The sequence below is a fragment of the Talpa occidentalis genome, unplaced genomic scaffold (assembly GCF_014898055.3).
Source record: "Talpa occidentalis isolate TD23 unplaced genomic scaffold, MPIMG_talOcc4v2.1 talOcc4.10, whole genome shotgun sequence".
Lineage (NCBI taxonomy): Eukaryota > Metazoa > Chordata > Mammalia > Eulipotyphla > Talpidae > Talpa > Talpa occidentalis.
Window position 1 is genome coordinate 77614771 of NW_023600993.1, and position 72089 is coordinate 77686859.

The window sequence follows — 72089 nt, forward strand, 5'->3', positions numbered from 1 at the left end:
GGTGATACAGGAAAGGTCTGTTGTGCCATGCGGATAGCTCCCTGGCTGGCTAGGGATTGAACTCATGCTGCAAGGCTGTAGATAGCCTCACAGTGCTGCGCTTAACCCCTTGCACCACCAGGGAGGCCCCAAGTTTCCTACCTTTTATATCACAATTTTGACATTCAGAAACCAAGGCAGGGAGGAGCAAAGTTGAGACACTATCCTCACTTCTCCAAATTCATTGTTCATCCCTCTGTTAATATTAGGCTAACTAATTATTGAGAAGCAAATCTTATTTGGGAGAGAATTATAAAATGCCACCCTTCCCAGGAAGCCTGTAATCTGCACTGATAGTAAGAAAGCATGACTGACAAAAGAAAAACTGAGTCAACGATTTTCCTGTGATCTGACTTGTTTCTTTTTCTACCTAATTCACTCAGGTCACTCAGTGTAGCATGGCGATACGGGCTTATCTTCAGTCATGCATTCCTTCCATCACCATGCCTCAAATTGAGGGCAGAGTAGACAATATCAAATGATCAGATTTCTTATAGTTTATCATCAGGATTCTGGGACGAGAATGTTGGGTTTAAATAAATTTGTTCTTGTTTCAGAGATGATAGGTGCATCAAATATACTTTCACTTGCTTGAGTTCTAAATTTTCTTTGAAAACAATGTCTTATCATCAGACAAATCTGTGTACAGAGAAAGCTGCATTAAACAGTCAGTATGTGTGAGTTGGACATGTAACGTCAAGTTCAGCGCCTGAGGAACTGTAACTATAATTATGGTCAGATCACTGCACCAGTAGCAGTGCCTCATGTGCTGCTCTTATGATTTGACCCTGCCAGGGCTTTATTGTGCTCAGTAGTTTTGGCCAGAGTCAATTGAAGAACATGGAAAACATGATTTTGAATCAAGCTACATGCAATGTAAAAAATATTTTGAACCAACATCAGCCCAGATTAGGTAAATTAGATGAGTGGGCAAAGTAATTCTGCCTCCCCTCCCCACCCACCCCATCATCATTATAATTGAATTCACATCTTCAGTGAAGTAGCATGTGCTCCCCCGCTGTTCCAAGTCCAAATCCAGTGATCTTATTATCAGATGTGAACTCTTCCCTTGAAAACTTTTCCTGCCGGTGCCTGTCTACACAAGAACAGATTCGCATAAATGTTCATCAGTGAGTGTAATGGCTTATTGGACATTGTAGTACAAACCCCTGACTATTTCAACTGTTTAGATAGTTTGGACTCCACTTGTCATCATGACAAAAATCTCCATTGTTTCTTTACATTCTTCCAGGACCCTAATTTTCTGTCCTTTTGTGACCATACTCTGAGCATATAGAATTTGCCTTTTCTGGCTCTTTGTGACTTTGAATTCCTAAAAAATCATGTTATAGATTTCCTTTTGTGTAATCTGTACAGAGAAAGTAGTATTTCTTGATTCTTGAAATGCCGTGAAATAATGGTGAAATAAGCTATATTTTTAAAATGTGGATGCCATATTAGAATCTAGAAATAAACTAAAGGAATGGAACAAATATTTAAGTTATTAAGTGGGTACTGACTTCAGAGAAGCAAGCTGGACAGCTGGCACAGCATGGCACACCTCAGAGCAAAGGGTCAGAAAATGCAATTATTTGATTAAAGAAGCGGTAGGGTAAACATGTGCCAAAAATGAACTTCAGAAGCTCTGCTTGAACATGAGTTTGAGGAAACAAAAAATACTTTTGATGGTATTTCTGTTACCGTAGCTGACATGGGCTGGCTGGCTCCCTGCTGGCAGATGGTGCCAAGGTGTTCTGAAGAGAGGGATATACCAGGCAGCTGTGAACCATTCGTGACACTCTATTGTTGCTGAAAAGAAGACAGCTAATATGAGAGCATGAACTGAGAGTTCCTCTTAGATTAGAAGACTAAGCCTCCCTTAGTAAAACTAGATGGTTAAGCTGCTGATTTTGCAGAGATTTAGTTATCTGTTGCTGCATAACAAATTACCCCTATCTTAGCAACTTAAAATCATGTTTATTATCGAAGTTTCTATGGAGCAGAAATCCCAGACAGATTAGCCAAGTGCCTTTCACCCAGAGTCTCTCTGAGGCTGCAAGGCAGGTGTTCTCTGGGGCTGCCATCAACTCCAACCTCGATTTGGTGAGGACTTGCTTTCAAGATCATTCACAAGGCTATTGGCGGGCCAGAGGTCCTTGGTAACTATTGTTGAAGTTAGCAACTCCTTGACATGTTGGCTTCAACATAGGGACACGCACAAAAGGACAGCTTTCTTTGCCTAGAACAAGGACTCTAAGACAGAAAGGGAGGTGGCGGGGCAGGGGGAAGTGGGGAAGGGCAGTGAGGGAAGGAGAATGAATTGGATATGAGGGGGCATAACCCACAGTCTTTGTAACCTAATCTTAGAATTCATCATGTTCTATTGACTTCATTAGAACTGAGTTAAGAAATCCACCCCACATTGTGTGTGTGTGGGGGGGTTACAGAAAGATATGGGTACCTGGGGACAAGATTCATAGGTGATTCTCTTAGAGGCTGCACCATGGACAATGACCACATTTTCCATTTAAATGGATACCTGTGCATTCCCCAGCTCCCTCTTTGTTCTCAAGTTGTTGTCTTGGTGCTCAGAGTTTCTGCTGGTTAAGCTAGTTGTAGAGTCAGGCAGGGAGACTCTCACAAGGACAAAAGTCTTGGTATGAGGATATCTGCTGAAAACATCAGGCAGATGTTATGGCCAGATTAGCATAACCAGCTAGACCACCTTAAGTGTAAACAGGACTAGAGATAGGATGTTTTAATCAGCAGCAACAATTGAGCCCCCCATGCAACAGCCCCTATTCACTGCCCCCTATCTTGTGCCAGACTATTTTGCATCCCCAATCCACACCATGCACATTCCTCCACACATTCCTCCCCGGACCTGCCCCCCTTCCCTGAATCTGACCCCCAAATAAATGTGAGACTTCTCATGGGGGAAGGCACTGCATTTCCATAGATGTGAGCCCCTCTAGGTCTCTCTCTCTCTCTCTCTCCCTCCCGCTTGGACTTTGATTTTTTTTCCCCCATCCTGCACCTCCATTCTATGAAGGTCATTGACATCACATGAAATACTTGTTTTAAAAAGAAATTGTGGTTGACCATATGAATCACATTTTTTTTATTTAAATATTTTATTTTATATAATTCTTACATCTTTTTTCATCTTTGCACAATGTATATATTTTCATTTTGGTTATATTCCCCATACAATTGCACCCCCCCTTATTTTGACTCTAGTCCTTCCTTTCTACCCTCCTTCCTCCTTCCCACCCCGTAGTCTCTGGTTTATAGTTTCTTGTTGATTTTAATTTTTACTTTGTATTGATTAGTCTTTTCCCTGGTCTTTTATTTAGGTTTTCTAAATTCCTGCTATGAGTGAGACCATCCAGTATTTTTCTTTTTCTTTCTGACTTATTTCGCTGAGCATGATCCCTTCTAGTGCCATCCATGTTGCTGCAAATGGCATGTGTTCATCTTTTTTTGATTGCTGAGTAATATTCCATGGTGTATATGTACCACATCTTCTTGATTCAGTCATCTATTTTTGGGCATTTGGGTTGCTTCCAAAGCTTAGCTATTGTAAATAGTGGTGCTATAAATGTAGGGGTGCAGGTGCCCTTTGGAATTACTGTTTCTGTGTCATTTGAGTAAATACCTAGGAGTGGAATTGCTGGATCATATGGAAGCTCTATGTTTAGTAGTTCAAGAAATCTCCACACAGCTCTCCATAGTGGTTGGACCAGTTTGCACTCCCACCAACAGAGCAGGAGAGTTCCTTTTTCTCCACAACCTCGCCAACATTTGTTGTTGCTAGATTTTTTAATATGTGCCATTCTCACTGGTGTGAGATGGTATCTCATGGTAGTTTTGATTTGCAGTTCCCTGATTACAAGTGATGTTGAACATTTTTTCATATGCCTGTTGGCTATTTGCATTTCCTCTTCAGAGAAGTTTCTTTTTAGCTCTTCTGCCCATTTTTGGACTGGATTATTTTCTTTGTTTTTGTTGAGTCTCATCAGCTCTTTGTAGATTTGTGTGTGTGATCAGTCCTTTATCATTAGCGTTGTGTGCAAAAATGTTTTCCCAGTCAGTGGGGTTTCTCTTTGTTTTGGTTATTGTCTCTTTTGCTGTGCAGAAGCTCTTTAATTTGATGTAGTCCCAGCTGTTTGTCTTTGCCTTCACTATCACTGCTTTGGGTGATGTGTCTGTAAAGATGTCTTTGATGTGCAAATCACGTAGTGTTTCGCCTGTATTTCCTTCTATGTATTTTATGGTTTCAGGTCTTATGTCTAGTTCTTTAATCCATTTTGAGTTGGTTTTTGTACATGGTGTGAGGTAGTGGTCAAGCTTCATTCTTTTGCATGTAGCGACCCAGTTTTCCCAGCACCATTTATTGAACAAACTTTCTTTGCTCCAGTGCATATTCTTTGCTCCTTTGTCAAATATTAGTTGACCATAAATCTGTGGGTTTATTTCTGAATTTTCTATTTGATTCCATTGGTCTGTGTGTCTGTTCTTGTTCCAACCATGCGGTTTTGATGATTATGGTTTGGTAGTATAGTTTGAAGTCTGGGAGTGTGATGCCTCCATTCCCTTCTTTTTTTTTTTCAGAAGAGCTTTGGGTATTTGGGGTTTTGGGTGATTCCATATGAATTTCATCAATAATTGTTCTATTTCTTTGAAGAATGTCATTGAAATTTTTATTGGAATAGCATTGAATCTGTATATTGCTTTTGGTAGGATGGACATTTTGATGATGTTAATTCTTCCAATCCATGAGCAGGGGATGTCTTTCCATTTCTTTGTGTCTTCTTCTATTTCTTTTAACAGTGTTTTATAGTTTTCTTTGTATAGGTCCTTTACCTCTTTTGTTAGATTTATTCCCAAGTATTTGATTTTTTTTGTTTCGATAATAAAATGATTTTTTAAAATTTCTTCTTCTTCAGATTTATTGTTTTTGTATAGGAAGGCTACTGATTTTTGCGTGTTGATTTTGTATCCTGAAACTTTACTAAACTGATTGATTAGCTGAATTAGTTTTTCTGTGGAGTTTTTTGGGTTCTCTATGTATATTATCATATCATCTGCAAATAGTGATAGTTTAACTTCTTTTCCTATTTGGATTCCTTGTATGTCTTTCTCTTGCCTTATTGCTTTGGCTAGGACTTCCAGTATTATATTGAAAAGCAGTGGTGAGAGTAAACACCCTTGTCTTGTTCCAGATCTTAATGAGAATGCTTTCAGCTTTTCACCATTGAGAATGATATTGGCTGTTGGCTTGTCATATATGGCCTTTATGATGTTGAGGTATGTTCCTTGTATCCCAAGAATTTCAAGGGCTTTTATCATGAATGGGTGTTGTACTTTGTCAAAAGTTTTCTCAGCATCTATTGATATTATCATATGGTTTTTATATTTCTTTTTGTTGATATGTTGAATGACGTTGACTGATTTTCAAATGTTGAACCATCCTTGTGTCCCTGGAATGAATCCTACTTGGTCGTGGTGAATTATCTTATGGATACATTGTTGGCTTCTGATTGCTAAAATTTTATTGAGAAATTTTGCATCAGTGTTCATTAGAGAGATTGGCCTGTAGTTTTCTTTTTTTGTGTTGTCCTTGTTCGGTTTTGGTGTTAGCGTAATGTTGGCTTCATAGAACGTGTTTGGTATTATCCCTTCCTTCTCAATTTTTTGGAAGAGGTTGTGAAGGATAGGCACTAATTCATCTCTGAATGTTTGGTAGAGTTTGTAAATCCATCAGGTCCTGGGCTTTTGTTTTTGGGGAGGTTTTTGATTACCATTTCAATTTAGCTGCTTGTAATTGGTCGGTTTAGGTGTTCTATTTCTTCTTTATCTAGCTTTGGGTGATTGTAGAGTTGTAGGAATTTGTCCATCTCCTCTAGATTGTTGAACTTGTTTCCATATAACTGTCCATAGTAGTCTCTGATTATTCTTTTGATTACTGCCGTGTCCGTTGTGATTTCTCCTCTTTCATTTGTGATCCTGTTTATTTGTGCTTTCTCCTGTTTTTCCTTTGTGAGCCTGGCTAGGGGTTTGTCTATTTTATTTATTTTTTTGAAGAACCAGCATTTTATTTCATTGATCTTTTGGATTTTTTTTTGTTTCGATTTCATTTATTTCTGCTTTGGTTTTTATTATTTCTTTTCTTCTGCTGGTTTTAGGGTTTTTTGGTTTTTTTTTTCTAATTCTTTGAGCTTTGAGATTACGTTGTTTCTTTGAGGTCTTTCTTATTTCTTGATGTGAGCCTCTATTGCTGTATATTTTCCTCTTATTACTGCTTTTGCTGCATCCCATACATTTAGGAAATTGATGTCCTCGTCATTCAACTCAAAGAATTTTTTAATTTCTTTTTGATCTCCTCATTAGTCCAGTGGTCTTCCAGTAGTGTGGGTTTCAATCTCCATGAGGTAGGAGAGTTCCTTGCCCTCTTTTTATGTTTTATTTCTAGTTTGATGCCTTCATGGTCAGAGAAGATGGTTGGTATGATTTCGATCTTGGTGTGTCTGTTGATGTTTGTCTTGTGATGGATCACATTCTTTATTCAATATGTTATCTTGATTAGTGATAATGGCAGGGTTAGTGTGGAGGCAATGGGTAAATATTTTATTAGGAAACTATATGAACTGAATCCTGAGCTGTAACCCACACTTGCAGGAGACCAGGTACACACTTCTCACTTAGCTTATCTGTATATTGGGCTTGATGAGAAATTTCCTTTGTAAGTTTTGATTAAATAAAAAGAGTAAGGATTCCGGGGAGCTTCCTCCAGAAGGGACTTACATTATACGTATACTACATATTCTTCACATTATAATGAATAATCACTTTATAATTTTGGTTATATATATTTATTTTGGAAAAATGGCAAGAGCTAAGGCATACCATTTTTCTACACTTGATCCTAGCCAAAAGGCCAAGAAGCCATACTGTTTTTCTAACATGGTAGCTACCCAATATTTTACCAGATAATTTACAGTAAAAAGGACTCTGATGTAGAATTTGGGTTAAAGAGCATCATAGAATATTGGAGTTAACAATAATCTTTGTGATTAGTTGTCTCAACTCCTTCAGTTTAAGGATAGGGAGACAGACAAGAGATGAAAATGAGCTAGAATTTTTAATTCACTGCTTTAACTGCTCTCTCTGCCTGTGTTTAGAAATTAGAAATATAGAGAAATAAAGAAATGATCCTACTTTCTTTGTAATGATATGAAAATAAATCAATAGAAGTTGGGAAATATTTTTTCTAATCACTCGTAATGGGATTATATTTATATTTCTAGGAATTATCCCAAAACACAAGAGGTATTTACTAAATAGGTATTGATCTTAATGTCTTTCAGATACTGGTGAATTGCATTTTCAGTTACTGTCATGCAAGTTTGGACATCCATTACAGGAACTAGATTGACTTCTGCAGTCACTATAGTGTGGTCTTGGTGGGATGGTAGTTTTTGAGTGACTGGGAATGAGAAGTTAGAAGAAAAATTCAAGAGAAACATGGAAAATTGAGCTAGAAAGAGAAGCCTGTGTTCTTCATGAATTTATCATACTATATAACTCAAGCTACATTGTGTGTGTGTGTGTGTGTGTGTGTGTGTATAACATTGGTTTAAAACACTATATATGATTTAGAGGTATAATATCATACCACACATACCAGTAAGGTACCCATAGTCCTCTACCATAATCCATTACGTCCCCCCCCCTTGTTTTAGCTCCTCCCCCCAACTCAATTCTACAGTCATATTTCTGAGATTTGCTATTTGTTTGGTTTTATATGGCAATTTGTTTGTTTTCTATATTCCACATATAATTGACACCATCTAATACTTGTCTTTCTCCATCTGACTTATTTAATATAGCATAATCCTCTCTAATTCCATCCATGTTGTCGCAAATGGCAAGAGTTTATCTTTTTTTTTATAGCTGAGTAGTATTCCATTGTGTATAGATGCCATATTTTCCTAATCCACTCATCTGTCTTTGGGCACTTAGGTTGTTTCCATAGCTTGGTTATTGTAAATAGTGCTGCAGTGAACATATGTACATATATGCTTTTGAATTAATGTTTTAATTTGTGTAGATACTAGGAGTAGAACTGCTGGATCATATGGTAGATCTATTTATCCTATTTTGAGAAACTTCCATACTGCTTTCCATAGGTGCTAGACCAAAACATGAAGATGATGTGTTCATCATCACATGTCAAGCTGTATTTTTCAAGCTTCTTTTACTGAAGTAAGTTTCATTTTCCTGTTCTCTTATAACACCTTGGGTCTGCTTTTGTTAATTTATGTATGACAAAATAATGAAATTTGATTTTTATATACCTTTCTCTTTGTTACTTTTTGAATGAAGGACTTAGCCTAATTCATCTTTATAATTCAAATATTTAAAATAATATTTAGACTATTATACAGATACATATGTGTAATGGAAGTACTGCTTCTATAAAAATTGGGCAGATGAGGAATAGAGGATAATAATTGTGTAATAACTAAGTCAACTTCACTTGTTCAAATAAATCAATTGCCATAACAATACATGAGGGAGGACTTTGAGTTCTATTTCAGAATTCCAATTTGGTAGTATAACATCAGGCTCTAATACGATGCTTTTTACAAATAGTAGTTAAATTTGAGCAAATTTATTTGGGGTATCTTTTTCAATTTGTAAAATTAGAGAATTGGATTATATCAGTGATTTTAAGTCAGCACAGATAGCATTCCATTTTGGAGGAAGAGTGTATATTAGAATTTCTGAGATGGAGAAGAAAAAACATATAGATAAGAATTTACAAAAATCGGGCCTCCCCTGGTGGCGCAGTGGTTGAGCGCTGGGCTGCAAAGCTGCCCGCAACCTCTGCAGAGCTGGTTCGATCCCCAGCCACCGGCGAGGGTCCCACATGGTGTGACACACCTCTCCTTCTGTGCCTGCTGCTCCCCTCAACAGTGTATTTTGTCGGTCTGCTTGTTCTGTTCCCCACTCTGGCTCTGGCGAATTCTCTCACCCTCCCGCCCTTCTTACTGTACCCAGTGCTTATATAAATAAATAAATAAATCTTTAAAAAAAAAAAGGAATTTTCAAAAATCCTGAAATCCAGTAATCAGAAAAAAACAGCCTTCTTGAAAGGAAGTGGATAGCCAAGCAGAGTTTCCAGGTAGATCAGTGAAATGTCATGTATATTTAAAGTGGGTTCAATGGGAAATACATGGTGAAATTTGGTTAGAAGTTCACATTTCCCTTAAGTACTAAATTCTGAGAGTCAGTGAATAAAGAGGGCCAAGATCATTCAAGGAAATAGTGTTAAGCAGAACAAGTACTGGAGAAGAAAGAAGCTGGCCCCTAGCAAAGAATGACCTGAAATGGTGTCAAGATTGGACATTGGCAAGTAGAAACAAAGTCTTCAAACAAAGAACACTGCATTTGGAGGCTTCTGTCTACCTCAGTTAAAAGAAAATCAAGATCCCAACTCCAACTCCCTTCTGCGGCAGGTCTACTCTCGTCCACCAGTACATTTCCAGAACTAAATGTCACTTGTTCAGTTCCAAAGTTTATAGCCCAAAGGAGTTTAGTCTGAGGGAAATGATCCAAGAATGTATTGGTCTCCAATGTAAAGCCAAACTGAATTTTAATTTACTTTAGTGCTGAAGGACAAATATAATCACTGTAGATATTAAATGTTATTAGTTATTAAATGTCAGTTAATTATATTAGCACACAGATCAAGCCAATTGAAAGGGATAGCCAATTAAAAATATTTTTTAAGTAACTTCCATTATTTTGGGATCTGTATGATCCTATTATAGGCCCACTAACATTTTATAAAAGTCTAAAGTAACTTTATTTATGTATTGATTTATTTGTAGATTAATCTATCCTTTATTAAAATCTAAATTCTGGGTAAATCTCTGGAACTTTGGTTTAGTAATAGGAGACCTGAACTTATTGCCATGCCATATAAATACATGGAGATATTCTTCTTTGACCAAAGAGTGAGTTTAAAGCAATTTTCTCTTATACATAAAGGAATAAATGTTTATAACAGAAAGAGAAGGAGCAGTGTGTGGAAGTGAAAACTGGCCTTGAAGTGTGCAGTTATGTATTCAAAGGTGATTCCTCTAAAATCCATGGCAAAGTCACCCACTATGGTGACTATACTTCTGAGAGTTTCTGAGTGTTAAATTTTACACTATAAATTTCTGAAGGTTTACAAAATTTTTAGAAATTAAAGCCAATAAATGTAATGTATAATTATCATAGGAAAGTTGGAAAATAAAAAGAGAAAAAAAAGAAAAATACCAATGTTACATCCATTCACAGAACCCATGTAAAAATTGGGGATACAATTTAGCCTTTTGCTCTGTGTATATGTGAGTGTGTGTGTGTATGTGTGCATGAGAGAGATTTTCTAAATGCAAAATTATGGAAAAGGATTTTTTTAAGTGTAATTCATGTAATTAAACATTCATCATGAGTAGTGCTCAACATCTGATTGTCTGACATTCCAACATTTGGAATCACCTTCTCACACGTACTTGATGTATGTCTTTATTAGAAAAAATTATTTAAATTTCTACTCATTATGGGTTGATAAGCTTTAATTGTGAATTCATAAATGAGTTAATTGCCATATGTTTATATATCCACAGCTACACGCATATTCAAGTAGTCTCTTCAGGCTGTCTCTAATTTGCCACAGTAATTAATAGCACTGCAGTTACTTCCTTTGCAGCTAAATTTCTGTGGATGTTCAATAGGGAATAGGAGAAATGGGGAGAAGGTGTATGGGGTTGTAGGTGTGCATATCTAATGTATATACTTTAACTTTGTTCACAACTGGACTTCTAAATTAAGAAATTGTATGTTGTTGGATTCAGGGAACAATTGGGTCAATTACTACAGAAACAGTAATGGGAATATTTTGATTTGTTTTATGAAGTAGAATGAAGAGGCTTTCCCTGAATATAGCTTTTAGGCTGGAATGAGCAGAACACATCCCTTTTGGAAAAAAAAAAAAAAAAAAAAAAAGGACATAGTGAAAAGAAGAGCAAGCCAAATATCTCCTTGTAGGAGGTGTCCTGTAACACTGAAAACATTACAACTAACTCTGAGTAAAGAAATTAGGAAAGAATATACAAGAGAATCAGGAGCTCCCCAGACAGGTTAGAGAGTCAGAGAAAACTCCAAATAGAGTGACTGCATCTCCAGTTAAACTAAGAAAAAAAGGCAAAATCATATCTCTGGCTTTATCTGCTGCCACTCATGGTCTGATTTAAATTACCTACTTATAATTACCTCCCTTCCCACTCCCATGCCATGCCTTTCTCATGTTGCCTGACCTTCAATTTGTTCGTTGTGAATCATCTTGCTACATAACTGTTAAGAATAAGCTCGAGGACCATTTTTCAAGAAGTTATGCCTGAGCTTCTGTTCTAAAGTAAGCTGCATTTTTTCTGGTCCCCAATAATACTCTGGGTATGATTTCGTTAATTTACTTATGATAAGGTAATGAAATTTTGTCTTTATATATCTTTTTCATTGAAATGAACTTTTTGAATGAGGAATTGATCCTAAGTCATCTTTATAGTTTTATTACCTAGGATAATATTTAAAATATTATCAAGATGTATGTGTTTAATGAAAGGACTGCTTCTATAAAAAAATTGGGTGTATGGGATATAAATAAGATAATAACAAGGAATAATAAATAAGTGATAGCTGAGTCAATTTCACTTGTTCAAATAAATCAACTGCTATAACAGTACATGAGGAAAGACTGCCAAAATAATTATATTGGATGGTTGTTTACATCCCATACATAATTGCACTTGGTCAATGTAGTTGGTATTACATTAATTGAATGTCAAGATAGTGTGTAACTGGAAGAACTACCCCAGACTTCTGGAGAGTAGAGTTTAGTGCTAAAATGAGGTTTCATGGATGGAAAGATCACTTTTTCAAAATGAGAAAATTTTGAAATCCATGAGAAAGAACTCAAGACATTTCATTCTTTCCCAACCTGTGCCATTTTTGACATTGAGTCTCTCAACTGCTTTCTTATTTGAGAAAGGGGGTGGTATCTACCACAATGAGGGAAATAGAGAGAAGAAAGTCGATGACTGGAAAGATAAGGTTACTGTACAGGTTACCAATGGTATTTCAAACAGAATGTGAAGGTCAGTTGTCAGAGTCTGGTTACAATTGCTATAAGAATTTCTGAACAGTACTTACTAGTTTAGTAACATAATAAAATGGGTATTTTTGATAGATTATACTCTCATTTCATGTAAATTAGTGTATACAAAGATGAGGAAGGTATCTGTGGCTATGGTGCTAAGTCATCTGCACTGGGTATGAAATGTACAAGGAAATTTTATTTGAAATTTTGAGCCATGAGATATTTCAGTTGAGAAAGTTGAAGTCCCAAGTTATTTAGGTGCCTTCCTTATATAGATTGTGTTTTAATTACTATTATTAAGATCTTGGCTATTGTGGATTTGTGAATATTTAAAATTATATAAACAGTAAGAACAGATAAATCAAAGAAATGGAAATCACCAGAAAAATCTAAATATATAGCAATTATTACTTCACTAGCAGACTTTACCAATAAAAGTAAAGCACTTAAATACATGAACATGACCTAAATACCATGTCATTATAAGTTGCTTCCTGTGTTCTCAGAACTAAAGATTATTCAAGATCCTGCTGAGAAATTAAAGCCACATGACATTCTGAAATAAAAGTGTGCAGATGCTTAGGGTGTATTCCACAAAGCATGCAACAATGCTCAAGTGAACCAATTTTTACTGAAATTATCTCCCTATTTACATCGGTGATATCCCTTATATCAATTTTTGCCTAAAGAGAAAAAAGAAAAAAGTCACCTTTGACTGTACTGTGCTGATATATTTGAATGCATCCAGGCAAAACCTAACTTGTTTAACAAATCTTGAGGAGGAGGCACTCACTACTTTGTTTTGTTGAGTATTTTGATAGTTATCATATCAAAACTTTACAGGCAGAGACAATGGAACATGTTGACATTCTCCTTTTCAGTCCAACACCTCCAGGGCATAGCCGTTTAAAGCTGTCCCCACCAAGTCACGCTGTCAAGTTTGCTCTGTGGCCTCGCAGGTTGAGTGTTTGCCTTTTGCTTTGAGATAGGGATGCTCTTCCCTTCTGAGTGTTCACTTTCCAAATTGTGGAGTCCTTGATCTGGCATGGATATGTGGATCCCAGAAAAGAATTTCTAGCTTTTTCTTGCAGAACTTTTGTGGCCATGGAGGCCTGGCGTCCCCCAGTTCCCCTCTTGGAGTCTTGTGCTTTCTCTGCTTTCTAGTCTACCATCGTCTTTTATAAAGTCTGAGAAGACTATGGTTGCATCTCTTTGCCCAGATTCAACAAAACACATTTGCATAATGTGACAAGACACATGATGACATATATTCCTTGATAACCTCAAAGAATTAATTCACTATTTTTCAGTGATCAGAAAATATTCAACTCAAAATTACAAGTAATCTATATGGATAGGGACACTATAGTTAAGAATTGGTGGTAAGAATATGTTAAGGCTAATGGGGAGATGAAGAGGAAGTAATATTTTCAGGTTTTTTTGACTTGAGAACAGCTAGACTATGCCAGAAGAAAGATACCCCCCTTGGTTTTGACAATGATTTTTTGGATTTGACAGCAAAAGCAAAGGCAACAAAAGCAAAAATAAACAAGTGGGACAATATCAACTCAAAAGCTTCAGTTCAGGAAAAGAAACCATTATCACAATGAAAAACTAGACTATGGAATGGGATAAATATTTACAAATCACATATTTGTTAAGTGGTTAATCTGATAAGGTATGCAAGAAACTTACACAATTCAGCAGCAAAAAAAAAAGAATTGGAAAATGGTCAGAGGAATGTATGAGACATTTTTCCTCAGAAGACATACAAATGACTAATAGGAAAATGAAACGGTGTAAAATATCATTAATCATCAAGGAAATGCAAATCAAAACCACAATGAATGACCACCTGTTAGGATGTCTATTAACTAAAATACTGGTGAGAATGTGGAGAAAGGAAACCCTTACACTGTTGTAGAGAATGTAAACTGATCCAACAGTATCAAACATATCATAGAGATTAATCAGAGAGTTAAAAACAGACTATTATATGATTTAGCAGTCCCACTCTGGATATACATATGTATGTGTGTACATGTTTGTGTGTGTGTGTGTATAAAACATATTTTATCATGCAATATATAATATATATGTTATATACATATGTGTGTATATATGTGTGTGTGTATATATATATATATATATATATATATAAAGCGATTATCTCAAAGATGATCTTCATTGCAGCATTATTCACTGTAGCCAAGGTAAGGAAACAACCATTAAATATGGTATACAATGGAAAATGATTTAGTCTTAAAATAGAAGGCATTTCTTGCAAATCAAAATTACAATGAGATACCATCTCACACCAGTGAGAATGGCACATATTAAAAAAACTAGCAATAACAAATGTTGGCTAGAATGTGGAGAGAAAGGAACTCTCCTGAACTGCTGGTGGGAGTGCAAACTGGTCCAACCACTATGGAGAGCTGTGTGGAGATTTCTCAACCTACTAAAGATAGAGCGTCCATATGATCCAGCAATTCCACTCCTAGGTATTTACCCAAAGGACACAGAAACATTAATTTCAAAGAGAACCTGCACCCCTATGTTTATAGCAGCACTATTTACAATAGCTGAGCTTTGGAAACAACCCAAATGCCCAAAAATAGATGACTGGATCAAGAAGATGTGGTACATATGCACAATGGAATATTACTCAGCATTCAAAAAAGATAAACAGCTGCAATTTGCAGCAACATGGATAGAGCTGGAAGGGATCATGCTTAGCGAAATAAGCCAGAAAGAAAAAGAAAAACACTGGATGGTCTCACTTGTAACAGGAATCTAGAAAACCTAAATAAGGGACCAGGAAAAAGAATAACTATAAGAAAGAAAAAAATCAAAATCAACAAACAACTATGAATCAGAGACACACTTTGGGGAGGGTCAGGGAAAGGAGTGATTGGGGTTAAAATCAGGGGGTTGCAATTGTATGGGGAATATAAAAATAAAAAAATATTAATTAAAAAAAATAGAAGGTATTTCTGTGGTCTTTGACAACATAGATGAAGCTCAAGGGCATATGCTAAGTGAAATCAGCCAGACAGAGAAAGACATATCCTGTATGATGTTACTTGTATGTGCAATCTAAAAAGAAAGAAATGATCTTATAAAGACAAAGAATAGAAATGTGGTTGCTATGGATATGCAGTTGGAGGAAATAGGAAAAGATTGGTAAAATGATACAAACTTATAATCATAAGATGCAGAAGATCTGAGATATGAGGATCTAATGTACAATTGTATAACATTGTGGATATAGTTGATAACACTGTTTTGTGTAATTAAAACTTACTGGGAGAGTAGACCTTAACCTTTTTTTTTTTTACCAAAATAGAGTATAAATATGTGATGTGACAGATGTGTTCTTTAATTCCATGGAAGAAATTCTTTCATAATGTATGGATATCAAATCATCACTTTACAGACTGTAAGTAACTTATCATTTTTTCTATTATACCTCAGGGGAAAACCAAGAGTTATTTTACATTGAGCTACTTTCAACAAGAAGGTTTTTCACACATGCTATTTTCTGGAAGTAAATCCAAAGAGGTTGCTGATGGGTTTGGCGAGCTGTATACCATGATTTCCTTTTGATAATGAACATTACTAAAAATATACTGTAAGTTGTGGATAATGGTACTGTCTGTGATAGATTATACAAATAGTCATAATTCTTCTCTTTCCTCTGTATTCACATGCATTGCAATATGATTTTAAGTTCTTCCCACCAGAAGACAGAATCAAATTCCTTATTCCTTAAATATAATTTGATCTTGTGACTTACTGTAACCAATACAAGGTGAAAGAAATGATGTGCAAGTTTCAAGCCTGGGTCTCAAAAGTCTTGCATGTTTCTACTTATTTGCTTTAAAACCTGGGCATCTGACATGTGAAAAGCTCAGGCCAGAACGATAAATGACCATTAGAAAAGACACATGGTCTACGGCCATACCACTCTGAACGCGCCCGATCTCGTCTGATCTCGGAAGCTAAGCAGGGTCGGGCCTGGTTAGTACTTGGATGGGAGAAAAGACATGTGCCGGGCCTCCCTGATGGCTCAAGGATTAAAGTGCAGATTGTGAAGCTGTCTGCAGCCTCTGAAGTACTAGTTTGATCCCCAAGCCAGCCAGGGAGCAATCTACATGGCACAGCAGGCCTTTCCTGACTCGCCCGCTGCTCCCCTCAGCAGTGTACTTCGGTCAGTCTGTCTGTTCTATTGTCCACTCTGTCTCTGGTGAATCCTCTCAACCCCACATCTCTGGCCTGTACCCTAGCTCTTGTGAAAAGAAAAGAAAAGACACACGCCTTCTCAGAGGAAGCCATCCTGGACCAGTCATCCACAGTCAATGTGGCAACTAGTGACAGACACATGAGTGAGGTCAGCTGAGACAGAAGTGTTTAGCTGAGCTTAGCTCCTGTTGCCAACCTATGTTATTGGGACATACATAATTACTTATTGTTTTAAGCTTCTGTAGTCGTCCTGTCAAGATAACCTGAATTTAATCATGAAGAAACATCATACAAGATGATGATTGAATGCACTAGCTATCTTAGAGTCTACAAAAATAAATGTCATGAAAGACAGAAATGGCTGAGGAACTGTTCCCTTTTTAAGGATACCAAAATATGCAAAAATTAAATATAATACCTGAATTACATCCTGAACTGGGAAAAGACATTATTTTAAGTTCTAATAAAGGGCATTATTTTAAAAACTAACCAGAATTGATTTGGTTTGAATATTAGATAATTGCTTCAATATTGCAATATTAAATTTCTTGAATTTGACCATTTTTCTGTGGTCATGTAAGAAATTTCCACATTCTAAGAAGTGAAAGAGTTATGATATCTGAAACTTTCAAGCATTTCAGAAATATTAATAATATTAACTGTAAATATATACAAAAATGTATAGATCAATGGATGGGAGGCAAACAGCAGGATGTCAGTGTTTGGGGAATAACCATGAAAGATTCATTGTAATATATTTGCAATTTTTTGATCTACTTGATTTTTTTTTTTTCAAAATAAGGAGTTAAAATATGATTAAACTCCTGGGAAAAATATGTACTGCTAATTTATTTATAACTTTATAATTTGTAGGAACGAAGAAAATGAGGGTAAGAGAGGAGCATGGCAGAAGAGAAAAATCATCATTCTACCAGTTTCTTTGAAAAATGTCCATGAATAGACCAAGTGTTCTCTCAGGGATTACTTAGTACTGAAGAAATTCAAATGGCCTGTAATACTGTTGGATCTTATTCTTTGTCCTCAGTGAATTAGCCAGTTCCTCAACTCTTAAGTGTCTCTGTTGCCATACAGACAAAGCACCACAATTCACCTTTCCTAAGCACTTTGTAGAAACTTAATGGGGTTAATTCTCAGTCCTTCTCAGGAATATAGATTATTTTTATGTGGGCCATTTTATAAGAAGAAAAAGAGAGGCAACAAAGATTATAGGAAATTTTGAGTCATGGTATAGGTCTGCATTTAAATGGAGAACTCCCCTCCTTGGAATTTTTAGTGAGCATTAATATAAAGATTTAGTTTCATATCTTATATTCTTAGTGATCATCAGAAACTAAAAGTTAATAATCATACTCATCATGGATAATTCTTTGCATTTGTGCTTTTGTTTCTTTCCTTATCCCCTGAGGAAGTTTCAGCCATTAAGCTCCATTTAACTATGGAGATTTACCAGCATTGTTGTGTGTGATTGAGTCATGGAACAATAATGTGGGATAAAGACATTTTTTTCTTTTGTTACCTGACAGAATATCTTGAGGTATAACTCAATGTTACTGAAATGTTCAAAAAAAATTCATCATTTTCAATGTTAAGACCAATACTCAAGTAACTATATTTGAAGCAGTAAGATGACAATCTGGAAAGGCTTATAAGCCCTTTTATCCCACTTTCTTTATTGTTTATTTTTTTAAAGATTTATTTATTTATACAAAAACTGGGGTACAGTCAGAGGCGCTGGAGGGTGAGAGAATTCACCAGAGACAGAGTGGGGAGTAGAACAGGCAAACAAACCGAAGACAATGCTGAGGGGAGCAGCGGGCTAGGCAGGAGGGTTCTGCTGCGCCATGTGTGTTTCTCCCTGGCTGGCCGGGAATAGAGCCCACGCGCAGAGGCTACGGATAGCTTCACAGCGCGCGCCGGCACTCAACCTGCTGTGCCACGGGGGAGGCCCCCTACTTTCTTTATTTAAAAAAATAATCAAATCCAAAAAAAATGATGTTTGTACTAGGCCATTGTTTGGAGATTTCCCTCTTTCAAAAATTCCCAAACTGAAGGTTTCTACTAAGTTCAATGTTGATTCCACCTTGGTTTACTCCTAAAGCATGAATAATTAAAAAATGTCTGAGGCAGACAGAGTGCCCCATGCTAAAGTTTAGAACACATCCTAAAATTGACTATCTTGGCAGTATTTGCAAAGATATCAACTAGATCCAAATGAGTTAGAGCTACAGTATTATTCTCACTTAAATAATACATAAAGATAGTGCCTTGTTTTGAAAAAGACCTGAATTTTGCTTGTGGGTAGGCACATCAGAAGAGTTGTAGCTTGAGAACTGTTGTGGAGGGGGAAGATAGTTCTTTGCCATCAGAAAGTTGTAACACTTAATGAGAATGGGTGTGGCTCTTAACACATAAGGTGAGCTGAGGTAGTCAGTACACACGTTACTTTATGCTCAGTTAATCCTTGGTTTCTAATAACTTTCACTAATTGACTCAAATCATTATCGCTCTCTGTATTTATGCCCTTTGTTATGCAAATTTGCAAAAAATTTGCAAGACCCTCTCACCGGACACTCGAATGGAGCAGCATGACCTGCCTCCCTCCTTAACAGCAATCTTGGCCATGCAGCTTATTTTATGATATTGATATAAACAGAAGTTTGAAAAACTATTTGTGTATAGTCAGAAAGTGACTTTCTTTTGCCTCAGCTTTTACAACAGAAAGACACACTTAGGTGAACCTGCTGGTTCCAGGAAGAGGATCAGGGACACATGGAACAGGCTGACATGGAAATATATGAACAAGCCAGTTAGAATGTAGATACATGAGCAGTCCTAGCTTATAGCAAATGAGCCACACAGACGCTTGAGAAATAAATGGATGCTGCTGACATTTTGTTTTTGTTAAGCAATAATTTTGTGGCAACAGCTAACTAATACAGTGTGGTAGGAGACTCTATACTCTTGCTAATTCTAAGTTCAGACTGTCAGTTATGGAAATGTTAACCATTTGATTTAAAGTTACAGCTGCTTAGTATATTAATATTTGATTTTAAAATGCAGTTTACTATAAAAGAGATACATATTACCTATCATACTTAACATAGTGTTTACCATTCTTATCACCTTTTCTGATCCTCTCAACTTAAAGCAACAGAGTAGAGTTCAAGCTCTTTCCTCCCTTCCCAGTGATTACTAATCCATTTTTTTTTTGTTTCTTCAATAATTTTATCCTGACTTTTCAAGATGTATCAATTCCCTCAATATTACAACCTAATTCCACCAGATTTAACAAAAATACTCGAAACAGCTTTACATCAATGCACTAGTACAAAGAGCCAAGTAATCACCCCACACAGAGAAAAGATGAGAGAAAGGAAACGTATTGGATGGTTTCACCTCTGGTTCTATCACAACTCCTATCTGACGCTGGAAAATTTATTCAACTTCATTGCAAATCTTTTTCTTGACTTTAAAATAGTGCATTCGCTAGGAATGAGAATGAAAAGTTGGCTTTTCCCAGGTTGCTGACTTATTTCACCTTAGGAAGAAGAGAAAAAATCCTGGTGTAGTTGTCCTGCTTTTGCCAACCTCATGGAGCTGAATTTTGAGACACATTCTGTGATTAACTGTCCTCTCTGAAAATTAACCTGATAGTTGTTTTTAAATATTACAAATACACAAGCAGACATTAAAAACCAGCATTTCCCCAAAATTGCACTAAAAGAAGATCAAAGCCAGGTGGGAATAATGCAAAGAAAATATTTTCCTTTTTTGATGAACTATCGATGAAAAGAAAGTCAAAGTGATCTCTCCCCATCAGTCTTCTCCGGCTTCCTCTGCTCTCAAATCATTTGTTTAAAAACTCTGCTGACCTACCACGAAGAGCTGTTTTAAGAATCAGGAACGACTGACTACCTGAGCTCCCTGGAGGAAAAACCAGAGGCCCAGATTTGCTCCTTTACATTTCCAGCTAGAGCAGATTGTGTGTGTTTTAAAGTGATGAGTTGCGATGGGTCTGCTGCTTTGATATGGTGCTCAGTGGCCCTGTGTCAAACAGTAGCCTTGAACACACTCCAGGGAGGAGAAGGAGTAGAAAGGTCAACGCATAGTAATGTCCAGGGTAATGTGTCAGCTCATAAGTCTTCAGAACCTCCTGCCATGAAAAACAGCTGCAGCTTGCAAATGTCTGAACCCTGGTCTCTTTCTGTTTCCATGTTTTGTCCTTGCATGAAAAACTGTAACTGGATCTATTCCTGCATGGCCTCAAAGGCAACCCATTTAACAAGTGGGCCCTGGCCTGCCAGGTACTTGAAAAGAAATGCAACATATCAGCACCCTGTAGTTTTTCATCTTACAGCAGTCCAAGCTGGCCTGTTTTCAGCCTCACTTGCTTTGCTTCTGGCACTGGGTAGGCTGCCCTATCCCCATTAGCATGTCATTAGTGCTATTAATGAAAATCCAGTTTTACACACTGAAAAATGATCTGAAGCAGTCTTGAGGAAATGCTATAAAGACTGCCCCTGCTGTTAGCAGGAGCCTTTGCACACCTGAAGTTTTGACACGGCTCTTAAAATGTTCTCTCCCCTTGGATGAAAGGAGGTGGAGCAAGTATAAATAGTATAACAAGTAGTACAAATAGTTTCATTCTGGGATCGTGAAAGCCCTTCAACTGCCTCTTCATAAAATCTGTGCACTCTGTGATGAAGTAAAGTGTTAAGGCTTTGTAGCTTGAGGAAACTGACCATTAACCCTTGGAACAGGAATTGATGGCAAGCCCAATAGTGTTAATCCTTTCTGACATTTTCCTCAAGCAAAAATAAAGAAGTACAAGTTATTCATTTTAAATAATCATCTGTTTTTTATAAAACTCAAGTGTAAACTCAAGTCTAAGGAATATATTTTATTACTATATCATAGGAAAAAGGGGGAGCTAGTAATTTTAATTCAAATGGGGAAAAAAAGAAATACCCTTTAGACATGGATCTAGTCATAAATCTTAACACAGAGACTTTCTTTAAGATCGGTGGTACTAGATATGATCCAGTGGAAACACAAATTAATCCAGTGCACAAAAAAAGTAAAGAAATAAAAAATATCGGTGGTAATATGGGATGAAGGGTAGAGTATTAAAAGAACATTTTTATGTTATTTAGTAGGAAGGCATTAAAATGGGTTCACTCCAGACTTGCAAAAAAAATCATTAGTGATATAGGATTAGAATAATATATCATGATGGGCCTCCCCGGTGGCGCAGCGGTTGAGCGCTGGGTTGCGAAGCTGCCCGCGGCCTCTGCGGCGCCGGTTCGATCCCCGGCTGCTCCCCGGCCACCGGAGGAGGGTCCCACATGGCGCGCAGACCTCTCCTGCCGCCCGCTGCTCCCCTCAGCAGTGTACTTCGGTCCTTCTGCCTGCTCTGCTCCCCGCTCTGGCTCTGGTGAATTCTCTCACCCTCCCGCACTTCTGACTGTACCCAGTGCATGTATAAACAAAACAAACAAACAAACAAACAAATAAATAAATAAATAAACATGCCTCTATTAAAAAAAAAAAAAGAATAATATATCATGGGATTGGATCAAGATGTGGTATATACACACAGTGAAATACTATTCAGCAATGCAAAAAAAGAGAAACTCATGCCATTTGCAGCAACATGGATGAAGCTGGAAGGGATTATGCTCAGTGAAATAAGTCAGAAGGAAAAAGAAAAATATCAGATGGTTTCACTTATTGGAGGACTACAAGGGGACCAAATAAAGGATCAGAAAGAAAAAAGAAAAAAAACGAGCAGGCAACTATAAATTGGAGACATTCATCATGGGAAGGGGAGGGAGAAGGATTAAAACAGGGACGGGAAGAGCACAAGAGACTATAGTAATGGTTCACGGATGACTTGGTGGTGGGAATTTTATGGGGACTACATGTGAGAGGAGAAATCAAACATTGTACAAAAATGAACAATGTTGTAAAATATATACATAAATAAATATATAAAAATAATAGATCATGATGATATTGAATTTATAAAATGTGGTATATTCACAAAAATGAGTAATATATGGCTACATAATTCCATGAATTAAGTACACATAACAATAGGGTAGAACAGCAAAAGCATAATGTTGAGGGGAAAAAGCCAGAAACAAAGTAAACATACGGTATTGTTCTATTAATTATATAAAGTAAAAATCAAAATCAACAAGCAATTATAAACCAGAGACACACTGGGGCAGGGGGGAGTGAGTAAGATCAAAACAAGGGGTGGAAATTGTATGGGAACTATAACCAAGATGAAAAAAAGAAAAAAGAAAAAGCATAAAGACAATGAAAAATAATCTTTGGTGTTAAAATCAAGAACATGGTTGTTCTTGTTTGGGTGTAGTGACTAAATGGTGGCATGGGGTATGTGTTGCTGCTAATTGTGAAAATTTGTCAAGTTGTATACTTAGCATTAGTTTTATTTTGTATGTATGTAATATTTCAAAAATATTTCATAAGAAAAGTTATGAGAAAAATCAAATTTCTATGCATCAGCAAAAGAAACCCAGAAAACATTTTAGTGTGTTTATTTATATAATAATATAAAAAAATCAAACAACTATAATAAGTCAAACAAGAGATGTGCAGAATTTTTACCAAGCAAACTACAGTACATAATTGAAGAAATAAATTGGATATACTACGTCCATACATTTAATTGGGAGAAATAACATTTAAAAATGTCAATTTTGGAGCCTGCCTGGTGGCACAAAGGGTTAAGTCTCAGCACTATCAAGCTATTGCCAGACACTGCAGCACGAGTTCAATCCCTGGCAGGGGAGCTAACTCACTTGGCACAGCAGACCTCTCCTACCTAGCCCACAGCTCCCCTCAGCAGTGTATGTCAGTCAAACATCCTGTTCTGATCCCCACTCTGTCTCTGGTGAATCCTCCTACCATCCCTCCCCACAAACTTTTGGCTTACATCCCAGTTCTTGTATGCATAAATAAATAAATCTTAAAAAACAAAAATAAAAATGTCCATTTTGGAGGGGGGAGTGAAAAAAAAATCCATTTTCCTCCAAAGATCTTTGTATTCAGTGAAATATCCAGGTTCTCTATGTGTGTGACTTGTTATACAGACTCCAAATATTTATGAAATGTGCCCACCAGTTATTTCATAATATTGCTATATATGAGATGATCCAGAAATTCAGGCAAGAAAGTAAGCACTGTTACAGCTCTTTCATATAAAGAGTTTGAGTCACCACCCCCATTCTGATAAGAAAGAGTTAGATGAACTGAAAATCAAATTTTTCTTGGACCCATCAGATAATGAAGATTTCAGGGAATACTATCACCTTGAAATTTAGAGAAACAACCATATCTGGAGAGTCATAGGTGATATATATTTATCTAGAGCAGAAACTTCTAGAGCTTAAACTGGTAGGAACATTTGAATAGTAATTATATATATATATTTGATATGACATATCATTATTTTATATCCTTGCTAGTGTTTTGACAGTATGGGATTTGCCCCCTCAGGTGTATTCACTGTAGATCTCCCAACACTAAAGCACCCATAGTCCTCCATGATAGTACACTCTGCTCTTTCTCTCATGCTGTTTCACAGCCCCTTTCCCCCTGACTCTGGATGTGTTTGATCTATGGTCAGCTTCCAAGGGTTGATTATAAACTTTGTCTGACCCTTTGTGTGCTTTCTCTATATTCCATATGTAAGTGACATCATCTGATATTTAACTTTCTGCTTCTGGCTTATTTTGCTTAGCATAATCCCTTCCAGCTACATCCATGTTGCTGCAAATCTGATGGATTTATCTTTTTGATCACTGAATAGTATTCCATTTATTTATTCCATTTATGTATATACCACATTGTCTTTATCCACTCATAAATTTTTGGGCACTTAGGTTGTTTCCATATACTGGCTGTTGTAAATAGTGCTGCAATAAACATAGGAGTGCAAGTTTCCTTTCAAATTAGTGTTTTTGTATTCTTTGAATAGTATTTTCAATTTAGAAATAACCATTTATACATAAGTACTGGAACTGAAAAATTGAGTAACTGAATGGCAGATAGTAGGAGCCAGGCCTTTCACTATTGAACTTGGAGTTCACTGATGAGCACGGGAAAAAGTTCAAATGGATTCATGTAGAACTGGGTTAGAGTGGAAGAATTTAGTATAGAGTAATGATGAATTTAAAGTAAGGCCTAGTTGAGTAGTCCTAGAATCAATGTACTACAGTAGCAATGAATATACTATATTATGTATTTTGTAGTGCACTAAAGTAAGGAAATGCTAAAAGACAAACAAAACAAAAACCAAAATATTATGAGAAAATGTCAGTGGGATATAGGAGCTAACTAAGAGAGCTCCCCACGGCCAAAATTGAAACAAATTGCAAAGATAACATAACCTAAAATATAAAATAAATATCCATGAGACCACTCTGACATGAATCAATAATTTAATAAATTAAGTCAAGAGTATGGGCAAATTGGTGGAGAAAAAATGTAAATTATTTATATAGATTTATATAGATCCTCTGATCCTCTGATCTACATAATCTTAGAAGATCTTAGAGGATCTACCTCAAATGTGAGCTATGCATAGTAACTTCTTTGCCAAGAGTATAATATGGTAAAGGGACTAAGAGTAACTTTACAAGGACAGTATCTTCAACAAATGGTGTTAAGAAAACTGGATATCCACATGTAAAACAATTAAATTAGACCATTCTCTTACACTAGACACAAAAACTAACTCAAAATCGGTTAAAGACTTGGATGTAATATCTGAAACCATAAAATATATAGGAAGCAAAACACTCAGAGAGACTTTTTTTTTTAGAGATTTTTGGAGGAACTCTATTCCAGCAGCAAAGGAAACAACAGCAAAAATAAATAAATGTGACTACACCAAACTAAATGTTTCTATCCAGGAAAAGGGGCTATCATTAAACTGAAAAAAAAGAAACAAGCAACCTGCCAAATGAGAGAGAATATTTGCACATCATCTATCTGACAAGGGGCTAATTTCCAAAATCTACAAGAAATCATACAACTCAAAAACAAAACAAAACCAAACCCAAAGAACCCAATCAAAATAAGGGCAGAAGAAATAAATAGACCCTTCTCCAACAAGACATACAGATAGCCAACAGGCACATGGAAAATTGCTCATCACTTATCAGGGAAATGCAAATCAAAACCACAATGAGATACAACAACTCTACACTCATGGGGAAGGCCCATATCGAAAGCCTAGAAAGAAAAAGTGTTGACAGTTGTGGTGAGAAACAAACTCTCTTACAGCATTGATAGGAAAGTAGACTGGTCCAACCCCTATGAAAACAGTATGGAAGTTTCTCAAAATATTAACATTAGATATGTCATATGATCCCTCAATTGCACTCCTTGGTATATATCCAAATAAAGCAAAAACACTGATTTGCAGACCTGTATGCACTCCTAACCATTGCAGCATATAGCCAAGTTAGGGAAACAACAAAAGTGTCCAATGACAGATGAGTGGATAAAGAAGATATGGAATATTACTCAGTCTTAAAAGAGATGAAGTCTTGCCACTTGCAGCAATGTAGATGAAACTGGACTGGATTATGCTAGATTAAAGAAGTCAGGTGAAACAAAAATATGATTTTTACTCGTATGTGGAATATAAAGAAATAAGTCAAGGGAAAAGACAAAATTAAACCAAAACAAACCCTTCAAACACAACTATAGAATTGAAACTACAACAGGAGGAGACAGGATGGTAGACAAGAAGGGAGGGTGTCCAATGGCTTATGTTAGGTGACCATGGGTGCTCTGGTAGTGGGTGTGGGGTGGTAACATATATTTGAAGAGGTGTGAGCCTGTCCTCTAAATCATATACAGTGTTGTAAATCCATGTTACCTCAATAAAAAAGAACTATAGAAATATATATATATATATAGAATTAGAATACATATTAATGTCAACAAATGGAATTTCTCACTTTGATTAGTAATAAAAAGTTGTCACCACCAATAAAAAAATAAAAGGAAATTTACAGGGCTTCCTCTGGTGGTGCAGTGGTTGAGCGCTGGGCTGTGAAGCTGCCCGCAGCCTCTGCAGCTCTGGTTCGATCCCTGGCTGCCAGTGAGGGTCCCACATGGCGCGACAGACCTCTCCTGCCGCCTGCTGCTCCCCTCAGCAGTGTATTTTGTCTGTCTGCCTGTTCTGCTCTCCGCTCTGACTCCGGTAAATTTTCTCACCCTCCCGTGCTTCTGACTGTAGCCAGTGCTTGTATAAATAAATAAATAAATCTTTGAAAAAAAAAAAAAAAGGCAATTTATAGTGGAGATGCCTATGAGACACATTATTGAGGCTGACATCTACAGTGAAACACCATGTTGATAGGATACCTTTGATACAATTGTGGTGAGAAATCACTTTACTTCAGTGGTTTTCCTCCTCCAAACCCATCACTTCAGTCTAATAATGAGATTAAAAAGTCACACAAATTCTAATGAGAAACATTGTACCTCAGTAGTACTTCTCAGTGCCTTAACAATATTCCTCAAAATTGTCGCTGTCATCAAAAAAAGGGACAGTCTAAGAAATTATAATAGCCCAAGTAACTTAGAGAAAGATGAAGTCAACATGGAATGTGGTATCTTGGATGGGATCCTGGAACAGAAATAAGACTGAGAGACCTGAGGAGGGGCTGAATAAAATATGAGCTTTTTTTATGACAAATTTACTGTGCCAACTGTGAACTATTAACAATAGCAGAAATCAGATTACTAGGTTTACAAATTTTTGGCAGATCTTAAACCATTTTAACTTAAATTTTATATAAATAATACTATAGTGGTAAAGATAGATTAAGAAGGAGAAACTAAATAAAACTGGAATAAAAAGCAAACAAGCATTAATTTTAGATCATATCTTTGTTTTAGATAGGAGATACTTCTGGTTTTGTATGGTTGACTTATGTGTCTAGCATGCTAATGTAAAATATTAATAACGGGAAACTGGATATGTAAAAATTATTTAAATGTTTCTAACTTACAAGTTTTCTATAAATGTAACACTATTTTAATATAAAACTGCATCAAAGAATATGATCAAGATTAAATGTGTGGTTTTTTTAAATGAACACTATTTCTTTTACTCTCACACTAGTAGGACTATAGGTTAAATGGGGTGAATTTGCTTTAGGCTCAGGTTCACAAGTGAGCTGGGGCAGCTTTGATCCATGTGCTTTGATACATTTGAAGCCCTGGATGGAAGGCTCAACTACTCAGGCTATGCTCTTTTTGTGACAATGTCAGGAGCACAAGAGAAAGACACCAACTAGGCATGCGTGTCTGATGCCTTTGCTCCTCTTAACTCTGCCAGTGTCCTATGAATAACATCAAGTCAAATAGCCAAACTCAAAATCAAGGAAAATATACTCTGCCACCCACAAACCCATGGCAAGCATATGGATGGATAATCCTACTACAAGGGGGAAAAAAAGGGGGGTTAGTAATTCAATTGACTACAAAATACAGAGGATCAAAAATACCGATGATGATCTTCACCAAGAGGAACCAGGCTGAAGGATTTATACTGCTAGACATCAAGACGTATTACATAACCATAAATATTAAAAATATGTCATGTTGGGACGAGGACAAATAAATATTCTGCTTGAGTGGAATAGAGAGTTCAAAACCAGACTCACTTATTACAGCAAATGAGACACTAGAATGCCGTGGAAGAAATACCTACCACAATATTCACAACTTAAGTAGATTTCAGATATGAATGTACAAAAAGTCAAATTAACAAAACTTCCAGAAGATACCATATGAAACTGTCTTTATGATCTGTGGTAAGCACAGATCACAAATCTCCTTTATCTCTTTTATTAACTAGGTCTCCAGAAGTACAAAAGGCAAAGGTTGCATGTGGTGAGAATGTGATATTATGGTATCTTTACCTTTACTACTTGTTTATGATTAAAATTTAAGAGTTTAGTTTGTATTGACTTGATTCACTCCAGTTTCCCATTTATTTTATAATATTAAAAATAGTGAATTGTAGGGCCTCCCCGGTGGCGCAGCGGTTGAGCGCTGGGTTGCGAAGCTGCCCGTGGACTCTGCGGCGCCGGTTCGATCCCCGGCTGCTCCCCGCCACCGCAGGAGGGTCCCACATGGCTAGCAGACCTCTCCTGCCGCCCGCTGCTCCCCTCAGCGGTGTGCTTCAGTCCTTCTGCCTGCTCTGCTCCCCGCTCTGGCTCTGGTGAATTCTCTCACCCTCCCGCGCTTCTGACTGTACCCAGTGCATGTATAAACAAAAACAAACAAACAAACAAATAAATAAATAAATAAAACATGCCTCTATTTAAAAAAAAAAAAATAGTGGATTGTATTGTTCAAAGTTTCAGGTGTAAATAGATCTTCTATAGCTACGAGTGTGGCATGATAACTTGAAATAATTTTTAGTGCTTCACAAGAATTTAGTTAAATTATGAAAAAATAAACTGATGATGAAAAACAAGGGGAAAATGTAGATGCTTTGTGCATGTTCTTTTTGATGTTTAGTGGATGATGCATAGCTGCAACACAAAATTCTCAGCTCAAAGGCCTGCTGCTTTGAGTCTATTATGACATTTCCCATGTTCTTAAAAGAGCTGATGTCAACACATTTCTGTGATTTCTTCATTTCTTTAGATAATGCCAATTTCTTATAAGAAACAGCCCCATATCTCATTTGAGAAACCACAATGGAATGTTTTACGAGCATAATGAGGTCTCCATAGCAAAAGACTTACTGCTAATAAATCTTTGTTCAGAAGAAACCAGACTGCCAAATTTCTGAGACAAGAGAATTGCAGTATTTGATTTTTAGATTAGCAAGGAATGAAATTGTTCTTTTCCTTGCCTCCCTATCTGCGCAACTCTGACTTGGAAAGTCAATTTTTGCTGTTATTATTGACTTTCTATTCATTCTCCATTTCACATGAAGAACATGAATGTTAAAGTGCAGTGGAAGTTTATCTAATCACATTCCTCATCACCATAGCAGCACCATCCTCAAACCCACCGAACATCGGATCTGTCTGTTAACACAGTTTCCAAAAGTAGAAAGAACCTCTGAATTGCAAACTGATATTCACCGCCACCATAGCTATGAAGAAAGGAAGATATCGTGACTAGTTCATGATTCATAGTCCTTTTCTCATCTGTTTTTCATATGAAAACAAAGATTTTTATCTCCTGTCAAAACTCCTTGACTGTGCCCCAGTGATTGAGAGGCCTCATTATGGTACAGGTTTTCCATGCAGGTTATAGTCATCCACGTAATGAAATCATAGTATTTATTGTGTGTTCTATTCAGGGAAGTGCCACAGTTAATACAGGCTAATAGAAAGGCAAGATTGTATCTAGTTACATAGACTTTATATTCTATTTTGTGAAGACTAATTAAAAATTAGGTTAGCTAACTTTAATGTCAATAGTAAATGAAAATGCACATATTTGATTACTTAGTAATCATTTCCAGGAATAAAGTCTGGGATAGAAATAACCAGCCCCCACCTGTATGCAGATAATCTCCCCACCTGTATGCAGATAATCTCTTTCCTGGGCACAAGAAATGTGCTTCCTAGTCCCCCTGCAAGTGGTTGGTCCTATGACTGGTTCTAGCCAGTGAAATGTAAGAGTGATACATGGAACTTCTGAGTGAAGACTGCTTTAGTTATTGCTGCAAAACAAATTAGGCAAATGTAGTGACTTAAAACAACATACATTTATTATCTCATTTTCTGAAGATCACAAGTCTGGACACAGCTTAACTGGGGACTCTGGCTCAGAATCTCACGGGGTTGCAATCAAGGTGTCAGCTCAATAGAGAAAAGATGCTCTTGCAACTTCACGTGGTTGTTGGCAGCATTTAGTTCCTCGCAGCCTGCCAAACTGGGAACCTTAGTTTCTTGCTGGCTTTCTGTGGTCAGAAGCTGCTCTCAACCCCTGCCATTTAGCGCTCTCCATAGGACAACTTATAATATAACAACTTGCTCCTTTAAAGCCAGAAAGGAAGAGAGAGTCTCCTAGAAAGATCACTAAACATCTTGTACAGTGAAATCACATACATGAAATAACATAAATCCCCTCATCTTTGTTATGCTAATGAGAAACAAATCACAATCCTCCCACCCTGAGAGGGAGAGGAGCACACAATGAGGCCGGGCCCTAGCCTAGGCAATGAAGTTCCCTGAGTGGTGCTCCAGCTCTGCTCTCTCCCATTGGTAAGCCTGCAAGATGGCTCATAAAATGGTGGCAGCAAAGGTAGAAGCAAATGGGATCCCCAAATTACCAATAAAAATGGAATTGTCGGGCCTCCCCGGTGGCACAGCGGTTGAGCGCTGGGTTGCAAAGCTGCCTGCAGCCTCTGCAGCGCTGGATCAATCCCCGGCTGCTCCCCAGCCACCGGAGGAGGGTCCCACATGGTGCGCAGACCTCTCCTGCCGCCCGCTGCTCCCCTCAGCAGTGTACTTCGGTCCTTCTGCCTGCTCTGCTCCCCGCTCTGGTGAATTCTCTCACCCTCCCATGCTTCTGATTGTACCCAGTGCTTGTATAATAAATAAATAAATCTTAAAAAAAAAGACACAAAAACCTTATAAAAAAAAAAAAGAATGGAATTGTCATGAAGAGTTACCTCACTTGGCTAAGCCCAAAATTAGGACTTTTACAATATGATGTGTGAGAAAGAGGAGAAAGGGGAGGGGAAAGAGGGAGGCAGACAGAGAGAAATTGACCTGATCTGTGAAGTAAAAGGACAATTAAAGTGGGTTGTTTAAAGAGAAAAGGCATGTGGAAAGTATTAAGATAGACAACCTTTGGGCATCTCACATCACTGATGAAACTATCACAACATCACAATATGTTGGGTGGTCTGTACTTCCTCAGGTTCCTGGCAAGAATCTGGTTCTCTAGCAAGCCAGCATTAAAGGGAGGTCAAAGCAGTACAAGCTACTGTGGTAACAGAGGCCCTGAGAAAGGAGCTGACCTTGGTCATGTTTTTTAATTTCAGTTTGAGCTTAAAGGATCTCCCCCTCCAAATTAGTTGGGATCTCAAGAAAGTCCCAGTTGACTTGCTGCAAGTGTAAAATACAGAAAAGAAAGCTTCTAGTTAATAATAGAATGGAAATTTAGCCATGGTATTTTCACACAATTGAATATTATATATAGTGAGAAGGAACAAACTACGACTTTATACAATAGTATGGTAATACACAACACAATGTTGAGTGAAAGAAACCAGACACAAAACAGCACAAGCTGTATTGTTCCATGTACTAGAATTTCTAAAACAGGCAAGGTTAACCATTGGTGGTAACTTTAAAATAGGGTTTACTCTTTGGAGGCTGCCCAAGGATAATTCTGGAGCAAGTGATATCTGGCAAGTGATTACCCAGGGTATCAAAATGCAAAAATTCATTCAGTTTCATGGTTATAGTATGTAATTGTTTTAGTATTTAATGTTCATTTTGAAGTTAAAAAAAACTAACATAGCTAAAATGACTTACTCAGTGAGGAAGTTAATGCATCAAACACCTGGCTCCTTCTCCTGTCTCAGTTTCTTTGCTTTCCAATGCTCACAAGATAAGGGAAGATCATGGCAAGTGAGAGGAATGGAATAAATGCAGGGGAATGAGTTCCTTTGAAAGAAAAAGCATAATTATCACCTTCAAGGACAGTTGTCAACATACACGATTTCATTAAATTAAATAGATATTGGGGCCTCCCCCGGTGGCGCAGCTGTTGAGCGCTGGGTTGCAAAGCTGCCCGTGGCCTCTGCGGCGCCGGTTCGATCCCCGGCTGCTCCCCGGCCACCAGAGGAGGGTCCCACATGGCGCGCAGACCTCTCCTGCCGCCCGCTGCTCCCCTCAGCAGTGTACTTCAGTCCTTCTGCCTGCTCTGCTCCCCGCTCTGGCTCTGGTGAATTCTCTCACCCTCCCGCGCTTCTGACTGTACCCAGTGCTTGTATAAACAAACAAACAAACAAACAAATAAATCAATAAAACATGCCTCTATAAAAAAAATTAAATAGATATTTGTTGAACACTCACGAGGCATTGTCTAGGTACTTGGACTAGAGCAAGGAACAAATATGAAAAATATCCTAGCCACAAAGAACTTACACTTGTGGAAGAGAATTGGGGATGAGAAGATAATAAAAAATAAGCTTAGTGATTGTGCAAATCATGTTGTTGTTAGAAAACAATCAGTACTTTGGAAACAAGAAAGAGTAGGTAATGGGCCTCCCTAGTGGCACAAGGGGTTGAGTCTTAGCACTCTGGGGCTGTCTGCAGCCACTGCAGCAAGAGTTCGATTCCCAGCCAGAAAGCTAACCCGCATGGCGCAGAGAACTCTCCTGTCCTGCCCGCTGCTCCCCTCAGCAGTGTATTTTAGTCAATCTGCCTATTCTGCTCCCCACTCTGTCTCTGGTGAATCCTCTCACACACACCCCACACCTCTGGCCTGTACTCCAGCTCTTATATGCATAAATAAATAAAATTTTAAAAATCTTTTAAAAAATTAAAAAAAAAGAGTAGGTAATGGTGACCAAAAGTTCTGAAGAACTGGTTGTGGATATTATTTATTTTATTTATTTTTTTAAAGATTTATTTATTTATACAAGAACTGGGTTACTGTCCAGATGCGCGGGAGGGTGAGAAGATTCACCAGAGACAGATCAGGGAACAGAACAGGCAGACTGACGAAATACACTGCTGAGGGGAGCAGCGGGCAAGACAGGAGAGGTCTGCTGCACCATGTGGGACCATCGCCGGCCTGCCGGGATCGAATTGGTGCTGCAGAGGCTGCAGACAGTTTCACAGCACAGCAGTCAACCGCCTGCGCCACCAGGGGAGGCTTTGGTTGTGGATTTTAAAAGGCTGGGAACAGAGAACATTTGAACAAAGAGTGAGAATGAAACCAAATAAATCTGTATTTGTTCTGTCATTAGATTATTATGGAAACAAAATTATTTTCTTAGTAATGCTTATGACCCCTCACCAGCCCTATGATCAGCACATATATTTGAGTCAGGCTTATGATGTCACTCAAGCATATGTGAGCCAAATCCCTGGAGTCTAAGCAGCTGTAATGCTGTTGGCCAACACATAGATTCTTGTCATTAGTTTGCTTTGTTATAGTTTGTTTCCCATACTTGTTTTTATCATTAATTGAGTTCTATAAAATATTATTGAGATACAGCAAAACAGAAAGAAAAAATTGATTGTGAATGCCTTTCAAAATATGTTTGTTATGTATTCATAGCTGTTGTTACTGTTTTGTTATGTTTTAAATAGACTTTATTTTTTAGAGAAGTTTCAGTTTCATAGAAAAATTATACCAACACAACCACAGTTTCCTTCATTCTCTATAATCCACATTGCAGTGGTATATTTATTTTATAATCCATGAATTTACATTGACATCAATGTCACCTAAAGTCCATAGATTACATTAGGGTTCACTTTTGATGCTGAATAGTCTATAAGGGTTGACTAATATATAACTGTGTATCCATCATTATAATATCATACAGAGTAATTTCACTGTGCTCTGCTACTCATCCCTAGTCCTTCGAAATTACTGATCTTTTTACTCTCTTCATACTGTTCCTTGGGATGTTCAACATCCTTTGGCAGAATGTTATACAGTAGAATCACTTATCTGTAGCATATTCAGATTGACTCCTTTGATTTAGCAATATATTTAAGGTTCTCTGTGCCTTTTCATGACTTGAGAGCTCATTTCCTTTATTTATTTCTTTTTTTTAAGATTTATTTATTCATTTATACAAGCATTGGGTACAGTCAGAAGCGTGGGAGGGTGAGAGAATTCACCAGAGACAAAGCGGGGAACAGAATAGGCAGACTGATGAAATACACCACTTAGGGGAGCAGCGGGCACAGCAGGAGAGGTCTGCGTGCCATGTGGGACCCTTGCTGGTGACCGGGGATTGAACCGACATTGCAGAGGCTGCGGGCATCTTAACAGCCCAGCACTCAACCGCTGTGCCACCAGGGGAGGCCCAGAGCTCATTTCTTTTTAGCACTGAAAAACATTCAGTTGTCTGGATATACCACAGTTTATTGGTCCATTCACTTGTTGAAAGACATGTTGGTTTGTTCTAAGTTTTGGTAAGTTATGCATAAAACTCCTATGGCTATTTGTGTGCACATTTTTGCATGGATCTACATTTTCAATTCATTTGGATAAATATCACTGAATACAGTTACTATAAAATGTGGTAAAAGTATATACTGTTTTGTAAGAAATTGCCTTCCAAAGTGTTAATATCATCCTGCATTCCCACCAGCAAGCAAGGAAGAAAGTTCCAGTTGCTCTTTGTCATCATCAGTCTGAAGCGTTGTCACAGTTCTGGATTTTGACTGTCCTAATAGGGGCAACGTAATCTTCCATTGTTTTCATTTGTCTTTTACCTGATGACAATGAGATGGATCATCTTTTCATGTTTATCATCTGTTTATCTTTCTTGGTAAAGTGTTTGTTTATAGGTCTTTGCCATTTGTAAAGTCAGGCTATTTGTTTTCTTTTGCTGAGGTCTTAAAGAGTTCTTTCTATGTTTTAGATAATAGTCCGATATTAGATGTGCCTTTTGCAGATATTTCTCCCTGCCCGTGACCTGCATTATAATTCTCCTGGCATTGTCCTTTATCAGTAAGAAGTTTTTAATTTTAATAAAATATAGCTTACCAGTTATATCTCTAATAGATGGTGCTTTAGGTGTTGGATGTAAAAGGTTATTAAGTTTTCTCCTATCTTATTTTTTGGGAATTTTATATTTTTGTGTTTTACATATAGGTCTGTAGTCCATTTTGAGTTAGCTTTTGTGAAGAGTGTAAAGTCTATTTCTAATTTTTTTTTTTGCAGTGCATGTTCAGTTGATCCAGACCTGTATTATAAAACTATCTTTTCTCTCTTATATTGTCTTTCCTCCTTTGTCAGAAAGTAACTATATATTTTAGAGACCTATATTTGAACTCTCTATTCTGTTCCATTGATAATGTATTACTAATCTACACTGTCTTGATTACTACAGCTTTATAAGTTTTGAAATCAGGCAGTTTCAGTCCATTGACTTTGTAATTAATGTTGCATTGACCATATTCTAGATCATTTATTTCTAAACTTTGGAATCATTTTACCAATATTCAAAAATAATTTGCTGGGAAGTTGAATGGGACTGTGTTGAATCTACAGATCAGATAGGGAAGAACTGATATTTTGACAATATTGAGTCTTCCTGTTCATGAACACAGATGATCTTATTTAGTTCTTTTATTTCATTCATCTGAGCTTTATACTTTTCTTGGATATATAACATATTTTGTGGGATTTTTCTCTAAAATTTTTAAGATACTAAAATAAATAAATTGTATTGTGTTTTTAATTTCAAATTCAATTGTTCATTACTTGTGTATAAGAAAGTTACTGATTTTTACATTTCAATCTTGTATTGTGCAATCTTTATATATCACTAATTAATTCCAGTAGTTATTTGTCAATTCTTTCAGATTTTGTACAGAGGTAATCATGTCATATCTAAAGATAGTTTTATTTTTTTCTTCCCAATCAGTACTCATTTTCCTGTAGCCATTCAAATAGTGAGCAACTAAATGGGATGGTTATTTTATTTTTTAGATTTTCTAAGTTTTCATAAATATCTCAATCTTAGTCTATCATTCAACTTTCCATAAATATTTGCTGAGAACCTCACTGAATTACCATTCATCTTACAACATATTGCATTCTATATTTGTTGCTTAGCAAAGGAAACTATTTGTCCAACAAGAAGATGCTTAATTTGAAGTTTTGATTAATGCAGCATGATATCGTAGAAATCAGATTCCAGTGGAAGCGTTGGACTACAGGCAAAAAACTCAAGCAAAATGATGGGGAACCTTTCAACATTTGAATCTATCACAAATATCAAAGATAAAGAATCCAGTGGCTGCACAGTCATGAAGTTTCTTTAGTTAGAACTGTTATACTGTTAAGACATAGATCTTATAGGGAAATGACAAGGATAGATCTTCCCTGCCCCTCAGCTCTACTGCAAGTTACATTATTAGGATCACATGAAGACTTGGACCTTCTGTTAAGAAAAGCACAGTGACTGGAATTTGACCTCCACCTGACTATACTAAGATCAAAAATATATAACCTTAGGCTATATATCAACTTGATCTGTATCAGATTTATTGGGCAGAGCAATATGAGTTAGAGTTGAGGACCACATCTAGGAAATAACCACACTCCCATTGAAGTTGGGACAATAGATGCATATCTCCTATGTGAGTCAAATGGGAGGATATGGATCTAAAGCTACCTTGGTTCTTGCCCAAGATGATTATTTTATAGGCTGTTGAGTATCCAGTAATATATGTATTGAATGAGTACCCCAAAAACTAGTACCTCAGGGCAGAATGGCAGCTTGAAGAATAAAATGTCATCTATATCATAGAAGGTGGGATATTGAAGCCAGTAGGAAAACTCACTAAAACTCTGAAAATATCTACTAGAGCATACTTTAACTCTCTACCAGACCCAAAGAATTTGAATTTCTGATAGTGACCAGTCAAGTAAAATTGTCTGCTACCATTGTTTTACTTCCTCCATTGCTTATTCCAGTAGATGTAAGTGACAAAGTTAGTGAGGTAGGTAGAGGGAAAAGAGAACAGAGGAAGACAATTACAGCTTCTTTTCAAGAAAAAAGAAGTGGTCATCCTGCAGTTAGCCCCAACTATGAAGGAAATACCTGTTAATGTCAAATCTAGTTCAGAGTCTTCATTATTTTCTAGAGGTAGACATGTTTAAGTATTCAATTGTGACTAAGTGGTTTGAAATGATATGACTTTCTATTAATTTAGTATAACTATAAAACCATGATGATTCCCTGAATTTTCACCTGAAGGCATAGGATGAATCCACCACTCCCACCACTAAGCAGGTTTAAAGGGATAGTGAGGAAGAAAAATAAAGATTTTATAATCACCTTCTATGAGTCATTCATGTTTAACATGTTGATTCATGAGAAAGGCTTTCTGGGTCCACTTATGAAGACCAATGTATGGACTATGTACCTGAATTCTTACAAGCTCCCCTGTACCCCGATAAATCATTTTTTTAAAGATTTATTTATTTATACAAGAACCGGGGTACAGGCAAGATGCGCAGGAGGGTGAGAGGATTCACCAGAGACAGAGCGGGGAACAGAACAGGCAGACTGATGAAATACACTGCTGAGGGGAGCAGCAGGAGAGACAGGAGAGGTCTGCTGTGCCATGTGGGTTGCTCCGAGGCTGGCCAGGATCGAACCCATGCTGCAAAGGCTGCGGACAGCTTCACAGTGTGGCGCTCAACCGCCTGCGCCACCAGGGAGGCCCAGCCCCCCAATAATTCTAATGGGAAGTGAAAGTCAAAAAAAGTGCACTAGCAGATGTGGCTTAAATGAGTCCTGCATAAAGAAATCTTATCCATTATATTTTAACTGTGATTACATTTCTGTACTTAGAATCATTTGAGGTCAATTTATTGTTTCCAAAAGTTTTCTGTGAAATCTGTATGGCCCAGAGTTATGTCACATAGACAATTGTGCCTATTAAATTGCTGGCAAGATTTAGTCAATCAAACAAGTCAGCAGTCACTGGCAGATAGCTTGATGCTGTTATTATGAAATTATAACAGCTACTACTATGAATTCTGTTGCATGCTACATTTTCTTACTACAGGTTTTCTATTGTTACATTGGTCTGTAAGCAACATTTTATTATTTCTAAAGAAGATAGAGATGTGTCATCAGAGATTGGCTAACTTGTCTCTCTTTTAAGCTCTAAGATCTGATAAATTAAAACCAAGGAAGTTAAAGAAACTTGAAACTCTACATGACCATAAACAAATTAAGATCTTTCTCACCAGTGCCTTATCTCCATTAAAGACAGAACCTTCCCTCCAGTTTTGTAATTTCAGAATCTCAGATTTACCGATGAAACCACACTATCCTCTCCATCATCTCATATCCAAGCCTTCCCTAAATCTATTTGGTTTTACTTCCTGACATCTCTAAAGTGTATCAATTTTCTTTGTATTCTCCACCATCACCACCACTCGAGCCAACATGTGATCACCTCACTTCTGTGTAACCCACCTAATTGAATATTAATCTGTAGTCTCTTTCCTATCTGATTCCCTCTTTTCAGAATTCTTTAGAATTCCAAGTCTTTTAGAATGAAGTCATTTTAGGATGAAGTCTATTTCTCTCACAATAAAGACAACAAATCCTTACTGATCTTGGCCTTCCTTGCCTCGCCAGCACCATCTCTGATCCTCTATGCTTTCTGCACACTATCGTGTTTCCTCCTACCACAGAGCACTGAATATGTATTCACTTTGCATGGAAAACTATACCTTCTCATCACTCACTTAGCTTATCTACTTAAAAATCTAATTTTCATACTGGTCATGACTTTCTCAGGAAAACTACCCCACCCACACATTATTAAGTAAATTACCATGGGTTGTCACAACTCCAATATTCATCAGTGGGTTGTTTTTATCACAATCAGCACTGGCCATTTATTTGTCATCATTTGACTAGTGTCAAATGACTTTTCCAGGAAACCACAAGCTCCAGGACAAAAGAAACTATGACTTTTTTGTTTTATATTAAATCTCTTGCCTTCCACAGTGACTAGCACATAGTAGGCACATTATGTTTTCTAAAGTTGAATGATTGCATGTAGGAACTACATATGTGAGAGCTCCTTTCTTGGATCTAGAATAAAGCTTATTGGGACGAGATCATTTGTGGTTTGCAAACATGTTAAACAAAGAAGCTTTTTTCTAGGGCCTAACTGGTGGCATAGGGGTTAAGTCTCAGCACTGTAAATGCTATGGCCTGAGTTCAATCCCTGCCCATGGAGCTAACCCATATATTGTGCAGCATAACTTTCCTGTCTTGCTTACTGTTCCCCTTAGCAGTGTATTTCAGTAAATCTGCCTGTTCTGCTCCCCACTCTATCTTTGGTGAATCCTCTCAGCCCCCACACCTCTGACCTATACCCCAGTTCATCTACACAAAAATAACAAAGCTTTTTTCTAAATAAAATCTTAAATGCAGAGTTAGGGTCTGGATGAACTGGGATAGAGAGCCACAGAGACTGGCACTTAGCTTCTGTAAGGGCAGGACAGGCCACTGAGCAGGTTTTCTATGATCCTGCAGACTGGTAAAGGAGGAGTCAGAGTCCTCAGTGGTTTTTGCAGGTCTTTTATTGGGAGTTACCTGGTACACAGCAGGAAAGGGTGCTGGGGGGGCCAGGATGCTGGCAGTCCTCCCAGCCCCCAGCAGATCCTCACTCTATCTGGGTGTAAAGGTCAGGAAAGGACCACAGTGCAGGTTTTCTATGATCCAGCAGACCGGGTAAAGGAGGAGTCAGAGTCCTCAGTGGTTTTTTGCAGGTCTTTTATTGGGATTTACCCGGTACACAGCAGGCAGGTGTGCTGGGGGGCCAGGAGGCTAGCAGGCCTCCCAGCCCCCAGCAAGTCTTCACTCTATCTGGGCTCTCCGGCTGTAAGGGCCGGACTGGGCACAGTGCAGGTTTTCTGATCCCATGCAGATCGGGTAAAGGAGGAGTCAGAGTCCTCAGTAGTTTTGCAGGTTTTTTATTTGGGGTTCACCAGGCATATGGCAGGCAGGGGTGCTGGCTGGGGGGCTGGGAGGCTGGCAGGCCTCCCAGCCCCCAGCAAGTCTTCACTCTATCTGGGCTCTCTAGCGTTCGTTCTGCTGCTTCTCGGCTTCTCTTTCGGTTCTGCTGCTGCTGGCTGGGGCTGCTCGCGTCCCCCCCGTGACGCTGCCCTTAAAAGCACAGTCTTAGCTCAGCTGAATCCCATCTACCTATGCCCACACCCTACTCCAGGTGCCCGCCATCAGGCATGCATTCAGGACAAGGATCCATCATCTATCCTGATGGCGGAAGGGCAGAAAAGCCTGACATTTTCTTTACCCTACAGTCCACCCCCTCAGGGTTTTCTGCCATACAGTCTATACATATATACACAATTTTCTAAGCAAACAATGCAGCCATGGCCCACAAAAGCAAATACATCAAATAACAAAATACAACATAACAAAATACAACAGAACACAAATAAGTCCAGGCAGGGCACCAACCAAGTGCAAAAGACAATTATTGGTACCAGCAGATGAGCCACCAAATCTGCTGCCGAAGGCACTGCTCATACGAGGGAGGGGAAATCACACACGGCATCTGCTATAACACACCAGGAGCCGTCAGGCTTCCTGGCCTTCTCTGGCTGTAGTCTCAGCTACAAGGCACACACAGCATCCACCCCCAGGATGCACTAGCTCTGGGATTGGCAATTTTATTCTGTTGGGGGTAATCGCCAACCCTCAGGGTTTCTGTCTGCAGTCGCTCCAACACTCAGCCTTCATGGCCACCCATGCGACTCACAGACCCCTGCTCTCAAGCCAACCCACTGCACAAGCACATGGGTTGGGGATCCAAACTTTGCATTTGGCTTGGGCTCCACCCCAAGCCACATTCCCCACCCGTCCCCCAAGGACGGGCTCCTCAGCTCCTCACCCTCACTCAAGAATGAGCAGGGCATCACCCATAGGTGATTTTACGAGACTCACAGGACTTCAGCATACCCAGGCTGCTTAACAGCCGCTTTAGGGCTTCTCAATTTAGCATCAGTACCAGCTTTTGCCACCTTAGTTGGCTTTTCTCCTCCACCTGGCCACTGGGCATACACAGGCTGCTTTTGGCCATCTAGGCCCACTGGCCACCCCCAGATTCTCAAAAAATAAACATAACCTGCTAAGGTCCTCCGCCTTCTGGCGGGATTGTCAGTCCAAAATCATCAGTTCATCAGTCTATCAGTCCATTGGCCTCTCCCTGCTTCAGCAATGGCCTGCTGCCTCAGGGGTCATTGGCTGGTCCTTTCCGGTGTCGTTGGCTGGTCCTATCCGGTGTCGCTGGCTGGTCCTTTCGGGCGTCTCCTTCACGCCAGGTCTCATCCTGTAGCTCGTGGACGTATCCATCTTCTATACCGCCATGGTGCCTCCAGCGTCATCACAGGCAAAGTCTGTTCTCCTTAGTCCCTCCAGGTCTTCGGAGGGCTCCAATACCCGTCTGCATGGATCTTGCCGACATACGCCAATTGTAAGGGGCAGGACTTGGACACTGTGCAGGTTTTCTGATCCCATGCAGATCGGGTAAAGGAGGAGTCAGAGTCCTCAGTAGTTTTGCAGGTTTTTTATTTGGGGTTCACCAGGCATATGGCAGGCAGGGGTGCTGGCTGGGGGCTGGGAGGCTGGCAGGCCTCCCAGCCCCCAGCAAGTCTTCACTCTATCTGGGCTCTCTAGCGTTCGTTCTGCTGCTTCTCGGCTTCTCTTTCGGTTCTGCTGCTGCTGGCTGGGGCTGCTCGCGTCCCCCCCGTGACGCTGCCCTTAAAAGCACAGTCTTAGCTCAGCTGAATCCCATCTACCTATGCCCACACCCTACTCCAGGTGCCCGCCATCAGGCATGCATTCAGGACAAGGATCCATCATCTATCCTGATGGCGGAAGGGCAGAAAAGCCTGACATTTTCTTTACCCTACACCGGCATTCTCTGTTTCTCTCTTGGCTTCTGTTCGTTCTTGGCTTCTTCTTGGCTTCTGCTGGCGTCCCCGTGATGCCGCCCTTAAAAGCCCAGTCTTAGCCCAGGTGAATCCCATCTACCTATGCCCACACCCTATTCCAGGTGCCCGCCATCAGGCATGCATTCAGGACTGCAGGGATCAATCATCTATCCTGATGGTGGGAGGGCAGAAAAGCCTGACATTTTTTCCTTACCCTACACTGGGCTCTCCGGTGATCTCTGCTTCTGCTTCTTTGCTTCTCTCTCGGCTTCTCTTCAGCTTCTACTGGCATCCCCGTGATGCCTCCCTTAAAAGACCAGTCTTAGCCCAGGTGAATCCCTCTACCTATGCCCACACCCTATTCCAGGTGCCTGCCATCAGGCATACATTCAGGACCACGGGGTTCCGTCATCTATCCTGAGGGAGGACAGAGAAGCCTGACATTTTTCCTTATCCTACAGCTTCCTAACCCCATTCACCAGCATTTAGTTTATACTAGATCCTTTCCCTCAAATACCCTGAGGCTCACAGGTCACTGTTTGTCAAACAATAGTCTGGATCACATTGTGAATTTAAGTGTAGAAGGAGTTGAGTGTAAGAGAATAGCTAAGGACTTGAGCTAGCTTTGAGCCCAGATTTGCCTACTCTGATTGCTCTGTGGATCATAAGGTATATATTTCATACTGATGTCTAACTACATATTCTATGCTCCTGTCTTGAACAACTTCTTTGAGTTCTTAAATATGTCTTTAAAAAAAAAAATCTGTGCATTGCACACATTGTTTCCTCTCCTAGTAATGCCTTTTTGCCATCCTCTTGGTGTTTCCTATGCCTTAAGTTGGCAATTTTCTATTTATATTCCAAGAATCCATCCAGCACTGCCCCTTTCACTTAATCTCCAACTCCCCTAGATGACCTTGGTCCATCATTTGAATTGCTCCTGTAGCACATTATCCAAACCTCCAGAATTCTAAGATGGACCCCACGGTCCCAGTCCCCTGGCTTAACACCCTGTATAATCATTCCCCAGACTATATATATTATATCTATATAATGGATCTCACCCCATATTTATGTTGCAGCATGATTAACTTTAATAAAGGGTGATGAATCAGGTGGGCTTGGCCTATCAAGAGTCTTTTAAGTCTGGGTCAAGAGGTCAGAGAGAAGTCAAAAGGTCAAAGAATTCAGAGATGCATGGGAGGCAATCAGCACATGGAGATCATGATGATGGAGGGGGCCACAGGGCAAGAACCGGAGGAAATTTTGCAGAGTTGAGGTTAACCCCAGAGGAAATACAGGAGGAAATTGAGGGCTTGTCTCTATAATTGCAAGGACCTGAATTCTGCCAATATCCTAATAGAGCTTGAAAGAGAAACCCGAGCTTCAGATGAGAACACACCCTAGAAGATGTTTGGATGGTGGCCTACTGAAACCCTATTCAGAGGACCCAGTCAAGTCCCCAGCGACTTCAGATTTAGAGAACAATGAGATAATAAATAGGTATTGTTTCAAGCCACTGTTTTCAGATAATTTGTTACTAAAAGCAATAAAAAAATTAATGCATCTTATCAAAATTAATGAATGCTATCAATTTGTTGGCCGACATTTATTTCATATTTACCTCAGTCAACAGAATGGTGAAACTTTCCAGATCTTGTCTGATTTATTATTTTAATCTTCATATCCTAGTATTGATCAGACTTTTGCCCCTTCTTAATAAAAATATTATTCTTAGTAAGAAGCCTGTCAGCCATCTGAAAACTTGTTGGAAAAACAGGATCTCAGGTCCAGTGAATACTTAATCAGAAATGTCAGTAAGAATTCCTGAATTTTAAGAGTTGTTCAGCTGATTTTATACATGCTAAGGATTAAAAGTCTTAGTTCAGGGCAATATTGATGTCTGGGAAACTGTATGAGTATGGAACCTGAAGTGGAGAGAGAGATATGAAGAAGAGAAAGAAATGGAGATCAAAATCAACAAGCAACTATAAACCAGAGACACACTACAGGGTTGGGGGTGGAGGAGGGAGGGAGGGGAGGGGAAAGGAAGGACTAGAGTCAAAATAAGGGGGGGGGTGCAATTGTATGGGGAATATAACCAAAATGAAAATGCATACATTGTGCAAAGATGAAAAAAGATGTAAGAATTATATAAAATAAAATATTTAAATTAAAAAAATGTGAGCTTGCAATTCTTTTTATACTTCTCATAATTATTTCAAAGATATTTCCGCTGTGTGATTAATTTCTAAAAGAAAGGAAATACTGGGTCATAGAACCTCAATTTTATAGATAATGATTGTTTGAAATAAAATAATATACTAATTACGAGTCAATGAACTTGTGTTATGAAAAGTAGAGATGCTAATTATGGAAGTTTAACAGAATGAATCCTTTAAATGTAATCAGGTGGATTAGAGCAATTGTGCTTAACAACCATAAATAAGTCAGTATTTGGATGAGTAGAACCTTGTTCAAGGGGCTTGAGAAGTCAAAGAAGTTCACTGTGGAGCTAGAGACAGAATAATAAGACACAAATAATTCAGCATAATAAAGTCATGTTACAAATGAAATTAACTAGTTGAATTCTGGTAAAACAGAAGGATCCAGCTTACAACCTTAACTGAAGGAAATCACATGAGAAGATATATTTTTGTAAGGATTGCAGATGGTTTTAATTTAAATGATGTCTCAGTTCCTCATCTCTGTGCATGAAGAAATTAAGGTTCAAAGAAGTTACTTGTAAAGCATCATATGATGCTGTTACATGGAGACAAATGTTCCTTACTCTCAGACTATCAATGGGGGAGGTGGGGTCAATGTAGAATGTAGTTGTTCCCATTAGGAGATTAATAATTGCATGAAGCTAAAAAATTATTTGCTGTCTTTTTTTATTGAAGTAACACTGCATTATTACATTAAATCCATTCTAGGTATGCTTTATTAAAAATTAACAGGTTCATGCTGTGCATTAAATTTACCACTAGAAGTCTAATTCTATCCTCCACCATGTAATTGACGCCTTATACCTTATTTACCAGCCCCAGTTCTTCCCTTTTGGTAACCACTGATTTGTCTTATAATCTAAAAACTTTATTTTTGTTCTATTAATTTCAACTGTTTGTTGTCCCTATGTACCACATAGGAATAAAATCATAAGGTGTATGTTTTTCCCTATCCAACTCATATACTAGGCATAATACCCTCTAAATTCCATGTTGTTAAAAATGGCAGGATTTTATCATTTTATAGTTGTGTAGTCGTCCATTTTGCATATATACAACATCTTCTCTATCTAATCATCTGTAGGTTATTTCCATTTCTAGGCAATAATAAATAATGCTACAATCAAAATGGGAGTGCATGTATCTCTTTGAATAAGTGTTTTTGATTTTTTTGTGTGTAAATATCTAGAAATGGCATTAATGGATGATACGGAATTTCTTCCATATCATAAATGGCTACACCAGTTTACGTTCTCACCAACACTGTACAAGGTCTTCCTTTTCTCTTCATCTTCTGTAACACTTGTTTTTCTGTTGATAACAGTCATTCTCAAATGTGATACTTTATTGTTTTTATTTGCATTGACTTAGTAATGAGATATGATGAACATCTTTTCATGTGCATGTTGGCCTTCTGTATGTTTTCTTTGGAGAAGTGTCTATTTAGATATTGTGCATGTTTTTTAATTGGGTTGCTTTTGTTGTTGTTGAGCTTTATGATTTCTTCATCTATTTTGGACATTAACCCCTTGTCTGATTCCGATGAATCCTCTCACCCCCACCCCACACCTCTAGCCTGTAGCCAGTTCTTGTATGCATAAATACATAAATCTTTAAAAAATGTCATATCAAAAATGAAATTGAAACTATACACATAGCACCTATAAACTAAATGAATAAAGTTAAAAGCTTTGGTATTTGGGAGAATTTGAAGAGAGTAACTCAAGGAACATTTAAATCATAGTCAAAATTAAAGTACATATCATATGAACTTTTGTTATATAGATCACCCATATTAAAAATTGAAAGCACAATATACTGGTTAGTGTAGAAAGCTCAATCTAACCATTAGGACTAGGAGAAAATTTGCAGTAATTTAATTCTCTCATATACTATTTGAATGTGAATGCCCATTTTGAATCCCCATTTGTGATTACTCCAAGTTATCAATGGATAATGTTAGATTTCACTACCCTAAAGCTGTAGACTGGTGCTTTACAAAATTTAGCTTTCATAAGAATCACATGCAGGAATTGTTAAAATATAGATTCCTGTATCTGTGTCCCATCCACAGATTGTGATTCAGCAGACCACAGGTAGGACTTGAGATTCATATTTTTAAATAAGTTCCTTGGTGATATCAATACTGTTGGCCTACAGATAATTCCATTGAAAAACACTGCAGACAAGTAATTCTCAATACTTATACATATTGATTTAATTGGTTTTTGATTCTGATTTAGTTTTTTATGTGACCCGCACTTGATAGATTTTTAAATCTCTCCAAATGATTCCATTATGATGCCAGGATTGAGAACCACTGTTCTCTTTCTCACTGACATTTCAATTTCATTAATTTTGATGTATCTGCCACTCCAAAAGAGACTAAAATCTCTATGGACAGTTAGTTACCAAATCTATTTGGTTTCCAATTTCCCCAGATTCTAGAATTACTGTCTTCTGTCTCATCAGTATCCAGCACACTTGTCCATTACTGACCAGTGTTTCACACCAGTATCTTTAACTGCATGGTATGGATGCCAATGTCTTCATTTCCTTTCCTCTATGAATGTTACAGGGATTCAGAAAATGATATCTTCTCTAAATATTTTTATCAGATAAGTATTAATGTATAACAGATTACTTTAAAACTCAGTGGCTCAGAACAATAGCATCTTTTATTGCTCATGAGTTTATTTGCCATCAGGTGGTTCTACAGGCCTTGGATGAGCTTGCTCAGCATCTGTGGTCATGCTGCTGTGGGTTGGGAGGCAGCTCTGCTGATCTTGGCTGGGCTCTCTCAAATGTTTGGGGCCTGGCTGACTCTATGGCTGGTCTATGTTGACCTTGGCTGAGACTCCTGAAATCTCCTCCACGTGCCTCTCATCCTCCAAAAAACTAGCCTAGACAGGCTTACCTGGAGGAGGCCAAAGCTTCTAAGAGAGGAAAGAGAAGCATGCAAGATCTCATTCTGCCGCATTTTATTGACAAAAACAAGTCACCCAGAAGCCCATATTCAAGGGGAGAGGGAAATGATTCCACCTCTTGGTGTTAGAGTTTCAGAGTCTTAGTACAAATAACGTGGATACAAGAGAGCCATGAATAGAACTAGAAATGCATCTGTGTACCACAGCATCTGGGAAACAAAAGGTTCCAGGATGTCTCCTTGCACTTCAGGCCTAGAAGAATTGTCATAAGTCTAATTGGAAAATGAGCTGATTTCAGCATATTCAGTTTGTTGACTTGAGATTTTTAGTAAATGAAAGGCTCAGGATTTAATGTCAAATGTTTGAACATTGAAGAAGTGTCAATAGCTAAAGAAAAATAAATTTTCCCTTGTTGGGGCCTCCCCTGGTGGCGCAGCGGTTGAGTGCTGGGCTGCAAAGCTGTCCGCAGCCTCTGCAGTGCCGGTTCAATCCCCGAACACTGGCGAGGGTCCCACATGGCGCGACAGACCTCTCCTGCCGGGCTCGCCGCTCCCCTCAGCAGTGTACTTCATCAGTCTGCCTGTTTTGTTCCCCGCTCTGGCTCTGGTGAATTCTCTCACCCTCCCGCACTTCTGACTGTACCCAGTGCTTGTATAAATAAATAAATAAATCTTTAAAAAAAAAAAATTCCCTTGTTATTCATCTTTAAAAATAGGTTATGAACTCTTGGTAGGAAATTTGGATCAATGGACATGAAAAATGGCTCACTCTTGAATTTAGCAGAGATGGCAACACCCACAAGGCTGAAATCTAGAAAAATAAAAACAAGTAAACTCCCAATATCACTTTCAGTTAAATAAGTTGACACTCCCCTTAGTTCCTATCTTCCTTTTAAATGTATATACCCAAGGGTTTTTCAGTAAGAAAATCTGAAAAGGATCTCCTAACTCCCAAAGATGATGATTCACTGTTAACCTGAGGCAAAACACAGCCTTCACTCTAAATTATCCTGACTGGTGTATTTTCCTTGGGAGACAGGATGACACCCTTCCTGCCCAAAACTTTCCTTGAATGCCAAGAGTTCTTTTTACCACTGCAAGAGATCTTGGGGTAAGAAATTTAACATCTATGCTCCTGGAGGACATCATTTCTGGGATAGAGGACAGCAAACTTCTTGGGTTCACAGGCTCTTCCTTACTCAGTAATAAACATTTGATCAAGACACATCCTACTCTGCCCTCAGGGTTTCTCATCCCTGGGCTTTCTGACTTCAAGGTAACCAGGCTTTTCTAAATTTATCCTTCTTGTCCTTATTATTTGTATTTCAACTCATTATAAAATTGTTTCCAAATGAAAAAGTGTAATTTAAAAAATTCTTCTCTCTATTGCCTCCCTTCATAACCTATTCTCAACAAGGTATACCAAAAGGCAAGGTCACTTTCTAAAAGGTAAAGAGAAAGGTAGGGCTGGGATGGTAGTTTTCACCTCTTGAATCACCTGAACATACCAGCTGGAGCTGACCAAAATCCTTGTCATAAGGAAGCCAGTTCATTTGTTTCCAAAGGCCTTGTTTATGTAACTCTTTAATTATAGCATAACCAAATCACAAGTATTTTGCCATGGGAAAATGTAAAGTCATTAAGCAACTTAAATACCACCCCGCCCTTTTCAAGCAGACAACACAACCATTAAGCAATTAATGCATGTTAAGACATTTCCAATTTTTTGGCATTAATGTCAGTTCAATCATTTGGGTCCAGAGAGCATAGGTGAAACCTACTCATTACACTTCTTAATGGGAAGCAGAGTACCTTGCATCTTTTTAAAGTGAAATTTCAATTTCCAACCCCCATAATGCACAGAACATTAAGGCAGTTGCAAAACAAGATTGGATACTCTTTGACATTGCCTGGCATTTCCCATAGGTGTATGAGTCATGTTTGGACTTTAATCTCTGTTAATTGGGTGTCTTCCTGAGCTCGTAGATTTTAGGTCTTCTAAGTCCTTGGGTTCTGCTGACATATTGGGCTGTGGTTTGTTGTGGGTTGCAAGGAAAGGACATTTCACCTGCTTCTGTCTCTCAAGTAAAAATAGTGACCTGTTGTGTTTACTTCTGAAAATGTGGCAATCAATGGTGACACTGAGACTTTTAGTGTAATAGTAAAATTATGGACATATGTAGAGAGAAGCAAACCAGTCAGTGACTTTTGTAAAATTTGTTCATTGAAAATGTTAGCCCACTAAAAATCTTTAACTTTTGGTATATACCTTTGATCAGTGGCTCCAATTCAGACATTTAAACAGAATACTTACTTTGTAGATGAAAATTATGTTGTTCCTTGAGAAGCAAGAATAGAACATTCATTGAAGAAAAACTAATCTAGATTTACCATGTTCTAGGTACTGTTAAGTATTGGGGACACAGTAATGAAAGGAATCATGAAGTCCCTTAATCTCTCATGGAGAATATTCATGTAGGTAGGCAGGTTACGAAGAAGTAAACACGTGAATAAATAACATTGTAATATAGTAGAAAATCTAGAGAGAAAATAAAACATGGTTTTATTTTGTTCACATAGACCTTAAGGGACTGTGGTAAATTTGTTTACCAGGTAGGACATCACTGGAGTTGGTCCTAAAACCTAAATACTTTCATAAAACATCTGGTGTGGATCCCTTTAGGCAGAAGGAATATTCAGTGCAAAGGTAGAGGTTAATGGTTTGGCATGTCACTATGAAAAAAATATGATAGGGCCTTCCTTGGTGGTGCAGCGGTTGACCGCTGAGTTGTAAGACTGCCCGCAGCCTCTGCAGCGCCAGTTCGATCCCCCGCCACAGGCGAGGGTCCCACAAAAAAAAAAAAACAAAAACAAAAATCGATATACCTCAAACATATATATTTCATACATATATAATACAGCATATAATATGCATAACATTACCTGTGTAATGTGTGATATAGTAGATAAAATGATATATGTTATAGATAGAAAATAAAAATGTGTTTATAGGTGGACCCTTGCAGATTTGTTACTGCTTTTTGAAATCCAAGTTGTTGTTTTGTGTTTGTTTTCTTAGTGTTTGTTGAAAGTGCCATGAAACACCATGCTTTTCTCTCTTGAGGTACTTCCCTTTTTCTGTCTTCAGGCTGGGATTCGTGACTAAAACTGGGATATTCAAGTTTGGGAAATAGTGGAAAAAGAAGGAAATCCTACCACAGGATTCCTAGGCCTACTTCCCAATGAGAGGTGGATGTGTCAGCCTTTGCTGTGTAACAAACCACTCCAACACTTAATGGATTAAAACAGCAAATATTTATTTAGCCCATGGATCTGTAGGTTGGCTCTTTGTGCTGGGCGTAGTTGAATCATTCTCCATTTTTGGTTTTACTTAGGCTCAGTCGTGCATGTTTGGTCAGACATAGTTTTGCAGAGCAAGTGGGCTGGCAACTCAGGCAAGGGAATCAGATGGATTGTAGTTGTCTCTCTGCATCCCACAGGTTTGTTCAAGAGGACAGGACTGTGAAAGAGCAAGCAGTGTGCAAAGGGCCTAGAAACCTAGGCTCATGATGGGTTTAGTCCCTGTAAAGGCCAGACTGGACACAGTGCAGGTTTTCTGATCCCATGCAGACCGGGTAAAGGAGGAGTCAGAGTCCTCAGTAGTTTTGCAGGTTTTTTATTTGGGGTTCACCAGGCATATGGCAGGCAGGGGTGCTGGCTGGGGGGCTGGGAGGCTGGCAGGCCTCCCAGCCCCCAGCAAGTCTTCACTTTATCTGGGCTCTCTAGCGTTCATTCTGCTGCTTCTTGGCTTCTCTTTCGGCTTCTGCTTCGGCTTCTTTCTCGGCTTCTTGGCTTCTACTGCTGCTACTGGTGCTGCTGCTGCTCCTGGCGTCCCCCCGTGATGCCGCCCTTAAAAAGCACAGTCTTAGCTCAGCTGAATCCCATCTACCTATGCCCACACCCTATTCCAGGTGCCCGCCATCAGGCATGCGTTCAGGACAAGGATCCATCATCTATCCTGATGGCGGAAGGGCAGAAAAGCCTGATATTTTCTTTACCCTACAGTCCCCTTTCCTCAATATTCAGTAGGTCAAAGCAACTCACAAGAACAACCCAGGCTCAATGGCTTTATAAGAGAATGCTGTAGCCACATTGAAAAGGAGCTAGACAGAGGGAGGAATCAAAAGCTAGTCATATTTTGGGCCTCCCCTGGTGGCGCAGTGGTTGAGTGTTGGGCTGCAAAGCTGCCCGGAGCCTCTGCAGCACTGGTTTGATCCCCGGTCACCGGCGAGGGTCCCACATGGCGCGCAGACCTCTCCTGCCATGCCCACTGCTCCCCTCAGCAGTGTATTTCGTCCATCTGCCTGTTCTGCTCTCTGCTCTGGCTCTGGTGAATTCTCTCACCCTCCTGCGCTTCTGACTGTACTCAGTGCTTGTATAAATAAATAAATAAATGTGAAAAAAAAAAGCTAGTCATTTTTAAAATCAGTATGGGGCCTCCCTGTGGCACAGTGGGTTGAGTGCAGTGCTGTGAAGCTGTCCACATCCTCTGTAGCGCAGGTTGGATTCCCGGCTGGCCAGGGAGATACCCACATGGCACGGCAGACCTCTCCTGTCTTGCCCACTGCTCCCCGCAGCAGTGTTTTCAGTCTGTCTGCCTGTTCTGCACCCCGCTCTGTCTCTGGTGAATTCTCGCACCCTCCCAGGCCTCTGGCCTGTACTCCAGGTCTTGTATAAATAAATACATCTTTAAAAAATAAAAAAATAAAATCAGTCTACCATAGTAGGCAAATGTTAACAAGGCTGTCTAGAAATCCCTGTATGAGAAGGATTGGCAACCATTATGTGTAAAGAAACCACAAATAGACATTTTTTGGCTTTTCAGGTCATAACACTGTCACAGTTTCTCAATTCCGTTGTGGTGATAAAAATAACCAACAAGTCAATAAACGGATATAACTATGTTCTAATAATATTTAATTAACAAAACAGATAGCGGCTGGATTTGATCTATAGATAATTTTTTTGACTCTGTCATCCTAGAATAAGATAATTTTACTACAAATCTTAACCTTCAAACAAATAGGCTAGAATATCCCATGGTCTTTTTAGTGGCTTCCATCAGAAACTAACAATCTGGGAGAAATGAAGTTGAGTCCACATCAGGCCACAAGCTGACATATGGATGAGCTTTTGTTCTAGTGGTGGGGGGATGGGGACATTCCTTCTTGTTAAATACAGCATTTGTTTACTGAGTTAAATACATAGACTAAGATATCTATCATTGTAGTGGTTGTTTGTTGCCTGGATGTAATAATTGCTTATTTCCTTTTGTTTGTTGTGGTTAGCTCACTTTCAAGGAAGAAAGACAAAAATTTCTAAGTAGAATAAATACTAAGAGGCAGAAGAAGGGACATAGTAAAGCAATTAGAGAGATCCTCAAGGGCAGGGATGGGGCCCTATATGGGGTGCCAAATTCTCCAGCTGGAAGTGATCCCAGAATTTTACACACTTGTTCTCACCCTTAGGTGCATGTCAGAGTCACCTGGAGAGCTTTGCAAAATCCTGATGCTTAGTCCACACCCCAGCACTATTCAATCAGACTGACTGGGGGCAGAATCAGTATTTTTTAAACCTCTCCTTGTGAGTCCAATATGAAGCCAAGTTTGAGAACCAGGGTTCTATAGACTTGGCACCTGTTAGTGACTCCTGTGGTCTGGATCATCTCACAAATGCATGATTCTCACTCACCTGAACTAACCTACTGAGAGCTCATCAGCTCATCAGCTCCAGGACTGTCCTTCCCAGGAATCAATAATAATTTCAGTAATAATATAATTACCTGATAATCTCTCTGAATGCTGACACAGACCTGGGCCTTGAACGTCAGTATTTTTAACTTATAAATGTTTTTTCCTCTCTTCAAAATCTCAAATTTTATTTTCAGCATTCAATCATATGTTTATCAACTGTACTAGTATTGCTGCATTTTGGAAAGTCAGTATTATTTCAACTTAAGTATTCTACTTCTGTTCAGGATAAAAAAATGAATAACCAGATTATCTTAAAGCAGACTTCACAAAGAACATATTCAACTTTAGAGTAGATAAAATACTCATTATTAGATGTCCTCTGTACATGCCACTAAATTAAAGTCAATATTTTGTTAATTTTCCTTTAAGTTTACTAACAGCAGGACAAATAGCCTTAAAAGTTACAGTGGATCAATTATTTCCCCCTATTTTTTCACTCTAGTGTTGATTAGAAACATAAGCTAAAAAGTTTAGAAATGATCTGGTGCCATGCCTTCTTCCTTTCGTTATAAAACTTCCATTCCATAACTTAAGTAGCTTTCTCAAAGTAGTAGGAAAACTCATTTATGATAAAATGCGGCCAGTTTTCAGATGGAAGGCTCCATGGTGCTCTTGAGAAACAGTTTGTAGGGGCCACAAATCAAATTCTCAGTTCTTCTCTCTCTTCCTTCGTTCCATTATACCCACAAAGACCCACTTCCAATGACAGCAACTCCTCCTTCTCAGAAGTGACTCAGTCCAGGCATCTAATCTGCTCTCCCAGAATCATAGTTTTCCAGTTTAGTCCACTAGCTGTCTCCATTGCTTACCTTATTCTCGAAGCATTATCTGCTTATTTGGGGCTATCGCATCTCTGGGCATTCATCTTCTCCAGGGCATCCCCTTGGGGGCTACCCGGGCCTAAAACTTAGGAGAGTATAGAACTGAGTTTCTTATGGAGCAGGGAGCTCTGCTGCAAGAAAAGGACAGCTGTGTCTTACTAACTTTTCTGTGGTCAAGTCTTCTCTCTGTCATGCTTTGTTCTCAAAATCCTTAAAGTTATCATTATCTAGGGAATCAGCAGAGAGACAATTAGACCAACTAAGCATCCAGCTTTAAACAGTCATCTGAAGTTTAAAGCCAGCAAGTCTGAGCTGGAACCTTGTTATTATTGCTGCTGCAGAGGACCAGGAACCATGACTGCTTACATGCAACCTGTATAAAATACCTTTCGTAAAAGGACAGCGGGGACTGGTTTGCCATTTTCATGCTGCAAAAGGACTCTACATATCCCATAATTGGAGAAAGGGCCACTGTAAAAGGCAAGCCTGTTCAGATTCCATTCAAAGGTCTGTACCTCCAAGAGAGGGAATAGGACAGCTACTAATCCTGGCCTAGTTAACAAATTAAGTTCAAAATCATATTAATCAGTGATCTTCTACCAATGATAAATAATGACTTCAGTACAAATTATTTTAATAACTATTCCCCAACAATGGAACCAGACTATCAAATCCATAATTTTGGCATTTGATTGCTGTTTAATCTTGAAAGTTTAAGTATACAAAAAATTAGAGAGGAAAATATAGTGAAAACACACTTCCCATCACCATTTAATGCTTTTAAACATTTTTGCCACAATTGCATTATAGTTGTTTTGCTATAGGAGATTAGAGAATTTATAGACATTATGACTTTCCCCACCTACCTCCCAAAACTCTGTACGTCTTTTAAAAATAAATACATTTTTTCTACAGAAACACAATATTATTATTGTACTCAAAAATTATTAGTTCCTTAGTATCATCCACTCATCTTAAATCAAATTTCTTCAGTTGTTCCCATAATATTTGGGGGCTTGATGCATTCAAATCTAGAGTCAATCAAGGAATACAACTTGGATTGTGATGCTATGGATGGACAAATATCCAATCCTTTTGGTCTGTGAGGGGAAGAGTTTGTAGATACCACATAAACTGGAAAAGATTCTATAGAAGACAATGAAATTTGGAGGGAGGAACACATGATAGGTTTCAGGCAAGAGGGGCATATAGACAAATGGGGAGAGATTTCTGGCTGGAGATGTCAAGAAGAAAGGACATGAGTAAGGAGAGGTCAGTGGATCAGTGCCTAGAAATATTGATATAAATTGCTTATTCAGGCACACTGGATTAAAAAAAGGGGTGGGAGAGTCAATTGCACAACATTTCATGATTTGAGAGGAGAAGGACACAATGAGGAAAAAGATGGTGTTGGAAATGAGGTTGGAAAATCAGAATATAGTATTTCTGGAAAGGAAAGCGAAATCACAGTCCAGCAGTATCTCCAAAGCAGACTGCTACAGAGAAAGGGAGACTTAGAATATTGTAGATCATTGCTCAGAATATACCCGAATCCGCATAGCTTATTGGAAATGCATCTTGGGCTAACCCTAGACCACCTCAGTCCAAATCTCCAGGAGTCTGTGTTTTGACAGGTTTTCCCAAAGATTCTTAAGCACAGGCCTAAAATATATCCTGTTGCCTCAGTCACATAAACAGTTTCATCAATAAATGAAAGCTTCCATAAACAGCTCCTTTCTGATCATAGCATAGTTTTCCCTGTTTCTTAATGACAAAAGAAAGCAAAAAAGAAAGGAAGACACATATCAATATAATTGGGGGTGTGTGTGAGAGAAACCTCTTCTTTTCTACCTTAAGTTCTTCCTTTTATTTCTAATGTCTCAAGTTATATATGACCCACACCAAATTCTTCATAGATTCTAAAATCCTGCTATTTGACAAAATATATTTTGAATAGACCACCCTCTACAGTCTCAAGGAACAGATTACTCTAAAATCAGCAAATGATATGCTAATCTGGAATTCTTCATTCTTCTTGACTATCAGTAGTATTCTTGAAATTTAAATTTTCTTTTTAAAATACACCAGTGTAATACCATTTAATTTTATCATTTCCTGCATCTTAAGCTCTCCTGGACTACCTCCCCACTAACTGAGTATATTTTCACAGATTTATTTCTTAAAATTTTCTCTATATTTTTCTGTTCACTCTTTGATAGTGACAAAGACAAATTTAGCTAAATGGAATTACATAGCAAATCTATTCTGACTTATTTACTCAGCCTTAGATCTGTAAAATTCATCACATTGTTATAAATAACTGTAAACCATTGATTCTAACTGTTGTATGGTATTCCATTATATACGTACACAGTGTTTATTCTATGGCAAATAAACATGACATATTTCCTATATGATGGTGTTACAAAATAATCCTCCTATGAATATTCTTGGCAAACTTGTTTAACTTTTCTGCTTGATCAATATCTAGGAGTGGAATCATTGAGTCATGGAATATGGATATCATCAGTTCTATATGCCAAACAGTATCCAATGCAGTTATACCAAACTACCTTCCCATCAGTGGTGTTTGAGAGTTCCAATTATTTCCTATCTTTACCCACACTTGTAATCCTCTGTATTTTTCAATTAACACATTTAGGAGTATAGGTAAAATTTATGTTCTCTTGATTTTCTTCTTCTAACCTGTCTTCATCGTATTTGATAACTTGTATTTTTGAGGTAGCCACCCAAGCTCTTAGATGCATGCAATGGTCTCCAAATGTAACTAGTCCAGAGAAGCAGTAAGATAATGATCAACAAAATGAAATTTAGGGACAGAACCAGTATACTGGTAATTGTTTCAAAGAAAGAACAAGTGAAAGGCAATTCATAGAAGTGTGACATTGCAAAATATGTCGCGTCTCCACCCTCCTGGTATTCATGGTTGGCAATGAGATTTTGCTGTTCCTCCAATCAGGAGATAGTATTTTCCAGCCTTTAATTATGAACTGGCCTTTCCATTGGCTTTGATCAGCAGAACATAGCAGACGTGACAGTAGGTCATTTCAGGGCTGACCCTGAGGGCAGGTCAACCTACACTTCAAAATATCTTAAGTTCCATTGTTTTCTTGGAATCCAGCTGAGTCACCACAGAGAATATTCTGCAGGAAGATGAGATATCCAAGAACTAAAGCAGTTTTGCTCCCGCTGAAACCATCCTGGTGGAAGAGTCATGAGAACGTCTTATTGAGGTTAAGTAAGCTTGGGCCAGAAGACCAGAACCACCAGTCAATTGCAAATTTGTGATTTTGTAAATGACTACTGTTTCATTCCACTAAATATAAGGAAGCTAACAAAATGCCCTGCTTTACACATTTCTCCTCAAAGGAAACTCTACTTCAATCTGACTGAATTTGCTTCCTATTATCTCCTTCTCGTAGGAAAGAAACTACATTTGAATCTATGATATTCCCCCAAATCAAAGTGAGATAGTCTTCTTCTCCTTGGCTTAACCCTGCATCTTGAAGACCCTTGTAGAAGATTTTGAGAATGATACCTTAGTAAGAACAGTCTCCTGAAAAGAACTCTCTGCTGTATAATCTAATTTCCTTCTGGACAATGGCTGCAAACCAGTTCCTAGTCCAGCATGAGACGCCTAGACATCGCCTGTGTCAGCACATGCAGCTCCCCTGAACTCTGATGTGCTGCCAAGGAGTCCTCCTCCCAAAGCAATCAAACCATCCCTTTGCCAGTGATGAAAATGACTACCTTTGATGTCTCACCGGGTCTGTGCTAAAGCATTTCCAATAAAGTAAATGACTCTGCAAAATTCCTTCTTTGGTAGAGAGGCAACTGGCGGAGTAGACCTAAACATTGCTCTAGAGGCACAGAAATTGCCTGGTGTCTTGTTAAAATGAAGAGTTCTCATCAAGTAGGTCACGGGTGGGGTCTGAGATTCAGCCTTTTTAATTAGCTCCTAAATGGTGCTGATGCTGCTGGTCTCGGGCCATGCTTTCAGTAACACAGAGCCCTGGTTTTGGACAAATAGGTTTGGGCCATGCTTTCAGTAACACAGAGCCGAGGTTTTGGACAAATAGACCCGTGGCCTAGAGGCTTATAGCCTTCATCTTGTCATATGCTAATGGATTGGCCTGAGATTTATATGAGGCTATTCATGTAAAGGACTAATCACAGCCCCAGCCTACAGGGAAAGTAGAGGATATAAACTTGTGTGATGGAAACGAATGGAGTTGCCAGATATTTGATGTGTGATCTTTCTGCCCAGAAATGGACATCAATTCTTATCTGGATTTGCACAGCACAGTGCCAAGTAGCTTCCAGTGTTTTCTAAGTCCCATGTTTATATCCTTGAAGTCTTGCAAGCAGCTCTAAAGCAGAGGCAATATGCAAGTTGTGCAATTTAGTTATTGCTGTGAGAGTCTTATTTATTATGAGGAATGAAAAAAAAATGGAGGTCACAAAGAAGTTATAGTGAGTCAATTTCCACCAACTGAAAACTTGTGCTTTTTACCCTCTTCTAGGCTTATCAGTCATGTCCCAGTCCCACCCAGCTACTGCTGCTAAGCATTTGTTCTTGTATTATATAGGGAGGTTGAAAATAGAGTGACTGTCTCCCAGACAAGATTACTCAGCAATTCCCCAATCCTATGCAAATCAAAAAGCCTGAAGCAAGAAAAATGAGGTTTTATGAGTCTTTTCTCATCCATTTACTGATAAACTCTATTTGATGTCCACTAAACTCTTGCTACTCAAGGTATGTCCAGGACCATCAACACTATCATCATCTGGAAGCTTAAATATAGTCACTAAACTAAGGGCCAGGTGAAGACAATAGTGGTCTAACATCCAGATGGAGAGGAGTAAGAACAAAGAGGGAAGGAGGCAGATTGGTCTATGGTGGTGATCTATGGGAGATCTGGTGGTGGATGCACTGTAGTGGCAATACCTGATGGGTGTACCCATACATTATCTCAATTAAAATTAAATAAATTTTAAAAATGCAGAATCTAACAAATTTACTGTATCATAATCACTGGTAGGGGTCCCAGGAATCTTCTAGGTGATTCTGAGGTACACTAAGGTTTGAGAAGCACGGCTTTGGGACCTCAGAAAAATAGCATCAGTGTGGCCCCTCTTGGACCCCAGGCCCTAAACAACATGCTGTACTAGAATCTGCATTTTAACAAGATCTTCAAGAGATTGGCGCACTCATTAAAATTTGGGAAGCAACCCTTAAACCTAGAGCATACCCAGTTTACCCTCAGAGGAACTGAATACCTGGATTGTAGAACCAGGCGAAATGCAAATGAATTATTAGAAAAAAATGGAGAAGTCCAAATACCACTGTCTTTGCATTGTGTTGAAGCAAATAAGAAGGAATGAAAGCTTTAGGCATTAATGTTCTGCTGTTTACACGGCTGCTTAACTAAGGTTTGGGATGCACTGGGCTTAAGTGAAGTAAGCTACAGATCGAGTTCTTGCTGGAAGACAATTAGAAACAATTCCTATCTTGGCAAAAACAGTGAAAAAAAAAAAAAAGAGCTCTGGTTTCTCTGTTCCATCCTTTTTCAGTTCAGATCAGAGGCCAGCAGAAAAGGGGTAGAGGTTTTGTTCTTTGGGTGTGGGTGAGGCATTCTTTCCCAAATTCTACTCAGGGCCTTGGATTTAAAACTGTCTGCTTCTGCCAGTTCTTATTTCCTTGAGGCCCTCGGTATAGAAAGAGGTTTCTGTGATTAAAAAAAAAAAAACAAAAGCCTCCCAAACGAGATGGTTTAGTAGGGCACATCACCCGCTGTCTTATCTTGCCCGCTCCTTATGGTCATACACTGACCAATCAGTCCAGGTCAGCAGTCGGGCCAAGGCTTGTCTTGGACGTTTTTATGTTCTGAAGATAAACAAGGGGAAAGTCGACCCTTGTTGGTATCTGACTAACATCTAGTACTGGGCCTGCCATAAGTTAATACAATAATTTTAAAATTCACTTTCAGCTTCAAAGTTATATGCATATATATACATAGAGCAGCTACTGACTTATGCAAATATGATTCATCTCTCTCCTTATCCATGTGGTCTAAAAAGTGGATACTAAGACATGGTTAACCATGCAAATACATTAACCAGGATGCAGGTCTGAGAGCGGGAAGGAAGGAAAGCAAGAAGGAAGTGCCTGAGGCCACTCTGTTATCCAAGGAAGATTTGGCAAGATTGCCAGGGAGTCCTTGATCCAAAAGGGACTTTTCAGAGGAGTCCTGTATACCCCAGGAATTATTATAGGGCAGGGTGAGGGACACCCCGGAACCCCCCAACCTGCCCACTCTTAATAGGTTCTGCCTTCCGCTGCATCAAGACAAATATAATCTAGTGCATAAGACCTTTAATGGAAAGAAACTTTAATACAATTAGTGTTCAGCAAAGAAAACACAAAGAATATAGTCTCCAAATAAAGCACCCAAAGTTGCCCATCCCCTTGTGGGTAAATATCCAGCCAAACAGGGTTGACCCAAAAGCTTGCCACAAGTCTAAGGCACCTCCTTGTGGGGATCCATTGGAAAAGGGCTGAAGGGGCCCAGACCAGCACCTCTGGGACAGAAGGAGCAGAGTCAAGATAAAAGCTACCATTGTTAACCTCCCCACCTGTCTCTCACCCACATCTGTTTCAGCCAGTCCAAGACAAAAAAGCATATGCAGCTTCTTCACCTGTCTCTCTACAGGTCTCCTTCTGGCTCTCCATCCTTCTTCCTCACCACCTCCAGTCTCTTCTCTAGCTTACCTCTCTCCTGCTCAGCTCCATGTTACCTTGGGTGGGGCAGGGAACCTGGAACCTCCCCTTTCTTGGGGACCACCCTTTTACCAAATGAACCTGTCTTAGTGTTCTTACCTTCTCTATAGTTGATTAGGAGCAAACTTGATGCAAAGAAGGCTATGGATGTCTGTAGCAGTTGGTTGCTTAGTCAATGTTTCTTGCAGGCCTGCAAGGCACATTCTCAAAGCTAATTCTCTTCCCTGTCAAAAACATCCAGTGGTGCATACTTTTTAGAGTCCTTGACCACTCTTCTCCTGGGGGATTTCATAACTATGAAATAAAGTCAATCAGCACACTAACCTTAGGCACCCACACACTCAGAGTAAATTTTCAATTGTATGTTTGCATGAAGTTTCTGTTCCCTTGGAACAAATAGAAAAAAGAACTTTGGCTTTGTTATATAAAACTTGGACAGTGGAATCATGATTCTTAACTGAAGTGTTGAGTGCTATTGGGCAGTCCTCAAGAAGGCAAGAAACCAGTGTGGCAGTGTAAGTGATAAGTAATGTTTCTTTGAGCAGTTCTCTAATGGTCTCTCAAACTCTCTTGTGATACTCCCCGAGGAGACTGTTGCACTTTTTTTAAAAAAAGATTTATTTGTTTACGCATACAAGAACTGGGGTACAGGCCAGAGGTGGGGGGGATGGTGAGAGGAGTCACCAAAGACAGAGCGGGGAACAGAACAGGTGGATGTACTGAAATACACTGCTTAGGGGAGCAGTGCGCGAGACAGGAGAGGTCTGCTGCGCTATGTGTGTCACCTCCCTGGCCAGGGATCACACTTGTGCTGCAGTGACTGCGGATTGCTTCATAGTGCTGCGTCTTAACCCCTATTGCACTTTTTTCAGTAAAGGGAATTGAAAGAGACAAACTGTGTACAGAGATGTACAATTTCAATAACAACAATAATAAAACCCCAAAGGCCCAAGGCCTGGGAAGAAGGAAAACTGGGTTTATAGATTGCTTTTGCAGGGGAACAAAAATCTGCCACCCCAAAATACCTTTTTGGCCAAAGGTTTACTTCACTGAAGGGCCTTGAAGGATTTTCCCAGCACCTGCCATTACTTTGCTGTCTGACCTTGACCCAGTTGCTTGACCTCTCTTCAGAACTGTCTCCCTATGAAGTGAAGATAATAGTTCTTGATTGAAATTCACTTGGTAGATTTGTTTTGTATGTTGAATGGCATCACTACTTTGAAAACGTGGAAAAATCTCAGAAAAGTAAAGTGATTTTGTCAGTAGGATGCAAGTCATCTTAAGGAAAACAGTGTATTTTAAGGCTACAAATGTATCAGACCTGGAATATGTAAGCCCCAAGGAAACAGAGTAGAGCCAGAAGCACTGATGCAGCAGTAAAGCATCTGTCATGTCCACTTTCTGGTTTTTCCCTCAAGGCTTAAAGCCTGTTGTTTTTTTATATTGCAAGAGCAAAGTGCCTTCTAGAGAGATAACGTCAGAATTGCAGACTACCAGGCGATGGGGGAAGCAAGTAAGCATCAGTCAGAATACAAGAACCGATATGCTGATCCTTGTCCTCTCTCCTCTTCTGCTCCCTTGTAACTCTAGATAAATATCCTGAGCACTGCCAAAGATCAGGACAGCGCTTTTTCAGATGCTAGTCTGCTGCCCTCCTGAATTTGTTGACAAATCAACTTATTTTCCTTCCCCTTAATCTTGGTTTCCTTTTATTGGTCAAGGGAACCAAGACTGGCCACCATTCCGCTCTCCCTTGTTTATTATATCTCCTTTATATTTGTAACAGCTCAATCCTCATAGAAAGGGGAGGTTCCAGGTCTCCTGCCCCACCTAAGGAAGGGTGGAGCTGAGCAGTGAGTGAGGGGGAGCTAAAAGGGACTTGGCTTGGGGGAGAAGTCTTGGAGGAGGCACATGGAGGAAAAACTTGTGAAGAAAATGTCATGCTTGCTTCTTGGCCTTGGACTTGTACAGGACTATGGGGATCATGGAAAGAGATGTGGGTGAGAGATCAGTGGGGAGGCTGACAATGGCTAACTTTATCATGACTTGTACTTTTATTTGGCTCTTTTCCTTCTAGACTTGCTGGCCCCTTCTGCCCCTTTCCTATGGTTCACTACCAGAAGGTGCCTTAGAATTGTGGACAGCTTTTGGAACTCAACAGCCCGACTTCAGGTCAACCCTGGTTGGCTGGGCATTTATCCACGAGGGGATGGATAACTTTGGGTGTTTAATTGTAACTTTGTTCTTTCTCTTTTCATCTCTCTATTGCACACTGGTCCTATTAAAGTTCTTTTCTACTGAAGGTCTTATGCATCTTCAGTAGTTTGTCTTTATGCATCAGGTATGTTTGTCTTTATGCAGCAGTGGCAGAACCCATTTAAGAGTGTGCAGGTTTGGGGGTTCAGGGATGTTCCTCCTTCTGCCTGTTAACAGATTTACTTCTCACTTTCTTCAGACTGGCAGATTCCCCTCTTCCCCATACTCCCAGCTTTAATACGGGCCTAAAGGAAAGGCCTGGACCTGATATCACCCCTCATGGCAGACTCCGCTGCCGAGGGTATACCCGAGGGCCTGGATGAGGGTATTTCTTCGGAAGGGGGAAATTGAGCATCACTGGCACATAGACCAACCCAAGAGATACAGATTATAAATTGGCAAAGTAACACTGTAGATAGAAATCAGACTGTGGAATAGAAATTTAGAAGCATAACCTAGTCCTCATCCTTCCCATCCTCATAATCTGGTACAAATTATACAAACCACACTGCTTTAAGCCTTGGTTTTCTTGCTAGCGATAAAAATGGGTTATCCCAATACCCAACATACCAATCCGAAAATTTACATGAGAATATATTGTAAATTCTAAGATGCAAAGAATGACCACTAGAGTTTAAAAAGAATAGAAGCAAACAAACAAGCGGGGCTACTCACTTGCCAGGAAAGTGAATACACAATAGCAAAGAAATTCACTTCGTGGTGAGTAGAAAACATCACATTCAAGAAGGCTTTTTTATTATAACATGCCAAAAATTTTGACAAATTACAAGTGGCTATAATGGTTGATTAAGTATGCAGTACTGTAGTGATGGTAACAGCTACTCACTATCTTTTCATAAAAGATAAATGGCAAAGTTGGGATTTCTTTTAACAAAAAAAATTGAGAAGGCCTTTAGAAATCAAAGAATCAGATTGTAAAGTCGGAAGCATTGGTCTCTAAATGCAATCTCCTTTTTCAAAGCTGTGTTTTCAAAGGCTTGCTGGTTGGCAAGAAAACTCAGAGCAGATCCATGAAAGGACAGACTGGGGACTGCAAAGGCCTTTGGAGACAGGCGTCCTGTGTGCTGCTACTCCTCACTGGCTGTCTGATCAAAGATTATTTATTTCCCCTCCCTCAGCTTCTGTTTCCTCAGCTGCAAAACTCTATAGTTCAGGACTGAGGGTAAAATGTAAATCCTGATGCAGAAGGTGGCTGAGGCCTGAGATGCTACATTTTTAAGTAGCTCTCAGCTGCTGCTGCCCCTTATCCAGGGACCATGAGTAACAGAAGACTAGGCTTAGTCTATTACCCCAGAGGGGATCATTACAAATACTCTGTTCCAATGTGATTTCAAAAATCCTACATAACCCTAGAATCCTAAAGGCCCATTCATATTCTTAAAGGGACCCTGGTGTCCATGGCTTTATAAGAATTCAGTGGTAACTGGAATCATTCTATAAAACAATAAAAACGACTTCAGAATAATGCCATAGTTTCCTCACAAGGAAAGGCTTGATTTTTGTCTAAAGGCATCTATGAAGTGGATAACTCTTACAACTCATATATATTCTACTCAGTGGAGATTGAGAAACATTTACATTGCTTTAAATGTCCTCTCCAAGGCCATTTTCCTCAGGTGTTAATTGTGTACAATTATTATAGCTATTCCTAAGAGTATGGCTATTCTTTAAAATTGGCAAGCAGAAGAGCAGAGAAGCAGCAGAGTCAAACACCAAGTGAGAGCTGTCCCAGAGGTAATAGCTTGCAAGCATTTTCGAGATTGCTTCATATGGGTGAGTATGGTGACTGGAAAAAAAAGTACACTATATATTACTATACTCATGCCATAAACATACTGTAATATACTTCTATAGCGCTCATGTCCACCAGTATGCCCGAAAGCGCATCAGGCATTGCTTTTGAATCTGAGACTTGATGCTTTCATACAAACCAAGCAATGAGGATGAGTAACTTTAGTGAACAGAACCACTAGATGCCTCGCTATGGCCTCTTAATACAAGCCATTCAGTTTGTCCTAAATGGCTGCACATGTTTTCTGCATTTGCAACTTGGATTTCAAGGCTGGGAATAGTAGAACTTAGGAAGCCAGAGACTAAAAGAGAAGAATAAAGGGCAAAGGACTAAAACCAACAGGGAAAGGCAATTACAAGGTATATTAATGCACACTATGCAGAGAGAGGGATTTATTACACTTCCAGGTTTTTTTTTTTTATTTTGTTTTGTTTTGATTTTTTTTTTTTTTTGGCATGAAAAGTAAGAGCGAAAGAACTGATATTTGTCAGTCTGAATTGGATAAGTGCAGTTGCAAAGAATAAAGGGAGCTTTTAGAAAGTAGGCAGCTGTGGCAGAGCCTGAAGCCATGGTACTTGATACTGCAATATATTCTTTTAGTGATTCTGGGCAGCTTTTGAGAACAGCAAGCAAGGCATTCAGGGTGCAGAACAATGGCAAATGTCAAGAATGAAAGAAAGAATCTAGAGTTTAAAAGACTGTTGATTGACAAGTAGGCCAGATCAAAGAGGGAAATTCATATCAAGTATTTACAATTATAATGCTAATAGAGATCAATAATCATAAAAAGAAATGATAGCCCAAAGTGTCTTTAACCTTAAAAACAAAAATGAAAGAAGAAACTGATTCAAGACTCAATTCACCATTCTATCCATTATTCTTTTTTCCCCCACTGTGTATTTTGTGTCTCAGTCAATGAAATGTAAGCTTTCTAAGTGTGTTTGAATTTCTCTGTCTTAAAAATTATACAATGGAATATTTTTGGAGGTGCACAAGATGGGGCTCATGCATGATCCACTGCAAATCCAGCCTTGGAGACTGTCTAAGCAGGAGTTTTTGGGATCTGAGTGAAATATTTTGGGAGGAGAGATTCTGAAAATACATCCTCTGCATCTGCAGGGCCTGTTTTTACTTCCTTCTCACTTCCACACTGAACCTCACATAGGTAGAGGTATGCAGAACTTCCTCGTGGCAGATTGGGAGGTCAGGCTTAAAGGAAAAACCTTGGTTTTGGACGCTTGCTCAGGCTTGCTTAGGACCAGCGTGGTGTAGAAGCCCAGGGAGAAATGTTGAAATCAGTCATTGCAAAATCGCTTTTGCAATAAGTAATGAATAAAACTGAAGGAAAATCTCTTTCCTCCCCAAAGTAAAAAAACTACCCTAGAACTTGTCTAAACAGCTCCTCATAACAGAACTTTAAAGGCAACATAAGCTAAAGTGCTTCCCACGGCCACGGCCAGAACCTCGGGCCATCATCGATTGATTCACTCATTCAGTGAATATCTGTCAAAACATGGTATGTGGCAAGCACAGCCCTGGACCATGCTGAGGAACAGGAACATGACAACTTCCCCCCAATCCTCAGACATCAACTCAAAATGTCATCTTCTCAGACAGCCACTGAAGCTTATCTCACCTAGCCCCACTTCAGTTATTCTGTCCTGTGGCCCGAGTTATTTCCATCATGGCTCTTGATACATCTGAATTCTATTATTTTTAAAAACCAAGAGCTATCTTTATCCATTGCAACTTAACTGTGAGTACCCATCTTGACTGTTCATTACCGTACCCCCAACAATTGGAAGAGTGCCCGCTGATAGGAGCATCTCGGGAACTATTTATTAAGGAATTGAACAAGGATGGCACAAATCATCCATCAAACATCCTGTGTAGATTTATATTATATACAAGGAGAAAATTATAAGGTATTAAGTGAAAGGTCCCTAAGAAAAATTGATAGATTTTTTGCTGTAGTAATTAACTTTCAAAAAGATCATTTCTGGGGGGCCTCCCTGGTGGCACAAGGGGTTAAGCAGCACACTATGAAGCAATCACAGCCTCTACAGCACAAGTTTGATCCCCAGCTAGCCAGAGAGAAACCCACATGGCGCAGCAGACCTCTCCTGGCTCTCCCGCTGCTCCCCTCAGCAGTGTATTTCAGTCAATCTGCCTGTTCTGCTCCCCACTCTGTCTCTGGTAGAATCCTCTCACCCCCCCCCAACACCTCTGGCCTGTACCCCAGCTCTTGTATGCATAAATAAATAAATCTATAAAAATAAAACCAAAACAAAACAAAAAGATCATTTCTGAATAGAGCCTTCAGGGAAGACTCTCCGCAGCTGAATGAAGAGAACATGGGTAAATTGTAAATAATTCATAGTGGGCTATTTGTACAGTTTTCTGAACAAGATTTCCAACAAAATATATGTGTAAGAGTGTTTTTCAGAGAGCTAACATACTCAATATGTAAAGAGTTTTTATTAATCAATAAGAAAAATATCAAATGAATAGAAAAAGTGGATCAAAGACTTAAACAGGATAAGGAATGCAAAGAGTTTACAATAAATGAAATGATGCTCAATCTCACACTAAATTGAAAAATGCAAAACAAATTAACAATGAAGTATGATTTCCTATCTTAAAATGGCAAAACATACGAAGTTTTTTGTTATGTAATGTTTCTGAGGCTGTGGGAAAAATACTCTAAAAATAAGTGTGAAAATGAATGGCTATTATCTTTTTGAAGAGTAATTCAGCAATATATGTGAAAATTAAAACAGAAGCCCTTCATCTCACCAAATTGTTCTTAGATATACTTCCCTTATATATGAAAACATTATGATTGAATACTGTTTATCCAGGTAGTGGATTTTCATGCAACAAAAAAGTAGATTTAGATATGTTGATATAGAAAGATCTCCAAAATAACAGAAAATTGTAAGATGGGAACACAATTTAAAAACCATATTTAAAGGAAAAGAAAATAACCATATATTCTGCAAGAATGTATTAAAAATATGTTGATTATTAAGCAGTTGTCGTTCAGTTTGAAATCCCATCTTCAGCACTCAGACTTAAGGCTGGAGCTGGGACTCTACAATGCTCACTTGTCCTTTGCTATTTAACTCCCTGTTCAGCTGTGGTGGTTATCACCACAGGTTATAGAGTTATAGAGGGTGATTAGGTTATAGAGTGTGATTATCTTTGAGAAATAAGACTGGAGTCTGGAATGGAAGGGAAATGCTTCTTGGAAACATAAGTCATCAGTGAAAGTTCAGAAAACTGGAAACTCAGTAATCCTCAGGGCCAGCCCCAATCTGTGTTTGTGCAACACCAGAATTTCCAGTTTTTGGAGCTAGTAAATATCCTTGGTATCATCTTTTTAGAGATGTCCCTCAACTTTCCCCTAATTTGACATCAGAGTAGTCAGATCAGGTGGACAAAATGATCAATAAACTAGACTCATGGAAGTACAAACTTCCAATTTAGGAAAATGAGTTAATAATGCCAAACATCCTCTAGCCACTCCAAGACAAATAATAGGTAATATGCAGTATTTTGCAAATATTTCTGACACACAGGAAAAATGTATATTTTGCATTATCAACTACCAATACACACATACATGTGCACACACACACATACTCACACACACAAAGTGAACAAAGGCTCATCAAACAATACTTTATCCTTATTAGATGTAATTCCCTTGTATATTTTCAATCAATTTACCTTTTATTCCATTTAGTGTCTATAATTAGAAGAAAAAATGCTAGTCTTGACTCACCAACTTCGTTTCACAATCTAATAATGGTATGAAACCTACAATTTGAATGACACTGGCCTAAAAGAATAGAGGCAGGCTCTCAAACCAGATAGATCTGGGTCCTAAGTCCAGGCTGATACACATATAATTATTGTTAGAATAGTTCCTTCTCTAAACATTTCCTTATCTGTGAAATGAGCTTTTTAATACATGCTACAGAAATGGCTAGAGAATGAAATTGTGCAATGTGTCTAAAGTATGTAACATGTCCCAGGGTGGCACCAGTAGCTCACTTTCCCATTCATGGACCAAATTTTTTAAATTTTTTTAATATATTTGTTACAGCATTGCTCATTTTTAAACAATGTTTGCTTCCCCCCAACCTCAGGTGTAGTCCCCATACAATTTCCTTCACCAATACTCCCGTGCAGATTCACCACATTTCTGTGTGTTCCTCCCTCCCTCCCTCTGATCCCTCTCCCTCCTTTTCCCCTGCAGGATGCATGGAACAAATTTTAACTGAAGGAAATATATGTGGTTCCTGTCCTCATCTTAACTTGTCTTCTCACTGTGCAGTCAGTACACTAAAAACTGCTGCTTGTCCAAGTGTCAAGCCATATTGAAAAGATGAACTAACAGCTTTCCACAGTGTTTCAAAGAAACTAAGGACCCTAATAACATGAAGCCAGTAGAGAGGAAGCAAGTAAACATTTGTCTGTTTGTCTAAGGCAGTGGTCTTCAACCAAAGGCAACTTTGTTCTCCAGGGGGAAATCTTGATTATAATAACTGGGGGATTTCTGGTGGTGCGAGAGTAGAAGACATGGATTCTGCTCAACCTCCTACAGTGCACAGGACAGGCCCCCGCAACCAAGAATTATCCAGGCCCAAGTATCAATAATACCCAGTATGAGAAAGACTGTGTTATGGTAACTGAACCTCTATGATTACTGGTGTTTGGAGGTGTCTCCAGAGTCTTGGTGTAGGAGTTATTCTCACCTGCTTGGGCAAGTCTCCAAAGCTTCCAGTTTCAATTTCCTCATCTGCAAAATGGGTATAATAATATGTGCCCACCTCCGTAATTATTGAGATGTGCAAATCAATCCAAAGATGAAAAGCTCTAAGAATTAGACTAGGTGGCCAATTTCAAATGTGTACCTTTTTATTGTTATTAATGGCCTTTTCATAAAATAAAAAATTGCCAGCAAATTTCAAAGATTCTGTTAATTAGAAGAGATGTATCAAAATGCAACATTGGAATAATTATGGTACCAGCACCCAATTTTCACCAGTAGTAATAAAGCTCATTTTGGGGTTTTGTACTGTAACATCATGGGTTCAAAGGGGAATCAAAATTAAATTAGTTTCTTAATAATGCCAACATTCCAAACATCTGATGTAAAAATAAACAGAGAATATATTATAGTTACACATTATTCACCCTGTTTATAGGTACTTCCCTTTTCAATACTGTCCCAGACTTAGGGAGCCAATAATACAAACTGTGCCAAGAATTACAAATTGTGTCTTGCTCAGTACTTGACTATTTTTCCAAAGTTATCAAGGTTCACTTACACATCCACTTGCCAGTAGCTGTTATAGAACATGAGAGGATGAGTCAGTAATTTCTTATTCCCTTGCATACTACTCACACCTTAGTATTGGTGTGGTTCTTCGCACATATGTCTTGTAGCTTCATTTATTATACTGGTCTGTTCATTTCCTTTGTAACCCCAGCAAATACTCCATCGTAAGTCCAGAGAGGGGAAGAGCCTGCCTTATTGATGTTGAACCTTTGTAAAGAGGAGATAGACAATGTCATCAAGTATATTGAGTGCTGTGAACACTCCTCAAGAGATTTCTCCTCCTTGCTTTCAGTTACTCATTGCTCTCATCCATCTCTGCAGAGACTTTTGGTAGTCATTATGCAAGGCGACAAATGTTCCTGTCCTCATATCGCTTGTCCTTTCCTTGTACAGTCAGTAAGTTCAAAAACTTTTCTAGATCATTCCATCAGGACATAATCAAAGTCAGATTCACTGAACCCTGAACAATTAAGAAAATGATAACCTCATTGGTTTTTTAGTGAAGTATCACAGGGTCAGCACAAATCCTACCATCCAGAATAAATTGGAATGATTTACTAAATCCCTTCGCTGTGGGGGAGCAGGACTGCATGCGGTTGGAACAATTACATGGACCAGTTTTTCAATAGGGAGGAACAAAGATAAGCACTAATGAATTAGTGACTTTTAAAAGTTACTTAAGCTAAAGTACAGTTTACTTCATAGAGTTAAGCTGCTCTTTTGAAACATTTCCAAAAAATCTGATTCAAATATAAACAAGGACATTCTTGGTCAACTGGATAAAGCTTTCTGGCAGTGTTTACTAACCACTCAATCCTGCAGTCTAAGAATTCTGGGATTACAAAGATGAAGAAAAGGTGACGGATGGGATTTTAGTAGTGAAAACAATGTATATACAGATGTTAATTTATATAACTGTACACCTGAAACCTTTATTATGTAGTAAACCAATACTTTAATAAAAACATGTTTTTTAACAACACATGGGGGGAAACATGGTCCCTTTCTTCAAAGAATTCTTGCTCTATCGAGATTTCATGAATGTCTACAAATATTGAGTGAAATTGGGATCAATGTTGATGGAGAGCTATAGAGTGTATTGATTGGGTGTAGGGGTGTCAAAATATGGGTGATGTTCCATAGGAGTCTAAAAGGAGAATAGGACAATGACTGGCACAGGGCACATGGTCATGAATTGCAATGACACAAAATCAGGAGTATGACTCATAGCAGGGATTGTGTGTAGATAAGTCTGGAGATATTGCCAGAGTCAGAGCTTGAAGGGGCCTGCATTATAGGCCAGGATGTTTAGGTTTCATCGAACACATCAGTCATTCCTAAACTGTGGCATATCATGCACCATAAATTAACCTAAATTAGGTGGAGTATTCACATAGGATGTCATTTTTTTTTTTTTTGCCATTGCATAGCAGTTAGAAAAGAGTTGCCCACCTGTCACTATCATCTGCGACAGACTCATTTTTTAAAAATATTATTTTTTTATTTATATATATTTTACATCATTGTTCATTTTTGTACAATGTATGCTTTCTCCTCTCAGGTGTATTCCCCATAAAATTCTCATCACCAATTCACCTATGAACCATCACCATAGTCCCTTGTGCTCTTCCCACCACTGTTTTGATCCCTCTCTCTCCTCCTCCCCCCGTAGAATGTCTGTGATTTATATAATTGCCTGTTAATTTTTTAAAATTTATTATAATTTTTTTCCTGATCTCTTATTTGGTTCCCCTATATTGGAGCAAAGATTCATTTTGACAACACATTTCTTGTCTTCCTTATGTTGTTCTTGCCTTCCCAGACAGACTTAAAACTATACTTCCC